This window comes from Natator depressus, chromosome 8 (genome assembly GCF_965152275.1).
Source record: "Natator depressus isolate rNatDep1 chromosome 8, rNatDep2.hap1, whole genome shotgun sequence".
Taxonomy (NCBI): Eukaryota; Metazoa; Chordata; order Testudines; family Cheloniidae; genus Natator; species Natator depressus.
In genome coordinates, this window is record NC_134241.1 from 93,805,994 (window position 1) to 93,857,301 (window position 51,308).

Below are 51,308 nucleotides of genomic sequence, written 5' to 3' on the forward strand. Positions count from 1 at the left end.
CCCCCAAACCTTGCTAGCCCTTCCATCCCTTATCCCTATCCCCATGTCCCCGGGCTCTCCCCCCCCCATCCATCCCCCAACCTCCCTGGTCCTCCCCTCGGCTCTCCCTATCCCACCTCGTCCACCCGCCGCTCACAAATACTCCTCTCCCCTCCCACCCCTGTGCCCGCGTCCCACCCCGATAGGCGGCTGAGGGCTGTGCCTCCAGCCAATCCCGCCGCGCAGCGCCTGGTCCGATCCCTTCCCTATCTTCCCATTGGCCGATGCCTTCTCCTCGCCTCACCGCTGAGTGCGGCGGCCCAGCCAATCAGGCGAAAGGGTCTGGCGCGAGGCCGGACCGGAGGGTGGCGGTAGGGGCGTCAGTGGACCGTGCTGCGTCCCCGCCAGTGACGGGCGGCAGCCGGCTGGCAGCGTGAGGGCAGCAGCGCGCGAGCGGGTCGGAGCAAAGAGGGACAGGGGCAGTCGGGGCTGACTGCGGGGCTCCGCCAGGGGCGGAGGGTGAGGGGCTAGGGGCAGAGGTTGGTGAGCCGGAAAGGGACGGGCTGTGCGAGGGGCAGGGGCACAGGTCAGTCGGGGGGGGCGAGGGAGGGACTGTGCGAGGGGTGGGGGCAGAGGTCAGTGGGGGGTAAAAAGGTGAGGGAGGGGCTCTGCGAGGGGTGGGGGCACAGGTCAGTTGGGGGGGCGAGGGAGGGGCTCTGCGAGGGGTGGGGGCACAGGTCGGTCGGGGGTGAGGGAGGGGCTCTGCGAGCGGTGGGGGCACAGGTCAGTCGGGGCGAGGGAGGGGCTCTGCGAGGGGTGGGGGCAGAGGTTGGTGAGGGAGGGGCTTTGTGAGGGGCAGGGCTGCAGGGCGCAGGCAGGGACTTCTAGGGGCTTGGGATGGACCCCTTGCTGTCGCTGGGTGCTGGGCTCCTGCTGCTCGCACTGTGGGTGCGGCACAAGGGGCTGGAGTACCTGCTGGTCCATCACCGCTGGGTCTTCGTCTGTCTCTTCCTGCTGCCCCTCTCTGTCCTCTTCGACATCTACTACCAACTGCGGGCCTGGGCCGTGTGGAAGCTGCACAGCGCCCCCCGGCAGCACGGCCAGCGTGTCCGCCACATCCAGGCACAGGTGAGATCAAGGGGACCCTGGGATGGGGTTTGGGGAAACTTTGATGGGGAAGGAGGTGCAAGGGATGGCAAGAAGGAGGAGAAAGCTGGGGCGCTGGGGGAGGAGACCCTGTCTGGCTTTGGTGGTAACTCAATCTTAGATTATTATAAGATCCTTTTTTTTAGAATATGTTAGTTAACTTGAGCTAGCTGTTGTGGTTTAAGAAAGGGCCTAAGAGGCACATGCTGGCCTGGCTTCTGTTAGAAGCTGGTGCAGACTGGAGCTGCCTCCTTGTGAGTAAAGGATCTTGCTGGGAGCAATGCTCTGCAATCTGCACTGGCTGCCTGTGGTTTTCCATGTGAAACTTGGGCTGTTGGTTTTAGCCTTTAAAGCCCTAAGCCATTTACCTTCTCACTCAGAGACTCTGTCTCTCTCCATGACATACTGCCATAGTTGAGGTCAGCACCGGTGCTCAAACTGGAGCTTTATGGATATAAAGAAGGGAGCTGCTGATAGGATGTTCTCTGTGAGAGTTCCTCAGTTTTGGAATTTACTTGTGTTGCTGGTCCAAAACAGCCTGAATTTGATGATCTTCAGGGCATCTTTCAAAACTTATCATTTTTCCTAGGCAGTTGAAAACTTAGCAGGGCCATTGCAAAGGTAGGGAATTGTTTATTCTTAAATTAAATTTATTCTTAATTCTTAAACTTGTTTACAAGAATAGGTTGTTGACCGACTGTTCAGACCCCAATTTAGAGGACCAGAGGACTGCTTTTTGTCTGGTCCATACCCCGAGATCTATCCAGGTGGGGTAGCCCTACCAGGAGTTAAAGCTCCCGCTGGCTAGCTCACAACAGGGTCATTAGACCACACAAGCCTTTCAGAAATAACCTAGCGTCAGAGAGTCAGGCTATCTTAAACTGTACTGTAGCCCTTTGGGTGCATTTTTAAGAAAGGACACCCGAGTGTTTGGATAGGCACCATTTTTATAAATCTAATTGTGATTCTGGTGTATCAGGTACCAGCTCATGCCAAGGCTGTAGTTATCAGTTGAGCACGAGCAAATTCATAGCTGGAAACCAGACCAGGTCACCTATATGTTAGTATTGTTCAAGATAAGCGTTAGACTTGCAAGGTTGTGTTTAGACTCTACAATGCCTGTGAGTTGCTGCATGCATTAATCTTACTTGTAATGTCTGTATCCCAGGCTATAAGGTAATTTGTAAAAGGAAACTTACATCTGTAAAAATGCCTGCTCTGAAGTTGTGAACTGAGGCAGGAGGAGTGGTTCCCCTGCCATCAAGAAGGATTATCAAACCTAAGTGGGCCAGTGTGAAGCATCTCGATACAAAGATTGGGCTAATGGCCCTCTCGCTCCCGTAAAGGTGCTTTGTGCAAGGAAGTTTGTGCCATCAGCTTGAATTCTGGATGAACAAAATAACATGAACATTCTTCATCTCTTTGCCGTTTGGACTCTCACAGGGCCGGAATTAGGAAACAAAAGCAGAGATGCCCAAGGTCAACCTGGTTAGCCTTAAAAGACATTTATACTACAACTCTGTCACATTTTGGAACTAGATTGTAACTCATTTGTATATATGTGTTGCGTGCTTTAACCTGTAAATAACTCTCTCATTTCTTTTTAAATCCTGAGTTACTTTACTATAGGATACTCCTGGGGGAATTCTGCGCATGTGCAGAATTCATGTCTGGCACTGAATTTTTTTTTTCTGCTCAAAAAATACATTCTGCCTGAGAAGTGCTGCAGTTCAAAAGCCACTGTGGCGCCAGAACAGACAGCAGCAGCTGACTGGCAGTAACAGCCTGCAGCCCACTACCTTCATCACAGCATGATGGAGCAAAGTTAGGAGGCACAGGATACGGGAGGGGGGAGGGTAACAGACAGAGTGAGGCACATGGAGCTGCTGAGAGGGGTCACAGACTGGGGTTCAGAAAACTTGATGGGCGGGACAGACAGGGCCAGGGGCTCAGAAGCTAGTGGGATGACAGCATTGAGCCAGGGGCCACACGGGGGCAGGGGAGGGCAGATATGTCTGACTGAATGGAAGAGGCTAAGGCTCAGTCATGGTCTGCATGGAGGAGGCTCTCCAATTCCCTACCAATCGCTCCCCCAAAAATACTTCTCCCATGCACACCCAACAACCCTCCTGGTTCACTCCCAGGCTCCTTCCCTCTCCCTCAGCTCCTCCATTACCTGTGACTCCCACAAGCCTTTGCACTATTCCTGGGGGGTGCAGGAAATATGTTTCTATGTTGTAGTTTAAATGAATTGTTCAAAGTTCTGTATTAATTTGCCTTGTAAGGAATCTATTTGTCAAAAAAACATTTCCTGAATTTTTTTTGTCTCTATTATTACAGGTATACTTGCTTACAGGTATTTCGAAATAAATTACCAAAATAATTGAAACTGGCATTATTATACTGTGTTATTTTGACAAATAAAATATGCAGAATTTTGTAGAATTGTACATTTTTTGGCGCAGAATTCCCCTAGGAGTGTATAGGGTTGTCTTTAGTGTGAGATCTGAGGTACAAATTGATGTGGGGTAAGTGTCTCTCTTGGTACTCGGAGCAACTTGAATATTTTGTGATCTTTGGTATAAGTGACCATTTATCACTAAGTCTAGCTTGCGTGGGTGTCAAGATGGACTGGAGTGCCCAAAGGGACTGTCTGGGACCCCATGGTAAGATCGTTATAGTGCTTCAGAGTTCACATTTGTTATTGGGTTGGGAAAATCTAATCACAGAATATACAGCCAGTTTGGGGTGTATGCCCTGCTTTTTGACAGCCTGCCCTGAGGTCGGCACTCTCAGTCATGAGCTGCTCCAGACAGCACAACACTAATAATAATGGTTTTATTGTTTTTTTTCAGCTTGATATGTTTCCTGTTGAGGGGGGATGGTGTCATTTATGTAATAGCTTTAACAAAGGGTTTAACAAAGACCTCAGTGGTTCAGGAGCCAAATTAGCGATCAGCATTACTCAAAAGAGCCACAGCAGTGTGAATTCATTGTTTCATTTACTATAGTACTCTATATTCATATTTAAACAGTGTGATGGGAAATATTTAGTTTATATATAAAGATTTGCATAGCAAAATGATTGACCAAGTATTATTATTTTATCAACTAGAATTGGTTAATAACCATAAGCATCCTGATTGGTTAATAACTTAGACTGGTTAATAATTAAATCACACTGTTTTAATATCATGTGCTGCAAAGAACCTCATGTGACACATTAAAGAGCAACCTGTGGCTTGGAAGCCTCACTCTGAATATCACTGAGCTAGACAAATACAGACTGGAAATATGGTATACATTTTTAATAGGGAGGTTAATTAACTATTGGAACAATTTACCAAGAGTTGGGGTGGATTCTCCATCCCTGACAATTTTTTGAACTTTTTCTAAAAGGTACGCTGCAGGAATTATTTTGGGGAGGTTGTATGTCCTGTGTTACACAGGAAATCAGAGTAGATGATCACAATGGTCCCTTCTGGTCTTGGAATCTATGAATTGGAGTTGGTGAATACTTCTCTGCTTATCTCTCTCTTTCTGTAATGTTCATTTGCAAGTCCAGATTTGAATCCAGTCTTTGGTGCCCAATTACAGCAAGAGGATATTAAGAAAAAAAGAAAGGAAAACAATGAAATTGTATCAATGCATCTGTATTTTACTCTGCAGTTTACATTGCAGCACAGAACAATGCAATATGCCATCATACACATAAATGTGAGAACAAAAGACTGTCTCCCTGCTCTTTCTCTATTAGATGTAAGAGTAACATGTAAATTGGGCACAGATTACTGTTAGTCTAAATCCTTCCCCAGTTCCTACTAAAGCAACTGACCTTAGGTTATGGGTAAGGCTAAGATTTTTGTCACAGATATTTTTCGTAAAAATCACGGACAGGTCACGGGCAATAAAAAAAAATTCACGGAAGCCTGTGACCAGTCTGTGACTTTTACTAAAAATATCTGTGACAAAATGGGGAACTGCGGGGTCCCCACACTGCCTACAACAGCTGGGCAGCTGCATGGGCCCCGGCTCAGAGCTCCAGGGTCCCCCGCCGCTTGGAGCTGCAGGGTCTCCCTGCCACTCGTGGCTCGGAGCTCCGGGGGCCCACACTGCCTGCAACAGCTGGGAGTTGCAGGAGCCCACAGCAGCCAGGAGCTGTGGGTCCTCCTGACATGGCTTGGAGCCCCCTGCCGCCCACGGCAGCTGGGAGCTCCTAGGGGCCGCCGCCACCCATGGATGCCAGGAGCTGTGGGGTACCTCCACTGCCCGAGGCGCGGGGCCCCCAAGCTCTGAGCAACTATGAGTGGTGGGGAGACCCTGCAGCTCCCAGCCTCCACTGGCTGAAGTCACAGAGATCTCTGGAAGTCATGGATTCCATGACTTGGCAACCTCCGTGACAAAATCGTAGCCTTAGTTATGGGTGCGCAAAAAAGTTATATTACTGACAATAAATGTACATTGTTGTTACTAAAATAACATAAGTATATATTTACATATCCTTACCTTGCCAATAACATATATTATTCATATAGTACTTTACATTTTTAAATCACTGTGGATACATTACTAGTCCTAATAAATACATATACAGTAAAATGAATAAACCTGTACAGTCTCTTTGTTCCATGCTGAAGTCTTTCTTTGGGATGTTTGTATAGATGATTTCGACACTCCCACCAATTGCTTTTCTTTTCCTGTATGAAATTAGTACTTGATTACAGAATTGCATCCTTTTGTGCTGATGCAGTTGCAGAGCTGGGGCCTTAGGTTACACAACTCTTACCTAAAATCCATTAAATTTCTTTCTTTCCTTCTCTGTGCTTTGGGTTTGGGATTCTGTATGGGAGCTCTTGTATAAACTGTAGTATGAATAACTGAACATTCAAAATCTGGTTGTCTCATTAATATAGTTCTTATAAAAATCACTGTATGCATATTATCCCTTGCTGGATGGTTTATTTAATATTGTGTGTTAATATTGTTTTTCTTCATATCTGAACACCTACATTTCATTATTAGTTCAAATAGATAATTGAGAATGGAAGTAAGTCAAGATGTCTGGAGTGGCTAAGTAGGGTGAGAGCTAACCTCAGGGCAGACCATTACAAACCAGGGCACAAACTGGTTGTGAGTTCTATACTTGGATTTCACCAACCAAGTATCAAGTGTAAACTCCTCAGGCACTATAACAGCCTAACCATGAAGTCACAGTGCCCTTGGATACTCCAGTCTATCTTGCCACCTAGGCAAGCTTGCCTTTGTGATAGATGGTCTCTTAGCACCAAAAATCACAATAATATTCAGGTTTCTTCCAATCCCAAAGGACCAGTCACTTACCCCAGTTAATTGCACTTTAGATCTTACACGAAAGACAACACTTGTAGCGAATCCTAGAATAAATTAACTGAAGATTTATTAACTAAGTAAAAGAAATAAGGGTTATTTAGAAGGTTAATGCAAGTAAACATACATGCACAAATGAGTTCATCTTAGGAACTGTTCCCTCTAAGCTGTGCGTGTGTGTGCACACACATGTTTCCTAAACCTCACGCACACGGTGAAAAATCACACACACCAAGATTTGCACAGAAGAGCAACCATTTGCACACACGGCCTGTCAAAAATTAGAGGGAACATTGGTCTTAGGTTCCAAAAGGAAATAGAAGCTTCTGTAATATGCAAGCTCCATGTGTCATCTAGGGCTAAACCAAGCTAAGTAGCTGGGGATCCCTTGCTTATGCTTGAAAATCTTGCCTGCCCCAAGTCCAGGCAGCATAGAGATGCACTTCCTTCGTATCAGGGATTTTTATTCCCTTCTGGAGTCCACACTGGTGGGACAAGCCCCCATGCATGTCTCCTTTTCATTGGTGTTGGGGAGAGCAATCAACAAAGTCTTTTGTCCTCTGATGTTCTACAATGGTTTGTCTGGCGTCTGTGGGCCTTCTTTTGTTGGGCAGGAGAAAACAACTCCTGTGGTAAACGAGGATTTCACACTTGGTAATGCTTCTCTCCTGACTGTGGCAGTTTACAGTTTCAGAGTGTAAACTTTTACTGATACAGAGCAAACACTTAACTATTATATTATAGCATGTGATACAGATATCAGAGAGATTACTGCATGCAGCCACTTAAAAGCATTTCATAGAGTGTAAACACTTAGCATATTTTCATAAACCTAATACCTATTTTAACAATACTAACATACAGCTGAACCAGACTTGTTTCCAGCTATGCATTTGTCAGTGTCAGTTGAGGCCTAGGTCCCTTGGCATGAGCGGGCACCTGGTCAGCCACATCATAGTAGGGTTTGTTTTTCTTCTGCTGTGACTTCTGCCATGATTTCTAGAAGGGAGTTGGGAATTTTATTTCTGTTTGCATAATATTTATGGCATAATATTCTGTCATTCTTGACTCCTCCATTTTTCCTGTTTGTTACACTCATCTCAAATATGATAGGTACACCGGATATTAGACTGTTTGGTGTATCCTTCAAGCTCTGTAGTCCTCAGGAGTGGGCTATATTATCTAACATATTGCCTGTGATTCTTTTTCTCTAAATACTAATCATACTAGATCTGTAAATGTACACTTAGATACATGCATGTGGTATGGAGATTCCCCCTCTACACCCTCCCCATGTCAGTTCTCTTTCAGACTATAAGCCAGATTTTTTGTGCATGATCAGATGCAGTCTCACTGATTTTCATGGAGTGGTGCCTACTTATGCCAGTGATGGTTTGCCTCCCTGCCATCTAGCCTGTGGATTTTAAAATATTATTTGCTAGTCATTTTCTGACTCTCATGACTAACGCTCAGGTGTATGGATTTATTACTGCTGCTACATTCAGATAACTAGAACCACCAGAGGTATTCTACTAAAAAGTTCACAAGCTAGTATATATCAGTTTGGAACATGTCTGCTAAATGCTATTAAAATTTTAAATAGGAATATTCAAACCACACTAGTGACAGAAAGACATAAACAAACACAGCCTGTATGGAACTACTATAAGTGGGTGGCATAACTGGTTAGAAAACAGTGCCTAAGGAGTAGTTATCAGTGGTTCACAATCAGGCTGGAAGAGCATATTGAGTAGGATCCCTGTTCAATATCTTCATCCATTATTTAGATAATGGCATAGAAAGTACATTATAAAGTTTGCAGATGATACCAAGATGGGAGGGGTTGCAAGTGCTTTGGAGGATAGGATTAAAATTCAGAATGATCTGGAGAAACTGGAGAAGTGGTTTGAAGTAAACAGGATGAAATTCAATAAGAACAAATGCAAAGTACTCTACTTAGGAAGGAACAATCAATTTCACACTTACAAAATGGGAAATGACTGCCTAGGAAGGAGTACTGCAGAAAGAGATCTGGGGGTTATAGTGGACTGATAAGCTAAATATGAGTCAATAGTGTAACACTTGCAAAAAAATGAACAACATTCTGGGATGTATTAGCAGGAGTATTTTAAGCAAGACACAAGAAGTAATTCGTCCATTCTACTCAGGGCCTTCCTTGGGATTTATGGGGCCTTACGCAGTATTATTAAACTGGTGCCCCTATGCCCGACGGCAGCCCAGGCTTGCAGCCCGGGTCTGGGTGCGGGGGAGAGGGATGAGGCAGCAAAGGATACCGAGACGCTCGGCCCACCTCATGGCAGCAGAGAGTCACAGTTCCCCGCAGAGACCCCGGTACCCTCTCCCTCACACAGAATGCACGGCGCCGGCGCATTCAACGCTGTGAATACGGCCCCTGCCTAAGGACACTGCAGCGCATGCTGGGTGTGTGGGAGCCACCCCGCTCTTACCTGCTGTCATGGGCAGTGGGTCAAGCTGTCGCCTGGGAGGCTAGCTCCCCAGCCCATCTCTTCTGCCTGTGGCCCCACTCATACTCCACTCTTGCTCCGCCCCAGGCCCTGCCCCACTCTGCCCAGGCCCCACCCTCTCCCCACTGTCTCCCTCCTCTCTTCCCTCCCCCACCCTGCTCACCCCCTTCCAGCCAAATCCATGAACCCAAATGAAGCAAATGACATTTGAAAAAAAACCTCTTCTGCAATTTCTTTCTAAAGAAAACGGAGCATGTTTTCCGCTGCATGCCAGATGGTGAAGATTGGACATAAATTAAAAGCACTAAATTTGGGAATAAAAAATGTCAGTCACAGGTTTTTTGATATGCCCTGAAGTTTGTCAGAGATTTATTTGCAAAAACTTTGCAGTAAGGGCGAGTCAGCTGTCATGCTGAATACAACATTACATATTATGGAATACATGATGCAGCTCTTCTCTGTTTTACATTTTCTTAATCAGTATTTCTAAGCTGATTTTATATTTTAAATGTACTCTTAAACCTTCATAAAGTAATCATTCCAGATTACTACATATTTAACTCACTGAAACAAAGGCATTATTTTAAATTAATCAGTCACAGAGGTTTAGTGTGTTTATAACAATGTTCACTGCTTTTAGAAAAAGGGAACACTAATTTACTTTATGTGATCTCCACAACAATAGACATGTTTATGAAATTTTACCAACTTTAAAAAATACGTTTCCAAAGATTTTAGGCACAACAAAGGATTTTATATCTTACTAGGTACTGATTTTGCTGGAGGGTTCTCTTAAAACTAGTTCATCAGACAGTTAGAAGTAAAGAAAGGGAAACTCTTTGTCAGGCTATCTGGAAGGAAAGGGGTATTGTTATTTTAGGGTTCTCTTCAACGGGGGTGTGGGGGTGGGGTGGGGGTGAAGAAAGAAAGGGATGGACAGAAAGAACAGGAAGACTTTGGAAGCAAGTTTTTTTTACTATAGTAATTAAAATAAAAATGTGTATTTTAGGTAAGGGTGGTCTTTTGAAGGATTTATTTAAAAAGCTCTATGTCTGAAGATCCAAGCATTTAAGGCTAAAGATGATTGTACATCTAAAAATCTGTGCAAGAATATTTTAGAGATGTGATTTTATAATCTTCACCAACTCACTAATGAAATATTTTTAAAGCAAATTTTAAATGAAGGTCCTGTAGACTAATATATTCTGAGTAAATATTACAGTAATGCACAACTGTTTTTGTCAGTAAATTCAGAAACTGACCCTATATATATATATACACACCTGAGGGTTGGCAAATGCCTGTTAAATGGCTTCATTACCACTTGAATGGCTCTTTAACAGTTTCAGTGTTGTGCTAATAGGTCTGGCAGGCTGGAAGACTTTTTCACTTTTAAGGTACTAGATCCCCTCCGGAGTAAGAGTCACCAGGCTGCAGCAGCTAGCTGTGGGAGCCTGCAGGAAGGGTCAGAACAGGGATAGGAAGAGCTGGGAGGGTGAACACTAATACCCAGTGGTGCCCCAAATTTTCAGGTGCCCTACACAGCTGCGTATTCTGTGTATGCCTAAGGACGGCCCTGATTCTAATCTGCACTGATAAAGCCTCAACTGAAGTATTCTGTCCAGTTCTGGGTGCCACATTTTAGGAAAGATGTGAACAAACTGGACAAAGTACAGAGGAGAGCAACAAAAAAGATTAAAGGTCTAGACAACATGACCTATGAGGAAAGATTGAAAACGTTGGTTTGTTTAGTCTGGAGAAGAGAAGACTGAGGGCAGACGTGATAAGTTTTCAAGGACATAAAAAGTTGTTACAAGGAGGAGGGAGAAAGGTTGTTCTCGTTAACCTCTAAGGATAGGACAGGAAGCAATGAGCTTAAATTGCAGTAAGGGAGGTTTAGATTGGACATTAGGAAAAACTTCCCAACTGTCAGAGTAGTTAAGCACTGGAATAAATTGCCTAGGGAGGTTGTGGAATCTCCGTCATTGGAGGTTTTCACGAACAGTTTAGACTAACACCTGTCTGGAATAGTCTAGTTATTACGTAGCCCTGCTTTGAGTTCAGGGGACTGGACTAGATGACCTCTTGAGGTCCCTTCCAGTTCTACACTTTTATGATTCTATTATATGTAGAATAATATAGTTAAACACTATCAAATTGGGGTGAGGGGGAGGTTTTCACTTACAGTTTTGTTATAGATTTTTGTACTTCACAGCATCAGTTTAATCATAATTGTGACAGAGATGGCAGTTTCCTGCAATATCCCCAACATACCTTATTGAAGTAGCTTTAAGTATCTTAGGAGTTCATGTTATTAAAAATGCAAATGTTTATATATTATTGTGGTATTGTATGTAATATCTGAAACCCTGGGAAGTGTTACGAGTAAGGCTACGATTTAGTCATGGGTATTTTTAGTAAAAGTCATGGACAGGTCACAGGCAATAAACAAAATTCACAGCCCATGACCTGTCCATGGCTTTTACTAAAAATACTCTTGACTAAATCTTGTGGGGGAGTGCTGCTCGGGAGCAGGTCCCGTGGGGGCCACTGCTGCGGGGTGGGGCCAGCGGCAGGAGCAGCTGGGGCCACTGAGCAGTGGCTGCTCCGGCCACCCCCTGGGACCGTTGCTCAGGTGGTCCCCAAAGCCAGCTGCTTGGGCAGCCCTGGTGTCAGCTGCATCGGCTGCTGCAGAAGTCACGGAGGTCGCGGAAAATTACGGAATCTGTGACTTTCACAACCTCTGTGACAGACACGGAGCCCTACTTATGAGGTTTAAAGGACTCTTCGAAATAAGGGACCAAGACAAGAATGAACTTTTAAAGTTAAGTAGGTTTCCCAGGAAATCTCTAGGAGAAAGGGTATGCAGATACAATTACTCTGGTTATAGAAGAACTCAGCCTTTTGAAGCTTTGCCTTGATGTCGGGGCAAAGGGGAGAGAGAACCTTTTTATCTGTTGATCACCTGTTACATGAGGACAGATTTAAAAAAATATATATAAAGAAGGGACGTTCAGATACGTGAGTGGGCTTGCTGTGAGCTGACAACTGTTCGCTGGCTGGAGCCCTTGTTGAAGTCAGGGTGATCTCTGGTAAGCTTATTACCATGATTGTAGGTTCTTCTGTTGTTAATGCTTTTCCTTAATAATAAATGTGCTTGCTTAGAAAGAGCTATGTGATAACTTAATTGTGGCAATCACACTATTTACCATCTCTGAGGAGAAAAGTAAAGCAAGCCTGCAGAGGCAGTCTAACTTTGCTGGGAAATTCACAGTGTAGGCTGGGAGATGCACAGCCTCGAAACATCCTGGTTAGGAGGGAGAGAGATACATGTCTCTGCTCAGTGGAGTCAACAGCTGGGGGGCTGGAAGCTTAAGAGTGTTTGCCCTTGCTGGACCACAAGGAGGAATTGCCCTGAACTATGACAATAACCTTTTACAGGTGCAGGAATGGAAAAATGAAGGCGGGAAAACTTACATGTGTACTGGCCGACCTGGCTGGCTAACAGTATCACTTCGTGTTGGAAAGTACAAGAAGACTCATAAGAATATAGTGATCAACTTAATGGACATTCTAGAGGTAGACATTGAAAGACAGGTAATACTAAAATTTTTACATTTAGTACTAAAGTTTACAACACTTATTATGATTATTGCTTAAAAGGACACTAAATTCCCTGAAGGTAATTGAAACCCATTTATTAAAAAATTATACAAATCCAAGAGTGAATGTTCTCATGTCACCCTTTTTTAATGTGAAAAGGGTTGTTGCTTTTTTTGTCCTTTTGGACTTAAATATTCCCTTACAGTGTTGGAAATCCAAACACATCTGCATTGTGCCTCTGCATGGGAAACAGACAATCTTAATAGACCCATATTCTGAGTGGTCAGGAAATATTTGGATACTAGAAGGGAGTATTTTCATGAGTTTAGCTAGATTAACTAAAATTGATTTCAAGTTAAACTGATAAAATTTTCTAGTATAGACAAAGGCAGAGGGAGGAATCTGTACCGGATGAATGTAATCTCATAACATAGGATCTGGAGCACTGACTGTGACTATTCGGTATTTTGTGTCATGTCCTCCTCACATCATCAGAGAGCAATCCTTCCTGAACTTTCCACCAGGTACTGAAGACAGGGTTTGGGGAAACTCCAAATATAATGGTAAAATGAACTAATATATATTTAATGCTCTATTTGGGCTTTTTGTTAAGTGTGGTATATATTATGAGGAAGATCTTTAAAATATCTTAAATTAAACTATTATCCTTTAATAAACAAGTTCTAGTTGTGTCAGAAAACTCAATGCGCGTTCACATCAGTTGGAGTTGTACACCTTTATGACACCTTTGCATCTGATTTCTGATGTTAGAGATTCTGAAACTTTTTGGAATACTTTCCTCTCCTCACTAATGGTGACACTTCTGCCTGTTCTGAAGTGTTATGGTAAATCCTTGATTCAAGGCACCAGTGTCAAGTCAACACATCAAAATGGTTCCATTTAAATAATGCACATATTTAATTTGTGCAAATCCTGTGGGTAGTTACAAACTGAAGTTGTACAACCATAGGTACACCTTTGTATAACCCCAGCTTCATGCATATTGCAGGATTTGTGCAACTAACATGATCCTGCCAAGTGTGCGCACACTTTTCCATGAAATTTAAGCCTTAAAGTAGTTTTACAAATAGTAAACGCATTATGAATATCACATTTTGAAAGGATTGCATGGTGCTTTTTTTTTTTTTTAAATATGTAACATCTGTTTAACAAGCTGAGCTCTGAAAGATCAGTTTGACTTATGTTTTGGAGATTGAACCACACTTTTCAAGATGTGGTAGGTGGGAGGGGGGAACAGTCTCTTAACTATTTTTAGTTACACTCTTGAGTGTATAAATTAAAGAGCAGAATTGATAATAAGAAGTGTGATTAACATTTGTGTGGTGTCAGCATTAATACTTGAATGCTTTCTCTCTTAGGTTGTCCGTGTGGAACCGTTGGTCACCATGGGGCAGTTGACAGCACACCTGAATCCTATGGGCTGGACTCTTCCAGTGGTACCAGAACTCGATGATCTCACAGTAGGTGAGGATTGTTTATAATGATAAAAAAGCATGACTTTTGCTGTATTTTAAATAGCTGTTTATGCAGTTTACTATGTTGTTCAGTCTCGGTTTTCTCAGAAATATATATATTTTTTTAAATTCTTGCTGAATTTTGTATTCTGCTATCACACATTATATAGAGAGACAAGGTGGGTGAGGTAATAACTTTTATTGGCCCAGCCTCTGTTGGTGAGAGAGACAAGCTTTTGAGCTTACATGGAACTCTTCTCATAAGCTTGTCTCTCTCACCAACAGAAGTTGGTCCAATAAAAGATTGTGTCTCACCCACCTTGTCTCTCTAATATCCTGGGACCAACACAGCTACAACAACTCTGCATATGATATATTTTAGACATGCATCTGCTCTTTAAAACTGCTACCAGGAATAACATGAAAGACTTCATTTTCCAGAAGCCCTATTTAATTTTTTTCATCTTTGTTCTCAGACTATTTTCATTTTAAAGGGAAATATGTTTCAATTGATTACATTCTCTTGTTAAGGTGGTCTGATCATGGGAACTGGCATTGAGTCTTCATCCCATATCTATGGACTATTTCAACATACCTGTTTGGCCTACGAACTTGTTCTTGCTGATGGAAGCCTTGTGAGATGTACACCAGTAAGATAAAATGTTATTTTGCTATGATTTACAATGTTATCAGTTGTTGTGTGGATGGACATATGATTTAGTATGACGTACTTTTGCAGGCTGAAAATTCAGACCTATTTTATGCGGTGCCTTGGTCTTGTGGTACTCTGGGATTCCTTGTTGCTGCGGAAATAAAAATAATTCCTGCTAAGAAATATGTAAAATTACATTACAAGCCTGTGAGAGGTTTGGAAAAGATCTGTGAAAAGTTTACTGAGGAATCTAAAAAGAAAGATAATAACTTTGTGGAAGGACTGGTGTACTCCTTGGAAGAAGCAGTCATTATGACGGGAGTCTTGACTGACGAAGCTGAAGACAGCCAGGTAACTAAAAGGAATACTATTCTTAAATAAGATTTTTAGTTCTCTTGCATGTAAAATATTCCAGTGTATGACAGTAAAACCAAAACAGTAATAGGATCAGTACCAGAGGTATATTTTTAATGGATATTGAATTTGCTGGAATGGTCGAATATACGTAACATTAGAATTTTGCGGGTAACTATCAATTCAGACTGTAAGCTCATACATTTCCTAAAGTGACAGGTCTTTTCCCATCTCTAGTTTACATAATAGACGCTGCCTTGCAACTCCAAGAAGAAAAGAACCAACTTGAACAGTATATAGGACAACACAATGCTTTAAGATAGGAAACACATCTGGAGGGAGATATAGTCACAGTGCAATTACCCAGACTAACAAACTGACTAGAAAATCAGGGTTAACGTTAACATGCTGTGGGTCTCTTTTGTGGCAGCTCTTCCGAAATGCTGACCACTCTACAGAAACACTGAGGCTGTTAGCTCATTACTGGCTTGAGAACAGAGTAACATTCCTAGAGTACTGACATCAGTTCCCATACTCAACTTTCTTTGGGCAGGCCAAACCTTATTTTAATTCATCCTTAATGAGGAAAGCTTATGAGACACACACATTGGCACACTATAATAATTACTCCTGGGGGATTCTGTGCCACTGCAGATGTGCAGAACTCATGTCCCCTGCAAATTTTTTTTGTTTTCTCTGCAGAATAATAGATTCTGATGGGGAAGCAAAGAGAAGCCGCGAGAGGGGTCATTCACCCCTCATCGGCAGCAGTCCCGAGCGAGCGCAACACAAGCAGCTGAGAGAGACGTAAATCACTGCCTTGGCGGGGCAGGCCTGGGCAAGCGCACGAGACTCCCTCTTGCTCACTATCGCGGTGCGCCTGGCACAAAGGGACAGGGCCCTGTGGTGTTTCTGTGGCAGGCCCAGCCCCTGCGCTGTGGCAGGGTCGGGTGCAGCCTCACGGCTGAGTCCATGTCTGGGGCGGGGGAAACTAGGGGGCTGTAGGGTGATTCCCTCCGGCCCTCCACCCCAAACCTCCATACAGCCAGTTGACTGTAGTCCTCTCTGGGAGGCAGCCTCAGTGCACACCCCATGTCCCCATTGCTGCCCCCATCCTGTAGAGGCATGGGGCTCACACAAGCAGCAATGGGGAAACTGTGGGGAGCCTTGGCCAGGAGCACCATGTAGGGAGGCAGGGGGGCATCTCCCTCCCACCCCCAAGTTTCTCACCAGAGTTCTGCTCATGGCACACACCCCAGCTCCAGGCAGAACTCTTACTTGCAGCAATGTGCGGGCAGGTTCACTCCTCCAGGAGCTGGGGTTCTCCGGCTGCGGCTCCCGCAGTCAGTTTTCTGCACTGTCCTAGGGCTTCTGGTGGTGGGGCTGGCAAGGAAGGGATCAGTCAGGGTGTGAAGGGGGAGCACAGGGTCCCCAGTGGTGGTGGTGGGAGCATAGGGTATCCCATGGTGGGGGTGGGTAGGTGGGAGCATATGTGCCCCAATGATGCGGGGTGGAGCAGAGGGGCCCCAGTGCTGGAGGGGATGGGGGGGGAAGCAGAGGGACCACAGAGCTCCCAGTGGGGTGGGGGAGGGGGCAGTGGGGTGGGAAAGAGGAGTAAAGCGCCAGGGGAAGGAGAGGTGAGGACATAGGGCCGTGCCCTGAGGGAGGAGGCAGTGAGTGTGGGAGAAGCAGCTGAGGGGGAACAGTCCCTGGAGCAAGGATCCTGAGGGATGGGGAGCTGAAGAAGGGTGGGAGGCTAAGAGCAGCTAAGTGGGTCTTGGGGTCTGTTTGCCCTCAGAGAAACAGGGAGCACCCTCACCTCTTCCTGGGAAGAGATTGGGGACAGACCCCATTAAGCTAATGCATTCTCTCAACTGACTAACCTGCTCTCTGCCACCTTCTCCATCTGGTAACTTGTAACTTGATCTTGCAATGAGGATCCATGTGGGTGCAGGGGTTTCTTTAACTCTCTACTCCTGGGGGAATCTTTTTTGTTGTTTGTATTGTTACAAACATACTTGCTGGAGGTATGTTGAAATAAATTTCCAAAATAATTGAAACTGGCGTGATTATATTGTGTTATTTTGACAAATAAAATATGCAGAATTTTAAAATATTGTGTGCAGAATTTTTAAATTTTTGGTGCAGAATTTCCCCAGGAGTAAATAATACTTAATAATACCTAGTTCTTAAATAGAACGTTTATTCAGTAGCTTTCTAAGTACTTTACAGAGGCAATTAGCATCATAATTCCCACTTTACAGATGGGGGAGCCAAGGCACAAGTACTTGCCGACAGCCATTCAGCAGACCAGCAGCAGAGCCAGAAGTAGAATATAGGTCTTCTGAGTGCCCAACCAGTGCTTTATCCACAAGGTCACACTACAATATGAAAATCATGTTTAAAAAGTCCCAAACACTTTCTTAGCATTCAGTCTGTTCTTTCCTTAGTGTAATTCCAAAGTGAAAAAATCTGGGGGCACCATGAACGTTTATATTACTGAATTTTCAAGTAAGGGATATTTATTCTTTATATTGGTGTTTGTTTGCTGATATGTAATATATCTTTATTTTCAGATAAACAGAATTGGTAACTACTACAAACCATGGTTTTTTAAGCATGGGGAGAAGTATCTGAAGGCTAATCAAACTGGAATAGAGTACATTCCCTCAAGACATTACTACCACCGACATACCAGGAGTATCTTCTGGGAACTCCAAGTAAGACTTTAGACAAAGAAGATTTTAATATTTGTTTTGGGGTACTTTGTACATACTCACTGCACAGCCCATGTTCTTTTCCCTTGGGAGCCACCTATGTCCGTCATAGGTGAGTAACTCCTTTCCTTAAGACAGAAATCCAAATGAAGTGGTGGCAGATTTAGGGATTTCTCTCGTGACAATGTCTATTTTTGCATTCCTTTCTGACTTTTTTTATATAAATGTATGACTGTAAAAGATAATATTGCCAGCACCTTCCCTTTTTAGTTTCTTTTTTAGGCCCACATTCAGGAAAGCACTTAAAAAATGTATTTTAGCTTTTATCAGGCATGTTCTAAGTACTTTCCTGAACTGGGACTTTAAAAAGATAAAACCAGGAAATTCAGTGCAAAAACACGAATGCACACTTATGGCTGAGAATTTACTCTGCCTAAATGTGCCCAGCTGTGCCCAGGGTTGCTGTGGAACCACCACTTTGAATTTCATCATCTAAATTATTGTCATAAAAAGCAGTAGTGTAGAATTTTACACTACATAAGTCCCCATTGTTGAATTTAGGCTTGCATGTTGTTCGTACCTGTATTAATGTAGCCTGACATGACTATCAGCAATTAAAACTATTGAAAGAAAATATGATTTAATGTTGCTCTCAAAATCCAAATTCTGAAATATTGATTTTCAGCTCACTTGATTTTACTACCAGTTTCTTTTTTTCCATTTTCTCTTAAAGGATATCATTCCCTTTGGCAATAACCCTGTTTTTCGTTACCTCTTTGGCTGGATGGTTCCTCCAAAAATCTCACTATTAAAACTGACACAAGGAGAAGCTATTCGAAAGCTGTATGAGCAACATCATGTTGTACAAGACATGCTGGTCCCTATGAAAATCCTTGAAAAATCTATCCGTACCTTCCACAGCGACCTGAATGTAAGAACACATTTCTCTAAAACCTGGTAAATGGAAGATTGCCCTATGAATGGTGATTATTGGCATTAGTACACAGTAGTGCCTGTTGCAGAAAATATATATCAGTATGCTAAATTTGAGAGAATTTTGCCAACTAATTAAATACTCTTAGGCAGCAGGTAAAATGAAATGCTCTAACAAAAAGAAGCAAGAAAAACTTGAGATTCAGAAATACTTGATTCTGTAGCTTTAACTCACAATTTTTAAAAGAAAATTCTATCACTTTATCCTTTTTTACTTGGCAAAATTGGAAATCAGATTTCTATTTCTGGAAAATCACTTAAGCCCCGAAAAGAGTGTTGGGAATTAACACTTGCTTTCCAAGTCATTGACTTCAGTTGTTTCAAGAAATACAGACTTATGGACTTGAACTTTGGTCTTAGCGGGTACCAGTAAAATGCCTTTCACTCCTTTAGTTTTACTTGTAATTTAAATCTAAATATGAGTTCAGTTAATGACTTGGGAACTGAGACAGTTTTTCATTAGTGTTTTAAAGCTATTCCATTTATTATCTAGATCAGTGTTTCTCAACCTGGGGGTCATGACCCCTCAGGGGGTTGTGGGAGAAGTTTAGGGGGGTCGCAAGCAGGGTTGCCGTTAGGGGATAGGAATCAGGGCAATTGTATGGGGCCCCATGCCACAGAGGGCTCCACAAAGCTAATTTATATGTCTCAGCCCTGCACCACAAGCTTAAGTTGCGGGGGGTCACAGTTTTTTCAGGGAGTGGAGGGGAGTATCATGATTTTTTTTTTTTAAGTCCAAAGGGGCTCGCCAGCACAAAAAGGTTGAGAAACACTGATATAGGTAGTGCACTAATTTGTTGCATTTTCTGATTTTCTTCTTTGCTTTTTGGTATCTTATTCAACTTGTGTTAGTTTTACTATAAAGTGAAACTAGTTGGAACAGCAGAATTGAAAAGGGGCATCTGTATAAGTTCTGTACTGAAAATTGGAGAAGAGTTGTGCAATTTTCTCTCTCCGTTTTTTCATGCTTTTTAACAGATAACTGATATTTTGTACTGTTAAAATTGGTGATACAAAATTATCTTTGCAGGTTTACCCACTGTGGTTATGTCCTTTCATATTACCCAATAACCCTGGCATGGTCCACCCAAAAGGAGATGAAATGGAGCTCTATGTAGATATAGGAGCTTATGGAGAGCCTAAAACAAAACAGTTTGAAGCCAGGGCATCTATGAGACAAATGGAAAAGTTTGTAAGAAATGTGCATGGGTAAGAGTCCTCGTCTTCAGGATAGCACCATATAATTTATTGCCTTGCAGCTTAATCAGATTTACTTAACTTTCAGTTATTACAGTATTTAATTACTGATTCTGATTTTATATATTCAGTATGACTGTCTTTTTTTAATTTTAATCATTGCTTGCATACAAAAAAACATGTTGGTTGAGATTCTATGCAGTGCCTCTAAGTAGCATAGAATTTGCATCCCCGAGGGAGTGGTGGCTAAAGGTGGCTTTAAGCTGTTTTTGCACCCTCCCGATATTGGGCTGCACTAGGGGGCTGGAAAGGCCTCACATGCAAATTAAACAGCCTGTCTGCTGTTTAGTGGCGTGTCTGCATTACAGCAGCCTCTGCTGGTTACCCTGTAGACTGCAGCACTGATTGGAATCACCTTGGAAGGAAGAGCTTTATGGCTGCCCTCTGTAGGTCATGCACCAGGAAATTTTTGCTGGGCCACAAATGGGATTTTTAGAGCCTCTTTGTGCTGCACTAGTCCTCTTACATGGTGTAAAGGAGCCAGAACGGAGCTGGGGACCTCGCCTACAATTTTGCATAGGCTGATACCAAATCCAGTTCTCTATGGTTTGGTAGCAAAGTCATGAAGCCTATCTTTCAGAAAAATAACCTATTCCACAATATTTAAACTGACAATATAATTTACCCAAACATATTCAAATTTCATGTATCTGCTATTTACCTCTCTGTATTAGTGTCATAGCAAAACTAATTTAAAAAAAAATCAAGAAATTAACTGGGAAAGAAATAATTTGAAGTACACTAGTATATTTTAAAAGCATATTTTCATATTTCACTTATCTCCCCACCTCACCAAACAGTGATAATGGAATGTTCTGTTGGCTTTTCCATTGTACATCATGACCGCTTTTTCAAAAGAGATGTCAATGTTCAGCCATCAGACTGGCTGAATAATTATCCAATATAATTTATAGTAATTAATCTGTACATTTGTTTTAAAAAAGTATTTCAAAATATTTTGCAGTGTATCCTTACAATGTATAGCTCATCCTCAATTGATTCATTTTTTTTCTACCTGAAATTTTGCAACAGTATTAAGATTTAATTCCTGATCCCCTCTTTTTCTTTCAGTTTCCAGATGTTGTATGCAGATTGCTATATGAACCGTGAGGAATTCTGGGATATGTTTGATGGTTCACTATACCACAAGCTGAGGGAGCAAATGAATTGCAAGGATGCTTTTCCAGAGGTGTATGATAAAATCTGCAAAGCAGCACGACACTGAGTCTGGTTAACCTAAGCAAGCAATCAGGGAAGGATGGATTTACCTGTAGTAGTCAGTATATCCTTATAAAAGCTTTATCACTGTCCAAATAAGCTCATGTTGATGTTTAAAAATACAGATTTCTATTTTATAAATTCACATTCAATAATTGTTAGTATGTTTTGAACACAATTTCCCCAACTCATAGTAATTTCATTTAAGGAATCAAAGTCCTAGCCTGCCACCTCTCTTTGTAGCTTAGTTGCAGACATAGTGATGTAGATGTCAATTTACATATTTCTAACCTGTAGGGGAGAAAATTTGGAAAGACAAAGATACTTAAGTAAATCGGTTATTTATTGCAGTGTACATCTGAGACAGGTAAGAAGGTCACAAAATTAGGTGCCAAAGTTAAGAGAATTATTTTCAAATTAATTACGACTTTAAAAATGTCTATTTCAAATTGGTAACTGGTGCAGGATTTAAATTTAAGAGAAGTTAAAGGTTAACACAATTTAGAGATGGTTACTGAAATCTTCAGACTAAACTCACATTAGTAATGCAGGTAAATAAATGGTCATTGGCAAATATCTTCGGTTCAAACCTGAATATCAAAGTTTGAAGAAAATCCATTTTGCTTGTGCCTATCTCATTTGTACTGATTCTGTTTATAATTGTGTAAGTGGTCATGAGTTTTAGGGATCTTGGTTTTTTTTGGTTGGTTGGTTATCAGTATATAACTAATATGATTTGAATAGGAAACATTTTGGCTTCCTAGACTACTGAAAATCTCTGCTGCTATTTCATATAGACTAGTATTAAGTACAATTTGTTACTTGTCATGGGGTCTGTTTTACTTTTTATTATGGTTAATTTTAGTGCCTTATAAGTATTCAGTTTGAGAAGATATGGGCCACTTCAGACCGTTCTATTCTTTGGGTGTGGGGTGGGAAACTAAAGGACCTGTTGTCAACATTAATGCTTTAATTATATAAGATCCATTTGAATAAATATTGGTGATAAGTGTAGGGGACAACCTAAAACCCAGTTGTGTTGTGGAAGTTTGAAATACACAAGACATGGCTCTGACTTTTTGCTTTCCATTTTAGCTGGATTAGTTTGATAGGTTTAAAAAAAAGATCCTTCAACCAACTGGAGAAGAAATAACATTAGAAAAATCTGCAGAGTGCTTACTATTCAAGCCCCTTTTCTAACTGTGTGTTTCATGAGCGTGGAAAAATTTTGACATTGCATTTGGTACAACATTTTTTAAATTGAGTTCACATCTGGTACAAACTACTTAGTTATTATTTTAACATTTGTTGGGCTTGTAGAGAAATGTATGTTCATGCATTTTGCATAATGTGAAAACAATTATAAAACAATTGCTAGTGGGGGGGGTTCCTTTTTTGTTCTAATTCAATGCTAAACCAATTATTGTTTATTGATAGATGTACATTTATGATGCAGATTAAACCACTGATAAGGCAGTAATGAAAAATAAACTTGGTCATTCACTCTCTGTGATGCATACTGGGCCAGACTGCAACCTCGCTGGTGCTGCCATGCGGGGGAGTAAAGGGATATAAGTCATCCCCTTAAGGCCCTATGTATGCTGCCCATACTGTGTGTGTCAGTCCAGGGGGAGACCTAACCAATGCAGAGCAGGTACATCCCGCTCCATCCATATACATGAGTGCAACAGGGTGGGGAATGGGTGGGGCCAAGGCTCAGCCCCCACTCCAATGTGCAGACCAGCACAGCTATGTCAGCGCTCTAGAGGATGTGTGCTGTGCCAGGTATAGACCTTGGAGCAAGGGTTACTGGGAAAACAAATTGTGATTGCGTCACAATCTACCTTCCAGTCTGCTCCTGGGGCAGCACAATAATGACTGCCCCTTTCTCATGGTAAAGCCATGATTTCACCTATTATCTGTAGGATACTCTGCACTGAGCGAGAATTGGTTCACTTAGCTTTTAAAAGGCAATGTTTAAAAAAAAAAAAAGGATATGCAAAGATATTAAATCAAAATAGTATGTCTCTAACTTGTGTATTCATAGTCTTTTGTTATACATTGTATTTGTGACTTCATAATTTGCATTTGCAAATTTTTGGTACAACATGATTTTAATGTGTAACTATGGTTATCGTGAACACACACTCTTTTTCTCTCTCTCTCTCTCATATATGCACATCGTTGCTGATGGAGTTTGAAATTCTTGGCTGTATGAGCTGTTACAATTAAAAATATAACCAGTTGTACTGTTAAAATGTTGTTTTTTTATGGATGACTAAATAAAATATGTTTTAAAAAATGTATTTGTTCTCTGCTGTGCTTTTGGCACTGTTACTGGGATTGCTGTGAAAAGGAGGGCTATTTGGAAATTACAGGATAGAGTGCAGTGAGATTGTTGAGAGACTGGGGTCCCAGTCCTGCAAGCTGCTTAGTGTGAAGACCTCTTGAAATCTGTGGGGCTCCACCTTGGCACAGGGGCCCACCCATGCAGAGTGGCATGCAGGAGTGGGGCGTAGATTTTTAATTGCTCTCTGGGTAAATATTGACCCAACTATCTTTAAACTTTTCTTAGGAGTCTAAATAATCATAGAGTCATAGGACTGGAAGGAACCTCGAGAGGTCATCTAGTTCAGTCCCCTGCACTCATGGCAGGACTAAGTGTTATCTAAACCATTCCTGACAGGTGTTTGTCTAACTCCTGCTGTTAAAAATCTCCAATGATGGAGGTTTCGCAACCTCCCTGGGCAATTTATTCCAGTGCTTAACCACGCTGACAGTTAGGAACTTTTTCCTAATGTCCAATGATCACTCTCCTTACAATGTGTATGATAATCAAGGTGGGCCATTTCCAGCACAAATCCAGGTTTCCCCCACACCCTCCCCAAACAAACCCACTCTCCTGTTGGTAATAGCTTATCTAAAGTGATCACTCTCCTTACAATGTTTATGATAATCAAGGTGGGCCATTTCCAGCACAAATCCAGGGTTTAACAAGAACGTCTGGGGGGAAGGGGGAGGGGTTAGGAAAACAAGGGGAAATAGGTTACCTTGCATAATGACTTAGCCATTCCCAGTCTCTATTCAAGCCTAAGTTAATTGTATCCAATTTGCAAATGAATTCCAATTCAGCAGTCTCTTGCTGGAGTCTGGATTTGAAGTTTTTCTGTTGTAATATCGCAACTTTCATGTCTGTAATCGCGTGACCAGAGAGACTGAAGTGTTCTCCGACTGGTTTATGAATGTTATAATTCTTGACATCTGATTTGTGTCCATTTACTCTTTTACGTAGAGACTGTCCAGTTTGACCAATGTACATGGCAGAGGGGCATTGCTGGCACATGATGGCATATATCACATTGGTAGATGTGCAGGTGAACGAGCCTCTGATAGTGTGGCTGATGTTATTAGACCCTGTGATGGTGTCCCCTGAATAGATATGTGGGCACAGTTGGCAACGGGCTTTGTTGCAAGGATAGGTTCCTGGGTTAGTGGTTCTGTTGTGTGGTATGTGGTTGCTGGTGAGTATTCGCTTCAGGTTGGGGGGCTGTCTGTAGGCAAGGACTGGCCTGTCTCCCAAGATTTGTGAGAGTGTTGGGTCATCCTTCAGGATAGGTTGTAGATCCTTAATAACGCGTTGGAGGGGTTTTAGTTGGGGGCTGAAGGTGACGGCTAGTGGCGTTATTTTCTTTGTTAGGCCTGTCCTGTAGTAGGTGACTTCTGGGAACTCTTCTGGCTCTATCAATCTGTTTCTTCACTTCCGCAGGTGGGTATTGTAGTTGTAAGAATGCTTGATAGAGATCTTGTAGGTGTTTGTCTCTGTCTGAGGGGTTGGAGCAAATGCGGTTGTATCGCAGAGCTTGGCTGTAGACGATGGATCGTGTGGTGTGGTCAGGGTGAAAGCTGGAGGCATGTAGGTAGGAATAGCGGTCAGTAGGTTTCCGGTATAGGGTGGTGTTTATGTGACCATCATTTATTAGCACTGTAGTGTCCAGGAAGTGGATCTCTTGTGTGGACTGGACCAGGCTGAGGTTGATGGTGCGATGGAAATTGTTGAAATCATGGTTATCATACACATTGTAAGGAGAGTGATCACTTTAGATAAGCTATTACCAACAGGAGAGTGGGTTTGTTTGGGGGAGGTGTGGGGGGTGTGTGGGGAAACCTGGATTTGTGCTGGAAATGGCCCACCTTGATTATCATACACATTGTAAGGAGAGTGATCACTTTACATAAGCTATTACCAGCAGGAGAGTGGGGTGGGGGGAGAGAAAACCTTTTGTAGTGATAAACACACATTTTTTCATGATTTGTGTGTATAAAAGCAAACATCTTCTGTATTTTCCACAGCATGCATCCGATGAAGTGAGCTGTAGCTCACGAAAGCTTATGCTCAAATAAATTGGTTAGTCTCTAAGGTGCCACAAGTACTCCTTTTCTTTTAATCATTTTTGTTTCTCTTCTCTGGACTTTCTCCAATTTGTCCACATCTTCCCTGAAATGTGGCGCCCAGAACTGGACACAATACTCCAGTTGGGGCCTAATCAGCATGGAGTAGAGTGGACGAATTACTTCTCGTGTCTTGCCTACAACAGTCCTGCTAATACTAGAATACTAATGCTAGAATCATGTTTGCTTTTTTTGCACAGTGTTACACTGTTGACTCATATTTAGCTTGTGGTCCACTATGACCCCCAGATCTCTTTCCACAGTACTCCTTCCGAGACAGTCATTTCCCATTTTGTATGTGTGCAACTGATTGTTCCCTCCTAAGTGGAGTACTTTGCATTTGTCCTTATTGAATTTCATCCTATTTACTTTAGACCATTTCTCCAGTTTGTCCAGATCATTTTGAATTTTAATTCTATCCTCCAAAGCACTTGCAACGGCTCCCTGTTTGGTATCATCAACAAACTTTGTAAGTGTACTCTCTATGCCATTATCTAAATCATTGATGAAGACATTGAACAGAACTGGACCCAGAACTGATCCCTGCAGGACCCCACTTGTTATGCCCTTCCAGCATGACTGTGAACCACTGGTGATTACTATCTGGGAACGGTTTTCCAACCAGTTTTGCACCCACCTTATAGTAGCTCCATCTAGATTGCATCTCCCTAGTTTGTTTATGAGAAGTTCATGGGAGACAGTATCAAAAGCTTTACTAAAGTCAAGATATAATAATGCCAGTCATCTTTCTTGTTTCCCTCTCTGCACCGTCTTCAGGACAATCTCCTTTCTTTGTCAGTGTGACCAGTGTTCCAAATGGGGTCCAATAAGGGCTGCGGTGGTGGATTAATTCTGTCTTCTTAATATACTCTTTAATTAAACATTGCAGTGGCCTAAAGGCTTCAGTGACTTTCTTTTGTTAACTTAGACCTTTTTCTTGATCAGGATGACATGTAGCTGTTACACTGGGTCTTGGCTGCGAGACTACCGAACTTAAATTTTTCTGAACTGTGATGAATTTGCCATTTGCTGGCCCAGTCACCTGAACAATCTAAATTATTTTGGATCGGACTTGCATCTTTGATAACGTTTGGGCTCAGGTCCACAAAAGGGACTTAGGCCCCTAGAAGATCACCTAGAAAAGCCATGTTAGGTGCCTATGCTCCTATAGAACGAATAGCGAGAGATAGGCACCTTAGAATGCAATCTGCAAAGCCAGCATGCTGGGCGGAGAACTACCTAAGCTAGCCAAAGGAAGATATTGATGAGAGGGATGTGTCCTAAACCCTGCTCCTCTCACAGAGATAGGTGTCTGTCTCTGTCTGTGATCCATGAACTGGAAGAAGCTAGGTGCTCCTCTGCCTAAGTCACGTGGGGGGCCTGATCTGGTAGCCATGCTCACTGGCTACCTAACTATACAAAACAGCTGGCAGAGGGAGGACCTCTCTTACAAGCTTTAGCCTAAGGGTTAGAGCATTCTCTCAGGATGTGGGAGACCACTGGTTCAGATTGCCCCTTTGCTTGATGGGAAGGGATTTGAACAGGGATCTGCCACCTCTCAGGGGTGTGCCCCAGCCACTGGGCTACAGAGTCATTCTCACTTACTCTGGCCCAATTAATACTTAGTTACGCAATTATTCAATAGAAGAGTTAGGGAGCCCTACATTGGAATATTCCATGTGCAGTGATTCAGCCACTCAGCTGAGAGTTGTGGGGAGGTCCCTGTTCAAATCTCTTCTCCGCAGGCAAAGGGAGAACTAGAAAGTGGTCTCCCACATCCTGAGTGAGTGCTGTAACCACTGCGCTAAAGGTGACAAGGGAGATACTCCCCACCCCATTTTGGGTGGAGCTGGGCAGCTTCTGAGCATGCCTACTGGATCAGGCCCCACACAAAACTTAGGCAAAGAAGCACCTATCTTTCCTCTGCGATCCTTGTGCATCACTCTGGAGCTTAGGCTGCCGTTGGTGCCCGGACACCTAGAGCAAGGCAGAAGTGTGCATGTCCAGAGGCAGAAACAGACACCTAGGGAACTTCTACTGCAAAAACCTAGGTGCCAAATGAGTTTAGGTGCCTACAGGGTTGAACATAGCCAAGCAAGGATTTTGTGGATCACAGTGGTGCCTAAAAATGGGGATTAGGCGCCTAAGTATCATTGTGGATCTGGGCCTTGATTCCTATGTTACACCACCAGTTCTTCTCTCGCCTGCACTTGCCCACCAAATAATACAGATATCTCCATCCTACTCTCCCTCCAGGGACCAACCTTTTCCTTAACTCACTCTTTCTATTACAATAATTTGCATTTCTTTCATTCACCCTATTTTTACCTGTGTTCAGTTATGCCTTACACCACAGAGTAATTGCAGACTAATAAGTATATTTAATCAGCCACAATCGACATCTAATTACAATTAAACTTAATTATTCTAGTTGGGTATACACATCATTATTAGACTTTGCAAAGGTTAACCCTGAGCAGCCCAGATATTTTTATTATTGCTCACTTTCTCCAGTAACTACCCATACTCATTCTTACTTATCAACCAACAACCACCTTTTTGGCCTTCTTCACGGCCTCTAGGGTTAACTTCTTATGGAATCCAATGATACCTCTAAGCATAGTCCTCCTGCCACTGTGCTCTCCCTAATCCACTGGCTCCACAGCAGACCTTGTCTGGACAGGCCAGTCATACAATAAAATAATATTTTATGCTTATGTAAAACCTTTCAGCTGAAGTGTTTTGCAAACAATCTCTACCAATATCCCTGGATGACAAGTAGATTCAACTCTTTGCATGTGAAAAGTCTAGACAAGTTGGGAAGAGCAGTACAGCCTCTACCATGCGGTTACCTATAAAAACCAGGCAAGAAATATTAAAAAACACAACCATTGATCTCCCCTCTCCCTGTCAATGATTCATATCTGTGAGCTTTGAATTGGAGGGATTAGCAGTTAGCCCTATTGATTTGACTGCCAGCCCTTTTCTAACAGGGCTGCAATTGCTGGCATACAGACTAGTCTGGTAGTTAGAGTATGAAGGCATGAGTTTTGGCTTCTAGTCTCCCTTCTGAAACTGATGTGCCGTGTGACTTGGGTCAGTCATGTTGCTTCTCCTTCTGTTACCTTATATGTAAAACAAGGATATATTTAATATTTTATTTGCTTTAAAGCAATGGTAAGTATCTTTATTTTCAGAAAAAAACAAAATGAAATGAAGTATTGTTATATATTCACTTCTAATCTCTGTAAAACTACTGCTTTGTGTTGGCAAGTTTACGATGTAAAAAATGTATTTTGCTGATAAAGTAGATAATTTTAGCTTTGCCTTCTGAAGTATGCTTTATCTACTTAAACTGCACAGATTCTGGGTAATGTCACTGAAATCTAGATCTGGTGTTCTGGCCACGAAAGGGCTCTCCTTTTTCAATCAATGTAACCGCCATCCTTTGAGAATGCAGCGCCACTTGATTTGTACTGACTTTGGCCAATTCTTTTGCTTGGTGTGAGAACAAAAGCCATCAGTTGCAATGTACAGAACTTTGCATTTATATTTATATATTTATAAAAAATATGTATGCAATTTCTTGAATGAAGCAATTTGATGGAAAAGGAAATATTTAACATTCGAAGAGCTACCCACCAGCTCTCCTATTTTGGGGAAGAAAATGTACCTATCTAAAATTCTGCCAAATATCCTCTTCATAAATTTATGTCATGTATACACAACCAAAAGTGAAAATAACTGTAATCACAGAAAGAAAAAGTAAGCTTGCTGGTGGGTTTTAAGTGTGTTATTGCAGAGCAAAACTGTAGATCGTTTTAGACTATCTTGACTTGTGTGTAGCTGTATTGTACGTTGGAAGTATTGGAAGTATTTTCCTTCTTATAATCAGTCTTTATTTAACAGTGTCTCCGCCTGCCTGCTGCTTTACAGCATGCACTTAGTTTGAAGTAGCAATAGCTTGTGCAGAGGTATCTGGATCATTTGCAGCAGAAACCAAATTGTTCCAATGCCCTCTATTAACACGGTTGATGCGCTGTCTGTAAAAGGGGAGGAAAAAACAAGTAGACTCAGATTATTGACTGTATTAATCTTTCTTTAGTCTTAGCTTGCGTTGATAAAAATGAAGTTATTACAAGCTTGACTGTTAACTAGAGAGTGAACAGCTACAAGAGAGTGAAAGCTGGATTCTCCTACATCATCTCAAGATGTGTTAGCGAACTCTAGTTGCAGCAACACAAAATGCTGCCCTCAATTACATCTTTGCAACCCCAGCACAGACGACAGTCAGACAACTCTTAGAGATCAAGAGAGGAAAACGTAAACAAACTTTAACAGAACTATGATAGACCTTTATTCCGTCCTACAACAGAACCTTGCTAATCCTCACTCCAAAGCAGAGAACTACTGCAGTGAGGTCTCATAACTAATAATACCTCCCTATGGTGGGGCAGATCCTCACCCTGCTCAGGAAGGGTTAAAAAGCTCCTCTGGGCATAATCAGCCTCAACCTGGTACACCTGTGAGGCTTGTCAAGCCTGCAAAGGGGTGAATCTTAAAAAGGAGGATCCAAACCCAGACTGTGGTTGCCACTGAAGTGACTAAAGCTTGATCAGGGAGCTCCCTAACCCCCCTACCAAGCAGGTACTGTTTATCAGGAAAGGTGTTGAAGTGCCTCTTCTGTCTGGTCCCCTCTAAAGAAATAGAGGGGCCATATTTGCTTAGGTTTTCTTTTAAGAGCCCAGGGCCCTCGGACTAGGTCCTTTGGCCATACAAGGAGTTAGGAGCCTAGTCCCCTCCACAGAGCCTACTGACCTTTTGGAGCTACAGGGTGAGCCCAGACTGTTTTGTGCGCTGCAGGACTATTTGGTTTGCTTTTTTCGTTTGGACTGCATTAGGCCCCCTGGAAGGGTGCATCCTTCCTAAAACGGATAGCTGGAGGGCAACACCCCGAATTCCGAACCAGCTCTGCAGCAACATCCATAGCCAGGGAAGGACATCTGGGGCAACAGAGGCACCAACCATCACCCTCAGGGGGTGCCCTAGTTGTACAACATATCAGGCTAGCTCTTAATGCTTTTCAATCGCAGCTCTCAAAGCACTTGACAAAGGAGGTAACCTTTTAATCCCTGTTTTAAAAGGAGGAAATTGAGGCACGGGGTGGTGAAATGACTTGTTTGAGGTCACCCAGCAATCCAGCAACAGGGGTGGGACTAGAACCCAGATGCATAACTGAAGCAACGATTAATTAAGTGACTTTGCCAAAATTTGTGGCAGAACAGGGAATTGAACCCAGTTCTCCGAAGTCCAGGCTCCAGCCTTCATCTCTTCCTTCCCAGGAGGCAGGATTTGGGCCCTCACTTAACAATCTTCAAGAGTCAGTAATTTATGCTGGGTCTTGCATTCACTGGTGGGAATTAGTGAGGTTCTACCATATACCAGTGTAACATTACTAACTTCATGCTACCCATAGTACATTTCACTTACAGTAAGTATGCATCCTGTTCCAGATTACTCAGATAACGGTGTGTTTCACACTGGTAAAGTGACCGGTATCTAGTATTCCACTTGCACTTTTCTTGTTTTGTGATGTCATAGCGACCAACACCAACTGGGTTCTGAAAAAAGGAAGTCAGACATGGTTCTGCATCGTTAAAGGTGCAATTAAACATGTGCCAGTGACGTTCTGCCCGTGACTACAGTGGCAACAGGATCGGGGCCTCAGTTTGAAAACAAGAATCTGGAATATTTAACAACAATCACCACCACCACCTCTTGTACGTGAGAATGGAGGAATTAGGGCCGGATCCTTCCATTTGGGTTCAGAGTCAATACAACAACCATCATAATCAGATCCTACAGTTCCAATTTCCCTGAAGATGTTGGGCACCATTCCCTTGACATGTGATTTCCCCAACAGCCTAGAACTAGCTCTAGTCAAGTTATAGCAATGTTACCCCTGTAATTTAATCTGTGGAGTTCCTATATCAATTACAAAGCAGTCTTCATTCTTGATCTTTTTCAAATTGCCTGTTGCCTACTCTTCTGCATAAAGGCAGGAAACTGCAAGGGAGTCTGCTCCTCATCCCTCACCATAGGGACTACTTCACATTAAAGCTTTTCCTGACTTCTTTGAGCCCTTCAGGCTTTGTTCTACTTCACTAAGGGAAACTTGAGAAGATTATTACTACAGATGACATAAGAAAGGGCATTAAGGGAAGGAGCAGTTACCAGCACCATCCCTTCAGCACTCTGCTGCTAAAAGAAATTCTGTTTTTTCAATAATAGAAATGTGACTTTATGAGTGTATATGTTGCCCTGCCCCCTAAAGGATTAAAATCTGCTGCATAACTTAGAACATTCCTGAAATACAATCACTTGGCTGGAGAGCAGTAACCACTTGATACACGGCATAACTGATGAGGGAGGAGAAGGGTGTCCCGGGAATTTTGGCTAAGGAGGCAGAGCTAAACCGCTTTCTCTTATAAAAAGTACCGCAGAGTCTCTACTGTCCATTCCAACAATGTTGTTTCCAGTGCTGTTGTAGCTGTGTTGGTCCCAGAATATGAGAGAGACAAGGTGGGTGAAGTAATAGCTTTTATTGAACCTGCTTTTTAGCTGCACAGAGCTCTTCAGCTCTGAAGAAGAGGCTTGTATAGCTCGAAAGCTTGTCTGTGTCTCTGAAACCTGTTTATGGACAAAGCTGTAGAGCAGCATTCTTTGGGTTAGAAGGATTTGGACCTCCAGTGGAAAGATCAGTAAAGGGCGTGAGCGTGACATGGAAGAAGCAGACAGCATGAACATTTTCATGCACCTACATCTATTCCTACCATAGATTTTTCCACTCACCGTGTTTCCAATAAAGAGGCGGTATGCTTTCCTGTCAACCCTTTTTGCAGATGACCAAAATGGAGGTTGATTGAAGTATTCTGATCGCTCCACGGGTTTTGGATCATGTGAGCCTGGCCCTACAGCATACTACAACAAAGTGACAACCGGTAAATCATTGATGTACTTACGTAGGTACCTAATTCGTGCTTAAAGTTAGGCAGCTGCTTAAGTATCTTGCTGAATTGGGGCCTCAGTTAATTCTGTTGTATTCTGGTAGCCACAGCACTGAGAGGCCGCTTCATGAGAAGTATTAAGTGCAGGAAACAATCATGGCTGTTCTGCAGTGGTGGGAATAAGCACACCAGAAACATGAAAGACAAAACGAGCAGCATGCTGGAAATGAGACTCTTGCTTGTGCTAAGCCTCCAACCTGCTATTTGCAGTTGGAATTCAAGAGAGTGACCCACCACTCGTTTGTTAACAACTGTGGTGTAGATATCCACCTTTACTGATACGCAACATCCTGTCATACAGGCATGGTATGGGCCTGACCCTTCTGTTCCCATTGAATTCAGAGGGAGCTTTGCAATGCAGCCTGAATCTGAAACAGGACTATGCAAAAAACCTCCTTTGTTTGCCAAAAGCTGGGAATGGGTGATGGGATGGATCACTTGATGATTACTTGGTTTGCTCATTCCCTCTGAAGCTCCTGGCATTGGTGACTGTCAGAAAACAGGATACTGGGCTAGATGGACCTTTGGTCTGACCCAGTATGGCCTTTCTTATGTATATTCTTATGTTCTCCTTACTTCATCCAACTTATTCCCCATGTGAATTGAATTCAGAATTATATTTGCTGATGTTTATGGCTGTCAAATTGTTAACTACTCTTTAATCCTTTTAGCCCTGAAGACCCAACACAGCTGAGAGACAGTGATCTGGATTCTAGTCCTTCTCTTGAATGAACAAAACCGTTAGCTAAAGTCCAGTGATAGATCTTTATTGTTGATGATATATGAAGAAGAAAGAACCCACTTCGACCTTCAGGTCCCAGAGTGAGTTTGCAATGTGGGTGTTTAGATAAACTATCTTTTCACTTATAATCTGAGCACATTTGATCTGGAATCACTGGGCGCCTCTAACCATTGAACCCCATGATGTTACTTGTAATTCCTATGCTGCAAGCACTTAAGCATGTGCATAACTTTAAGCACATGCTTAAATCCCATGAAAAGCGTATGTTTAAAGTTATGCATGTTGTATTGTGCTTTGCTGACTGGGTTGGGATTACTCAAAATTCATCTTAAAGCTGCTGAATCGGGGCCGTAAGTAGTTACCTGAGCAACATGAGAGCACATTGCAAGATGCTGTCAGCCGGAACCATAAAAATGCCAATTGTAATGACAAGAACTAAATTTTCAAATAAATTGTGATAAAAATAATAGATGCTAAGAAGCACTTCTTTCAAAATGCGTGGCTGAGCAAATGGATGCCGTCATTTTAATTTAGCTCCAAGAGCCCCAGCGGGGTTGGCTACCAGTGCACGTAGAGGGGTGCTATGTTCTGCCAGATCCTGCTCCTGCCCGAGGAGTTTACTTGTAGCCAGGCAACACACAGCCCGGAGAGGCTTATTGCTCTCCGAGTGTGGTTATTGTTACTGTACTACCTGTTAATTCCAAATTTTACTCAAAAAAATGTTAAGGGGGTTATGCAATGAGTCCTTCCACAATGAACCATAGCTGGTTGTCGGAGGAGGAGGGAATGTAAGGGGCTGACTCACCTTTCCAGGGCTCCTTTGGCTATTTTGTTATTCTTTCATTGTCTCCTAATGTACCCACACCTCCAGGTTTCCCCTTTATTTGCCCCCCCTTTTCCCTGCCACCCCAACTAGCCCTAGCACTCTCTTTCATGGGATAATGGCCACATCATGCTTACCCCACCCTGGGTAATAACTCACCTGGGAGCTATTTTACAACCCCATTTATTTTTTTAAACTAGTGTAAAGTTTCCAGAGGTTGCAGATTGAGGTTGAAAGGCAGCCAGGCTCGTGGGTGCAGACAGGGAGGCCTTTGAATGCCTCCAGGTGTTTTCCCCACAGCTGCCTCCTCAGCCCCTGGGCTCCGTTAAAATTGCCATGTTAGTTTAAGTACTCAAATGGGAGCCTTAAAACTGGCTTCCAACTCAAAGAGCTGAGAGGAGTCGGCATGAGAGCAGGGGGAGGAATAAAGGTTTCAGCTGCCTTTGTTAGTAATAATTGAGAAGTAGAAGGAAAAGATCATGAGGCTACTCATTTCCTCCCGCTCCAGCCCATCATGGGCACAGGGATTTCCCTGGTGCTTTTGGTGATGAGCTATCAGCTGGGCACTGGTGCATGGCTGTGACCCCACCAGAGGAAAGGCCAATCAGACCATGGCTTTGGACAACTCTGCCCCAGCCCTCCTCATGGCAAATTTTGACTGCACGGAGAATCCTCTGCAGGTGACCAGGAAAGGGAAGCCCTGGCAATGGCTGACCATCCTTCTACGTGAGAGCTCTGCAGTCCAATCCAGCACAATCACCCCTTGTCCCAATCCAGACAGGTTGCTCTTCAGCTGCACATTTCACCTGGGGTTGTCCCAGTCCTAGGGTCCAGGTGGTTTTCCCGCCTTCCCCTTTAGCCTCACAGTCTCTCTCAGTGCCATGTGGTGTATTTGCAGCAGATGGCGTCCTGCACAGTAACATTTGCAGCAGAGACAGGAGAGGAAAGGAACATAGTGTCACTGACCGTGGCGCGTGGACACTGGCTGAGTGTGGCCCAGAAGATCCGCTCCGTGGGGCAGCCGGGGTTCCGAGCGAGGGTGCTGAAAACACCATTTTTCTTTCTGTCCTTGGTGTCCAGCTCTTCCACAAAGCTCTTGACGTTGCTGGGGCCGAGCTCGATGCATTTCTTCTAAAGAGATGAAAGAGAGGAAGGGACGTCTGCTGCTGCTGGAGAAAATGTGCCGCAATTGTCTAGCAAGGCCCTGCTGGTGCCGCCACAGGGGCTGTCCTGTATCTCTGTGCTCACGGTTCCAATCCAGCCCCCAGGTGAAGCCTGGCAGGGAGAGACCATGGACTTCAGTGGAGCTGGATAAGGTCCATAGACCCTCATTCAGAGTCCACTGACTACTTGATTCCCTTGTCACTGACATCGATCACATCCTCCTTCCTCCCTGCACAATCTCTGCCCCACCCCGGGCTCTCTAGGGCAGATATCTTTCCAGAGTGTAACAAATGTACTCCACTGCCTTCCGCACCCCAGCAGGTGAGAGGTATCCCCCAAGCTGCCAGGCAGGAAGGCAGCTTCCAAACAGAGGTTCTTAAAGGAATACCTCCTCAGAATCCATCCGGAACAAGGCAAAAAGACTGCTCATAGACAACCTTGTTCATTTTAGGTCTCTGGTTTGAATCCAGCCCCAGGCCAGTAGGGAGAGGAAGCCGTGAGTCCTTTTCATTGTCCCTACCAAATGAAGGGCAAACAGCAAGCAAACTAAGGCTTTGTCTATGCTACCACTTTTGTCAGTCGGGGTGTGAAAAATACATACACACCCCTTACCAACATGTGTTTCACCGACAAAAGTGCTGGTGTGGACAGCACTATGTCGGTTGGAGAGGCTCTCCTGACAACATAGCTACCGCCGCTTGTTGGGGGTGGTTTAATTACGCCAGCAGGAGAGCTGTCTCCCACTGGCAGAGAGCGGCTACACGGGAGACCTTACGGCGGCACAGCTGCAGCAACACCGCTGTGCCGCTGTGAGGTCCGTAGTGTAGACGTAGCCTAAGTAACAAAAAGTAAATTCGTTTTTTAGGGCTAGATTTTCATATAAATTGTAGCATCACTGATTTCAAAGGAGTTGTGCTGCTTTACCCCTGCCGTGGATCTGGCCCTCAGTCTTAATAATCTAAGTTGTTAATAATAACGGCAAGGACGGGTTTTAAAACTATGCTCTCTAACCTGACAGCACCCCTCTCCTGGCAGCACTCTGAGAGATGTCACACCCACAGGACGAGTTCCTACATTATTAATCAAGGCAAGGGTGTTTTACTAAAAACTCGACTCTTACAAGGGTACGTACTTCCACAGCGTAATGTCCGCAGATAATAGGCTTTGACCTGTCTCCTGTGAAGATCTCATATGGGCCGCGAATACTGACCACACGTTTCAACATCTCATCTGTACTGTTTTTAAGATTGTAGGTGGCTGGCCCCAAACCACTTCCCTAAAGTCAACAGGGAGCAAAAGCAACCATTAGTGAGCGCTCTGTTAGGGAGCAGAGTCCTGGGTCGTGCTCATTTGGAAGCCGGACACTAACTACGGGTTTGTTGCTAGACAATTACAGCATTGCTGTTATATATTACAGTAGCACCCAGTGGCCCTCACTGAGATCAGGACCCCATTGTGCTTGGTGCTGTACAAATACCTAGTGAGAGGCAGACCCTGCCCCAAAGAGCCATGTCCTGTGCTCTGCCCATGACTTTTCCCTCTCACCCATGCTGCTCACTCTTGAGTGGTCAAATAATAAACGAGTAGCCACCTGTTTGTTTCAGTCATCCATTACAAGTTGCTCTCTGTACCCTCAACTAAAAGCTTCACCATCAGAATGCAAGGGGTGGTCCCTCAGCATGGCAGCCTTTAAACTAAGTGGCTTGGACCATCCCCTTTGCTTAGTCTCCACTGCTCATGGCATGGAGGTGGAACACTCCTAAGAGACCCAGAATGGGGACATTGCCATCTCCATGGGATCCTGCACGTGCACCTCTGAGAGTGGGAAAGTGAACAGCAGGGGAAGCAGGAATTCTCTGTGGCACCATCCCCTGCACCATCCCACTTGCTCTGGGCAGTAATCTAGATGAGTTCGTGCTCCACTGAAGCTTGAGGCTGGCTGCAAGATCTCCTGTGGATTCCCCTACTGAGCAGCTGTGGTAGGCTCCACCAATGGCAGCACAGCCCCTGAAGGGCCAGTACCACCAGAGGGAGCCGTGGAGCAGCCATCGATGCAGGTCGGCTCCAGCCTCTGGGGGCTCTCTCCTCTACAGATCCTGTGAGGCTGGGAAGACTCCACCTCTTCAGATGAACCTCACCAACTTTTCTTCCCTTTCGGAAGCTGCTTGACCAGCCTCCTTTCCCGTGTCCCCCCTGCAAGCTGGCTGCATCCTCTCTAGAGAGAACAGCAAATGCTGGTGCCTCCCTGAGCCTTCAGAGACACCTGAGGGCTCCTGATTGGCCAAGAGACGGAGACCATAGCCACGCTGCTATGGTCCACTGTAATGAACAAGGCAGCAAAATACCCTGAGAGGTCTGCTCCCACAGATCCCTCACTTTCGTTCTTCCTGGTCACTCAAGCCCTGGGCAATGGCTGGTGTGCAAGTCAATAAGGGAGCTAAATGAAAAACAAATAGCGCAGACTTGCCGCAGCAGTAGGTAAGACAGATTTTTCGGTTTTGCTGTCCATTATCCCTTGAGAGTTTGCCGAGCGTCTCTCCTTCTCCTCAATCAGGGCATAAGGGTTTCCATTCTTGCCGTAAGTCCCAGGGCCAGGATGGCAATCCTGCAGAAAGAAGAGGGAGAGGATTAAGAACAAAAATGGATTTCTGCCAATAAAGAGCCAGATTCTGCCATTTCAAGCATATTAAAAGCAGTGACTCTTTGTAATTCAATGGTGCCCAGAGGTCTTAACTGAGGCCTGGTCTACACTGGGAATGGGGGAGGGGGGAGATCAACCTAAGATTCGTGAGAATAGCGTAGCTGAAGTCGACGTATCTTAGGTCGACTTACCTCGCGTCCTCACGGCGCGGGGTCGACTGCCGCCGCTCCCCTGGGGTGGAGTACAGGAGTCGATGGCAGAGCGATCAGGGATCGATTTATTGCATCTACACTAGATGCGATAAATCGATCCCCGATAGATCTTTCACTATCCGGCGGCTAGTGTAGACGTACCCTGAGATCTGGGCCCTCTGGAGCTAGGTAGTGCACAAACATCCAAAGCCTCAGTCTCTGCCCTGCAGACCTTCCTCTCCATTAGGCATTTCTCTGTGGAGACGTGCTGCCCCAGGGAGGCACTGTGCCTCATAGGAGCCCAGGGACTGCAATTGTCGGTGGTGATACTAACAATGCCTAGCTTTTAGACAGCGCTTTGCATCAGGTGAGCGCAAAGCACTTCTCAGTCTTTAATGTCCTCAGCACACCCCGGTGAGGCAGGGCAGGGCTGTCATCTGCATTGTACAGATGAGGAACAGAGGCACAAAAAAGCCTAGAGACTTGCCCAAGGGCTGTGGAGGACCAGGAAGTAGAACCTGGGTCTCCCACGTCCTAGTACCCTGGACAATCCTCCTGCCATGGCCCCCGAGTGAAGGAATACAAGGAGAGGAAGGTTCCATGGGGGTGTTCCCCGGGCACACTATGTTCTAGATGACCTAAAGAGAATCCCAGTAAGGAATACCAAAGCTCCCCCTTTAGAGCAGATCAGACAGCAATTCCCTTGCCCTACCACATCCCCTCCATGCAAACTGGCTCCGTTTGGACCTGGAGGGCAGCTGTTCCCCAATTCTAGATTAGAGTCAAATCTCACTTGCCTCCAGGCCGTGAAGCCTACAGCACAGAATTAAGTTCTGGATCTTTATGATGCCTGTACAAATGCCACCCTCTTTGTGCTTTGTATTTCTGGGTGAATGCAGCCCTTTGCTCCTTTCCTATTGGAATCAATGAGGGTTGTGGGTAAAACTCTAAAAAGAGAATTGGTTCTAAGTTCAGCCATTACCCAATACTTAGACAGAACGTTTCATCCCTAGATTTCAAAGCCCTTTGCAAAGAGGATTATTCTTTTACAGGTGGGGAAACTGAGGCACAGAGCAGTGACACAACTTGTCCCAGGACAAAAAGTGAGTGTATGGCAGAGCCCAGAATAGAATCTCTGGGTGAAATCTTGGCCCCACTGAAGCCAATGGCAAAACTCCCATTGATTTTTTAATGGAGCAGGATTTCACCCTCAGATCTCTTCACTCCCAATGCATTGGCTCAGGCTGCTTCTCTACAGTTTGGCAGTTCTGGCCAGGTACAGATTGCTACATTCTGTATATGAAGGATAATCAAGTACAATCTTTGCATCTGTCCAAGCAAATAAAGGGAAATCTGGCCTCTTGGAAGGTTCTTGATTAAAAAAACCTGAAAAGATACTAAAGCGAATTAGATATGAAATCTCTAACTATGAAATTAGGAATTCTGTGACTTCATTGGCCACCCGATGCCTGGCCAGCACCAGCAGATCTGTTGCAAGTACAGTAAGCTGTGATTCATGCAAGCTCCCACTGCGCGTCACTGTTGATTCACACATACAACTGTAAAATCAGCAGTCATGTGGCTATGCAACGGATCCAAGTGTTAACACAACATTCTACGGCTGTGGCGAGGGTGACACAGGATATTTGACTGTTGTTCAGGCCCTATGGAGGAGAGATGTTCCACTGAAATGACGCAGTTTTTAATTTCTTCTGCCAGGCAGTGCAGGTGGTGGGATGGCAAAAGTGGCCAGCCTGAAGGGTTAGAAAGCGGGCAGTGCCTACCAGCATTCTGCCCCACATCCTGGTGGGACTAGAAGTCTTTATTAGGGAGTTCTGGGGCTAGTAGAATATTTGCAGAGCATTATTCTATAGAAAAGCTATTTTAAAAATTAACTATCACTATCCTGTGTATACTCTGGATTCATAGAGGATAGGACATATATGTAAATGCGTACGCCCCATGTACATTAACACACTGATACTGCATATCGATTCAATATTTAGGTAGTAAGATGGTGCGCATTAGAGAAATATCTACGATAGACAGTGATTGGATAGCCTGCAGTATATACACACAAGCATATGGGCTCAATCCCAGAACTATACCTTACACAGAACTCCCCAGTGAAATCAGTGTAGGTCCCACATAAATAGGGCACCTAAATAATGTGAAATAGAAAACATTGATATTGTGGTTCAGTTTTTCCCTAGATCAGTGATCTCTTATCTGCTCCCTTTGAATAACTCCCTTGTTAGTTAGGATGATTTTGTTTGGGCTATCAACAGACCATGTCAGGCACCAATGAGCAGAAAGCAGCTTTCTTTAACCCTATTAGTGGTAACATCATCCAAATCAAGCAACTGGGAGATTGAACAGCAATCAGGAAACATAGCCGGGCATTGGCCCTTATTATTTCTTGCACTACCTACTGTACTTTTAAATTTTGCACAGCTGTAAAAGGGACTTGTTTTGGCCCCCAAAAGTGTATATCATATTATTAGATGATCCAATAATAATATTTAGCTCTGCAACAAGAGGTACCAGATTATCTGCCTTACATGTTTCTTGTCAAGTTACTGCAGTATCTATTGCTTGAATCCGATACATACCCTAATGAAGTCTCTAAACCTCTCTTCTCCAGTGTCACAAACACCTCTGATGCTTGCAGGTCGGGTTTCTTGCAGAAAATCTTTGATGTTGTAAGTTCCTGGGCCCAGTTTTTCTTTCTTATTGAGAAAAAGATTTTAAAAGTTTAATAACAACAAAGCCAGGATTCTAATTTACCCATGCAAATCACAGCACCTCTAGTTCAATCTATCCCGTGTCATTTAACAGCTGAAAGATTAAACCAGAAGAAACAGTCAGATTTCTTGTCCACACATAGGGAAAAAAGTCAAATTCAGATCTCACCAGATACTTGCGTTTCTTCAATGTCTCCTTAAAATTAAAATGGGGCATCTGGGTGAGGCGTGCTGCTTCCTCTGCTTTGGCCCAGCCAGAATTTGAAGGCTTCTCATGCAGCACAGAGGAGCTAAAGCTTCCATGGTCAATATTGTAGGTGCCTGGGCCTACCTTTCTGCCCTAAAATGAAGTGTAAGGTTAAAACTAAAGGCTTGATTTACCATTGAGTTAAGCTAGTTTTACACTGATGCAATACCATTGAAAAATGGAGTGCTACAGTGGTGAATCAGGCCCTAAGAATTCTAATCATATTGTTTGCAAATTCTCCTTGCTACAGGCACATAGAGAGAGAGAGAGAGTCAGTGGAGTTATACCAAGATACACCAGCTGAGGATCTGCACCCACAGATTCCTAGCACGTTGGATAAATTGCTGACACAGGAAATCTACTCAAAGGTTCTGTAAGTACACATTACACTGAGAAGTAAATTACATTGGAGAGAGCCTCATCCTATATCATGAACATCAACAGGAGTTTTGCCATTGATTTCATTGCCATTGGACCTACATTAAATGGACCGATTCGATTAGATTCAGTGATATTATCAAATTAATTTGAAAGCAGCAGAATGGATCCATTCAGATTTTTCATGGAAATTGAATTCTGGAAAAAGAATCCAAACGTATAATTTTTAGTTTAGTTCTGCATATGGAGCTGAATAGGTGTTTGTTTTGTACATAAAATAGAGAGACAGACTCACCAACTCTGAAGAGACCTTTTTGCAGTAGGGCGCCTGTGTGTATGTACCAGGTTTCTTACACTTTGGATAAACTGCTGACACATCAAATCTAGCGAAGGATGATGTAAATATACAGTAAATTTTGAGTTAAAACACGATTAATTTTTTTACAAACATAGGTCCTGGTCCTGTGAACATTTAGGACTTGATCCAATGTTTATTGTAGTCTGTACAAAGGGTTTCACGGACATCAATAGATGTTGTATCAGGCCCTTAGTACTGGACTGCTCAATACTGCAAAGACAAGTGCTTCATTTTGTGAGTAGTCCCATTAAATTCAGAGGGATTACTCATGCCTAAAGTGAAGCACATGCGTAAATCTTTGCAGGTTTGGGGCCTAAACGTTTTCTGCAGTGAGTAATCTCCTGGATGTGAATGGGATGACTACTCACTAGAGTAAGCACAGGGCCCAAGACTAAATGTTTGCATGATGAAGGCCCTTAAGCTAATGTACTGTACAAATTACATACAGACACTACTTTATCTACTGCTGAAATGCAGCCACTTCTAGTGTGAATCATGGTAGCTGTTTAGCAGCACAGAGTAATGCTACAGGAATTGAAGTAAGTTTCTCCAGTGGAAACTACAGAGAGTTTTTAGGTAGGCAGAAGCAAATGATCCAAATTGGAATTTGGCCAAGATAATAGAGTTAAGGGCCAGTGTCAGTTTAAAAATCATGTTTTAAAACAAAGAAACAAATGTCCATCCCTAATGTTATTAAAACCTCAGGCTATTAAAACAGAATTTTAAAAATCAAATTTACTGTTCACTGTGGATGCTTTTTGTTTTTCCATTTCTCTCAACTTAGACAATGAAAACAGACTGGCCATTTCCACATTTTTATTTGCATCTAGTCAATTTCCCTAAAATGAGCAGTCGAATGGTGTGATGTTTGGGTTGCAAACACTATAAGGAAATGTTAATATTTCTTTAAAATTCCATTGGATTTAACCTAAGTTTGGGGTCAAATTTGATCTGTTCAATGTCTTTTAACAACTGTTCTCTGTGGGATCTTTAATGACAACAAATGATTAGAACCTTGGCTTTCTGTTTCATCTGGAAGGTGCCACCTCCAAGTGCCCCATCCTGTAGCCAAAACTCTTGAAGAAATCAAAGGGAACTTGGACTCAAACCCTGGTAACACAGCTATTCCCAGTAGAATTTCTGACACAAACTATATCAATAAAAATCCAGACCACATTCTTAGCTGATGTAAACTGGTGTAGCTCTGTTTTACAACAGCTGAGAAATCTGACCCTTCACTTGCCAAATTCCTCTGCATTTAAATAGATATTTCTATATTGTACAAATTAAACTAATTAAAATAAATTAATATTCATAAAGCACTTTGCAGGTGAAAAGCGGTATATGAGGCCTTGAGCCTGCAAACTGTAATGCGATAATGCCTAGCTGTGAAAAGTCAAAGGACTTCAAAGGGATTGCTCATGTGAATCAAGTTACTCACCTGTGTAGATGTTTGCAGGATCAGAGTCTTCGTGCCAGGTATTACCCTTGAAAATCCCCAAACAGGAATTAGGCATACAGATTCATAGATTTCAAGGCCACAGGGGACTATCATGAGCTAGCAATGTTTCTGTATTTTATTAGCAGATTGAAAACTTGCTGCTGTGTGAGCTAAATGAACAAAATCTCTCTCTCCTGCTGTTCAACAACCGTGAACTAGTAAAGGCACTGCAGGCCAACACAGTTCCAAGAGGGTAAAGTGTGATTTAAGGGATAGGTGTTTGTTCTGAATAAATAACACAGGTCATTTTAAATAAGGAGGAGAAGCAGGGAGAAACCCCAATCAATGTATTTTAGGTTAATGAGCTGGTTAAAAAGCTTATTGACCCAGTTAAAATATATTATGGCAGAGCTTGTCAAAGAGTTGTGTGTCTCAGTCCCTCACCTGACTTTGAAAATCTCAGCCAGTACATGTATCATTGTGTTGTTAAAAACAGGATTCAAAATCCTTAAATATACACTACATACTGGAGACCATATGATTGTACTGATTCAAAAAATGTAGTCAAAGCAAAATCACTGAACACAGGGCCACACTGTGGCGCAGTTTGATGCAGTCATGCAGGGCTATAAGGGGGAGTATGATCCCCCAAACCCACCCCAGTTCAGCCTCTCTAGATCACTAGTCTCAGTGCAGAGAAAGAGAGCAGAGTTTTTGCAAGACCACTGGATCCCACCCACGCAGGTGGAAGTGGGCAGACATGGGTGGGAAGTGGGCAATGCCTTGACTCCACTCTCCTGGGTACCAGCTAGCACAGCTGAGCCAGCATGTGGGGGAAGTGATCTGCATGTGGCAAGGGTCTGTTGCAGATTGCTTCCCTCGCAGGAGCAAGTGGGGAGCGGGAAGGAAATGTGGCTCTTTGGGGCAGCATGGCTCAGCTCAGCACCACCCCTTGCATGTGGCTGTGCCTAACGGCTCAAGCTTAGCCTCTGGGAAGCAGAGATCAGAGTGTGTACTTTAAAAAATATTATCAGTCATATGACAGACCATTTAAAACATCAGGTGTGACGTGCAGTATTTTGAAATGAAATTCACTTTTACCTAGAATGGGGGAAGTCATAAAGAAAGCCAGGGTCAGCCAAAAATCCAGGGCCCCCCAAACCTGCTGGCTTATTTCTGAAGAAAAGGACTTCTCAGAGAATGGAGTCCTGGCTCGTTGGATCCATTCAGTCAGATTACAGTAACCCACTACTGTATAGGCAAAATATCCTGCAGGAGCTTGTAATGTATAGGTACGAACGTGTGCGTGTGTGTGTGTGTGTGTGTGTGACTAGTAGCTGCATGAATGTGTTCAGACTTGCCACCGGCTCAATCACCTGGAGAGAGACTCCTTTGCTTTGCATTAACATGAAGCTATTTTTTAAGTATCTCCCTTGTATGAAGAAGGAGTCTGCTGTGTGTTTCAGAGACATGTAAAATCTCATTTCTGTTTCCTTGGAAACTCCCCCATTCAGAGTATCACAGCTTGACAGTCCTGCATGTGGGTACATGCACTCTCCGTGCAATAAGCATGTGAACTTGTGAATGCATGTGTGTATGTGATCTCTGCATGGTCAGGTGTGTGTGATCTGTATGCCAAGGAGCGTGTGATCTCTTGTGCGCAGGAATGTGTTTGTGTGATATCTGTGTGCTGGGGTGTTTGGGGGACGGGGAGAATATATATGCAGATGATTCAGAAGCTAAGAGTTAGACAGGGGCTGAGCACAGTTCTCTATTGACTCTGGAAAGCCAAGTCAGCTGCAGGCTAGGCCCGTCCCCTCTGGAGCCTCCTCTGGGTGACTCTTACCTGACTGTCTGAGTGCCGAAAGGGGCACCTGTAAAGCCCTTTACTGCCATTCTCTGCTCCCTGGGGATGGAGGGACCCCCCCTCCCACTCCAGTGGCACAGCTCCCCGCAGCTCCGGAATACTGCAGCCATGACAACCCCATACACTTGTTGCCTTTCTGTTCCCATGAAGGCGGTGCTTCCAGGCAACCCACTGCACGGGGCGGGGGCCTCTGGCTCAACGCCTCCTGTACCCATTACAGCTCAGGTTCAGGCCCTGCCTGAGAGGAGAGGAATGCAGCTGTTTTGAGCTCACTGTTTGATCCTTGTTTAGTTTTGTTACACTACATTTTACCAGATGTGCACAGGCTTGGCGAGCAGACGTGCCCCTGGCCCAGACGTGCCTGGGCTCGGAGAGCAGACGTGTTGTACCAATAAATTAAAAACCAGCAGGATCTTATTAAAGGGAAAAAGGCAAAATACCACATTTATTGTGAATACAGAAAGAATCATAGTAAGCAGTTAGTTACAGCTGTAACATTCCATTCAATCTCATCTTTATTCACTCATTCATTCATATACACACACACAGGTTCTGCAAGGTTGTTATCATAGTAAGCAGTTAGTTATAGCTATAACATTCCATTCAATCTCATATTTATTCACACATTCACACATTCACACACACACACACACACACAGGTTCTGCAAGGTTGTCATCATAGTTACCAGCCTTAGAGTTGCTCATGCCAAGCCACTGGCCAGGTGGCCTGGACATGAGGAGGGAGCAGGGCCTTGTCAGATGCTCATCTGATGCTCCTGGAAGTTGGTTTGCAGAATCAGACCCCAAAGTTCTCACTTTTTAAGAGTCTATTTTTATAGGAATTTCTTCCTATGCCAGTCTATGGGAATTGCTTCATCATGCTGTTGCTGAATCAATCAGCAGATAGCACATTCCTGACGGCTCCAAGAAGTTATCTTGTTCTTTGGTTCTCCCATTCTTGAGGCTGTTGGGTGGATTCCAGTCTGCCCTCCGGGGGTCCTCTGGTTATTTCCACTTGACGCCTTCTTCAGCCGATGGACACTGGATTCTTAGGCTGGCACCTCCCTGATCATTCAGTTGTTATCCACACCAAGCATCCGTCCACATACATCCTCTATCTCTATTTTAATCACAATTGTTAATACAACAAAAGGGCGGGGAGTCTCTGGGTGCTGTTTCTGTTGTTAGAGTATTGCTTTGAGTCTCTGTGAATTGCTTTGAGAACAGATTCTGTCTTAGAATGTACTAACACAATTAGCAGCTTGCAAGTTTCACACATAGAGGGAGAGAAACAGTACCAAAACCCAAGAGACCTCTTAATTAGTAATACCCTGGAATTTAAACTATGGGGAATCAAACTCATTTGTGATTTTAATACAGAACTTCTTTAATATGATCCAACATAATCCCCCTTTTGACACTAAGATTTATAATCGTCAGTGTCACTTTCTATGTAGCCTATTCAAGAGAAGGTACTGTGAGGCAATTTGAGTTTGTGATTCCAATTCATGCCACATACACGATCCTAGTGATGTATCTTTACTACAAGGTTCTGGGGCAACAGGCAAGGTGAGGCACACCCACTTTTGAGGAGTCCATTCGGTACAACCTCTAGTGTCCAATAGCTTCCCTCCCTCCCCAGCCCACTGGCTCGAGGTCCAGGGTAGCCAGAAGGATCCCATGTGTAATATGGGGAGTGGGCTAACCTTCAATACCTTTGCCTCCAGGGACTGTTGGTGTGCAATTTTGACAACAATTTCTCCCATTAACAAGTCTGGTTTTACAATACTGGAAACATATTGAATCCATTCATATTGATAAGTGTCAAACAATGATCTCTTTCTTTTTTAACAAATGCATCAAACCTTAATATTTCCCAATATGACCCAGAACATTTTGTGTTCCAAAGTAGCTAGTGCAAGTTTCTGCATTTCAGTGCATCCCATAGCTATGGCTGTGTAGTTTCCTATTTCTAATTTTTTTTTTTTTTATGCATAAGCCATGTGGTAGTATTAAGCCATTGCCAAAGATTCCATCGGGCTTTTAGGTTACCCAGACCAATTTGGACCAAGTCTACGTTGGCATGTACTTGTTTTTGTATCAGGCTGTCCTGTAGCTGGGACAGAAAGCTTAATTTATTTTTAAGTTCCTGCAGGTCTTCAGTATTTTTTTTTTTTTAAACACACAACAGTGCTAGCAACAAGACAAAACACAAGACAAAACATAGAACACAAAACACAATTTCTATTGTGACAGTAGATTCATGGTTTTGGGTTGCTTTTCAGCTGGCATTAGCTTTTCCTGATTTTCTGAAAGACAAAAAGAACATGTTTCTACCCCTTTTGGGGTGGCAGATTATTGCTTAAAATATTTCTTTTACAAATACCCTTGCTGATTGCAGGCAAAACAGAGGAATTGCCCCCGTATTTTCCTGTTTTTGTTCTATAGGCAGGCCAGGTTTCAATGGCTTTTATCTTTTAAGGGTTATGGGGAAATTATCCCACTGTTTAGTCATTAAATCCCTGAGTTTTCCTTCTTATACAGAAGACCAAGTTTATAATGTTTTTCCTGCTGTGTTAAGCTTTAAGTTTTATTTACAGGTAATAACTGAGAAGCATCATTACCATACGACCTTAAAGGGTTTTTCCAAAAATCATACACACTATATGTTGTTACAGGGATACTTATTATCATTAAATTTATTAAAATTATCTTGTTATCCCATGTCTTTTATTTAGACAATTTGTTTGCTGACCAGGTGTGTCCTTTATCTGCAGCTCCTTTGTGCTGCTAGTTCTTTCCTTCCTTTATCATTTAGGTAATTTGCATTTTCACAGACACTTCCTGCTTTTGGATTTAAAGCCATCAGCAGCTCAGAGACTCTATCTTAAAAGGGACACAATCAACTTTCACCAGAGTTTTGATTACTTTTAACTTCTGCTTCCAAAACACACAGCAATCTGAAAAAGAAAACCCAACCTATTGTGGCTCCCTTTGGAGCCCTAATAGCATTTTAATTAAGTAGCATGGTACGTTTGCATTTCTTTTGCCCCTTCTACAATATACCCTGCACATGTTCTGGGGCAAATGCACATTCCTTCCATAGTTTAACTTCTATAACATTATCCAGATCCATTTTTACATAAGGTGTCACTATTCCTTTTTTTTGCTTGCAGAGGTTTCATGTACCTTTATCAAAGTGACAGTCTGATTACTCAGAGCCATTTTAAGACTCAGTGTTTCTCACATTGCTTCTTTTTGTTTTGTGCACCTCACCCCTGCTGTTGCTTCAGAGAGGCACTGTTTTTTTAATTTTTTTTTCTACAACTCTCATCTGTTATTTTGTTACAAAAACAAACAAACAAACAAAAAGAATCGAGAAAATTTTTTTTTTTTTATATTCTCCTGATTTTGACTGCCCAGCTGCAGCCACAACTTAAAAACATTTTAAATTTTGTAAAGCATTGAGTTACCTTTTAAGGGTTGAATGCCAAATCCCAAAGCCAAACAGCACTAATTACCTGTGTCTAGCAAAAAGGTCTGTCAGTTTTGCAACTTTGAATTAAAGAGTCAAATGGATTTTTAGTGGCATTATTTAAAACAAAAACAAAACCAACTGGTCCTTAGAACTTTACATATTTACACACACACAGATAGATACATACACATTTTCTTTTCTTTAACATCCCTTCCACGTTGCTCTGTTTTTTTACATCTTACATTCCCTTTATACATTTGAGGCAGTTAAGTTCCAATAGAACCCCCTTATGTTCTTTTAGCAAATTTGACTAAATTGTCCAGTCAAATGATTTTAATCAGTTTCTTTTGCCTGGCTAATTTACAGACATTCCTTTGGAAAAGGGCCCATTTTTCCCTCAGAATGGCTGCAAAGAAACCAAGAATGCTCTTTCTCTAACACTTTTTTTTTTTCCTTTTTAACATTTTCACAAAGTTTAGCTGCTTAATTCCCTCCAGCCTCTGCAGAGTTAACTTTTTTTTTTTTACTCTTTCTCTTTGTAATTATGCCTGGGGGTGCCATACATAGGACCTTCTCCCCCTTTACCTGCCTCCCTCCAGCCTCTGCAGAATTAACTTTTTCACTCTTTTTGTATTCCTGGAGTGCCTCTTTCACTATTTTCAGCTGGCTTTGGGTATTTGTAGCCAGCACCTTCCAATTGTCTGCTCCCTTTTCCGTTTGTGCCTTTTCCTCTTTACATGAAGACAAGCGGAGGGAAGAATCCTTACAGGCCTCCCACAACAACCAAATTGCTGCTGCATCTCTTTTGGCAGCACTAGAAGGTTTGTATATGAGGATATACTGAGCCAATCTATCCTCTAGGTCCGAAATAGTGCAGAGATCAGCTAGGGCTTGTTTAGTCCAAGGACTGTGCCAAAATTTTTGAAGGTTTTGTTTAAAAGGTGTAATTTCTTTAACAAAAGGTGAGGTTGGAGTTCTTTCTGACTCCATTCCTCCCTCTGGTACTGGCTTACCCTGTTTTCTTTTAAACATCTTAACATGGATATTTCAATCTCTTTGTCACTGCTGGTATTACTTAGCAAGTGACACAGCCTAGATTCTGAAATCATAGCTTAATCTATGCGTTTTTCCCCTGCTACCTTCCCGGAGGCCAGCAGGTCCCCTGCTACCTTCCCAGAGGCCAGCAGGTCTGGTTAACCTATTTCTCCCTGCTACCTTCTCGGAGGCCAGCCGGTCCGGTTAACCTGTTCTTCCCTGCTACCTTCTCGGAGGCCAGCAGGTCCCCTGCTACCTTCTCGGAGGCCAGCAGGTCTGGTTTAATCTGTTTTCCCTGCTACCTTCTCGGAGGCCAGCAGGTCTAGTTTAATCTGTTCTTCCCTGCTACCTTCTCGGAGGCCAGCAGGTCCCCTGCTACCTTCTCGGAGGCCAGCAGGTCTGGTTAACCTAATAGAAATGCCTAGCTCACTAGAGCTGGCGGTGTGCACACCAATATTTACAATAACTGAGGTTTTTTACCAATATTCCCCCTTTCGCAATTCTCCACCAAAATGTTGTACCAATAAATTAAAAACCAGCAGGATCTTATTAAAGGGAAAAAGGCAAAATACCACATTTATTGTGAATACAGAAAGAATCATAGTAAGCAGTTAGTTACAGCTGTAACATTCCATTCAATCTCATCTTTATTCACTCATTCATTCATATACACACACACAGGTTCTGCAAGGTTGTTATCATAGTAAGCAGTTAGTTATAGCTATAACATTCCATTCAATCTCATATTTATTCACACATTCACACATTCACACACACACACACACACACAGGTTCTGCAAGGTTGTCATCATAGTTACCAGCCTTAGAGTTGCTCATGCCAAGCCACTGGCCAGGTGGCCTGGACATGAGGAGGGAGCAGGGCCTTGTCAGATGCTCATCTGATGCTCCTGGAAGTTGGTTTGCAGAATCAGACCCCAAAGTTCTCACTTTTTAAGAGTCTATTTTTATAGGAATTTCTTCCTATGCCAGTCTATGGGAATTGCTTCATCATGCTGTTGCTGAATCAATCAGCAGATAGCACATTCCTGACGGCTCCAAGAAGTTATCTTGTTCTTTGGTTCTCCCATTCTTGAGGCTGTTGGGTGGATTCCAGTCTGCCCTCCGGGGGTCCTCTGGTTATTTCCACTTGACGCCTTCTTCAGCCGATGGACACTGGATTCTTAGGCTGGCACCTCCCTGATCATTCAGTTGTTATCCACACCAAGCATCCGTCCACATACATCCTCTATCTCTATTTTAATCACAATTGTTAATACAACAAAAGGGCGGGGAGTCTCTGGGTGCTGTTTCTGTTGTTAGAGTATTGCTTTGAGTCTCTGTGAATTGCTTTGAGAACAGATTCTGTCTTAGAATGTACTAACACAATTAGCAGCTTGCAAGTTTCACACATAGAGGGAGAGAAACAGTACCAAAACCCAAGAGACCTCTTAATTAGT

General features: G+C 43.2%; 2 protein-coding genes across 2 annotated transcripts; one reads left to right on the forward strand and one right to left on the reverse strand.

Annotated features, from left to right (window-relative positions):
• The first annotated feature begins 821 nt into the window (after positions 1 to 821).
• Positions 822 to 23,488, forward strand: DHCR24 (24-dehydrocholesterol reductase). The gene is made up of 9 exons (XM_074962299.1): positions 822 to 1,107; positions 12,399 to 12,554; positions 13,940 to 14,045; positions 14,567 to 14,685; positions 14,775 to 15,038; positions 17,618 to 17,761; positions 18,492 to 18,689; positions 19,782 to 19,960; positions 21,080 to 23,488. Exons 1-9 carry the CDS (start codon positions 877 to 879, stop codon positions 21,231 to 21,233), a joined length of 1,551 nt encoding a protein of 516 aa, XP_074818400.1. The 5' UTR covers positions 822 to 876; the 3' UTR covers positions 21,234 to 23,488.
• Positions 23,489 to 29,594: 6,106 nt separating this feature from the next.
• Positions 29,595 to 45,448, reverse strand: CIMAP2 (ciliary microtubule associated protein 2). Its single transcript, XM_074962302.1, has 10 exons — positions 45,318 to 45,448; positions 41,968 to 42,055; positions 41,217 to 41,387; positions 40,916 to 41,032; positions 37,939 to 38,076; positions 36,604 to 36,747; positions 35,274 to 35,438; positions 32,528 to 32,656; positions 31,166 to 31,296; positions 29,595 to 29,718 (listed from the first exon to the last, which is right to left on the reverse strand). The coding sequence occupies exons 1-10, from the start codon at positions 45,446 to 45,448 to the stop codon at positions 29,619 to 29,621; spliced, it is 1,314 nt and encodes a 437-aa protein (XP_074818403.1). The 3' UTR covers positions 29,595 to 29,618.
• Between the last annotated feature and the right edge of the window lie 5,860 nt (positions 45,449 to 51,308).

Bases quoted from the DNA above. Each gene is read 5' to 3' on its own strand.
- DHCR24 (XM_074962299.1), top strand. From the start codon at position 877: ATGGACCCCTTGCTGTCGCTGGGTGCTGGGCTCCTGCTGCTCGCACTG. The intron at 12,555-13,939 runs GTAATACTAAAA...TTTCTCTCTTAG, and splicing joins AGGTAGACATTGAAAGACAG to GTTGTCCGTGTGGAACCGTT. The intron at 19,961-21,079 runs GTAAGAGTCCTC...TTTTTCTTTCAG, and splicing joins TTTGTAAGAAATGTGCATGG to TTTCCAGATGTTGTATGCAG.
- CIMAP2 (XM_074962302.1), bottom strand. From the start codon at position 45,448: ATGGCTGCAGTATTCCGGAGCTGCGGGGAGCTGTGCCACTGGAGTGGG. The intron at 41,388-41,967 runs GTGAGTCTGTCT...ACTTCATTTTAG, and splicing joins AAAAGGTCTCTTCAGAGTTG to GGCAGAAAGGTAGGCCCAGG. The intron at 31,297-32,527 runs GTGAGTGGAAAA...TCCTTTTTTCAG, and splicing joins GCCTCTTTATTGGAAACACG to AACCCAGTTGGTGTTGGTCG.